The 71,873-nt window shown below is 47.8% G+C and overlaps 1 long non-coding RNA gene and 1 other non-coding gene across 2 annotated transcripts; one reads left to right on the top strand and one right to left on the bottom strand.

Annotated features, from left to right (window-relative positions):
* Positions 1 to 16,969: 16,969 nt before the first annotated feature.
* LOC125153122 (uncharacterized) lies at positions 16,970 to 18,446 on the bottom strand. The gene is made up of 2 exons (XR_007147412.1): positions 18,359 to 18,446; positions 16,970 to 17,446 (listed from the first exon to the last, which is right to left on the bottom strand). It is a non-coding gene; the product is annotated as an uncharacterized LOC125153122 (long non-coding RNA).
* A 41,612-nt stretch (positions 18,447 to 60,058) lies between these two features.
* On the top strand, positions 60,059 to 60,143 carry TRNAP-UGG (transfer RNA proline (anticodon UGG)). Its single transcript has one exon. It is a non-coding gene; the product is annotated as a tRNA-Pro (tRNA).
* The last annotated feature ends 11,730 nt before the right edge of the window (positions 60,144 to 71,873 follow it).

Below are 71,873 nucleotides of genomic sequence, written 5' to 3'. Positions count from 1 at the left end.
GGGCGGGAAGGTGATTTCCAAGGCCACTGCTCTGGGGAGATTATACATGCAGAACGTAAGGAGTGAGGCTCTGCGACAGTAATGGCTAGTGTCCCTTCTCTAGGGATCCAAAGAGCTGCTTTGAGACACCTGCACTCCACGGCTTTGCACAATACAGCATGAGGAGGTCTGTGCTATTAACAAACAATACTAAGACACACACACACACACACACACACACACACACACACACTGCTTTCTATACCTAGCAAAGTAGACGCTGTTGAAGGTTTGGGATGACACAAGAGAAGGAATGGGTAGAGACTTAGATCACAGCTGTGCAAATGACTTCCTAACAGCCATCGCCACTTTTGGAAATCCTTCCCAAATGCTCCCAGCCATGAGGGATCTTTCGGCAACTGAGCCACTCCACATAGCCAGCGTCCAACCGTTTCCTGTTGTCGTCCCCTCACGTGCTCTCCCAGGGAATTTCTGAGCTCCTGCCCACTCCTGTTCCCACCCTCAGACCCAAGACGCCTACGGTGAGCGGTCCCAAATCTATCGAGGTGGTCAGCAGAACCCGAAGACCTTCTTTTTAGTCAGTTTCACTCTTCTTGGAAAGCCAACTCCCATTGCAGATGATGAGCTCTATAATTTGGGAGCTCAGATGGGTTAGTCACATGGCAGGACAACTTCTCGTCTCTCCACGACACCCCCACGTGGTACCAGAACACGACTACCTCTCGCATAGACTTCCTCCTTGGCTGTTTGGTTAAGCTCAAAATGCTGTTGGGGCAAGTCTAGGGGAAGACTCCCAGGGACTCGGGGAAGAATGAAGACTCCGAGTGTGGGGAGGGGGGGGTGGCGGGCAGGCACTAAGCTGTGATGGGAGCCAAGAGTAAGCACTAAGAAGAGATTTTGATGGCCCTTTTCTCTGTCCCTGTCTCTTGGCATGTTACCCACTTGTGGTGGCTATCTTCTGCTTTCTGCTCAGCATCGTTGTTGTTGTTGTTGTTGTTGTTTTTAGTTTATTTATCTACTTTGAGAGAAAGAGAGAATCGAGAGAGAGGGAGAAAAAGAATCCCAAGGAGGCTCTGCGCTCACTGGGGCTCAATCTCACGAACCGTGAGATCATGACCTGAACCAAAATCGAGAGTCAGATACTTAACCCACTGAGCCACCCAGGTGCCCCCAGGGTCTTTTTTCCAAGAGCGTTTACACAGGTCTACCAAGGCCGCCAAGAATCACACAGCCCCACCTCCCCCGCTGTAGGGTAGAGAGGTGACCCAGGCCAGCCAGTTTGGCATAGCACAGTGGTTCCCTATCAGGGGCATCTCGAGTCTTCTGCTAGAGCTTGGGGGAGAAGCGTGCCCTTGTCTCTGAACCCTTGCTGAAAGGAGGACGTAAATGTCTTGGGTCTTGTTGTCCCCGTGGAAGACAGGGGCAGGCGTCAGTGTATGTGTGCAGGTGTTGGGGTTTTAAAGTGGCTTCGTTGAGGTGCTCACGCACGCTCAGACTTACTGCCCCGGGGTTTCTGCCTTCATTGCTACAAGCCACGCGGCCAAATGGTGCCCTGCTGTCTCTTCTCTCCCAGGCTGGACTCCTCAACTCCTTTTTCCTGTCGCCCCACGCTTCTGTGCCCTTCCTCTGACCTGTCCCCGGTGGTCATCTGCCATCTGGGTTTCATGTTTGATTTTCGTAATCCTGAGTTTCCCAAACTTCACTCCTGTATGTGTCACCTTCACTTTTTTTTTTTTTTTTCCTGCTACAGCCACCTACCATCGGGGCTACTCATTATTTAATGAGTTCCTTTAGGTAGATTCACGACTTTTCCGATTATAAAAGAAAATGGTATTTTGTAAGAGTAAACCGAAAGCCAGGGGGTTCTGGCATAAATAGAATGTAAATAGAGATACAAAAATAGTGTCATCGAGGGCTCGCTAAGTCAGTGCCGAAGGTCGTACCCTGAAACTTGCCCTTTTCATGTTAAAAGGGAAGCTGGCAAGATGTCGCAAAGTATTAAAGGCATACTGGCGCAAAATTTAGACTGTCTCTCGTCGTTATGGAAAAGCTGAGAAGGGATTAAAATGAACTAATTTTCTCATTAATTCATTAATGAATGCTGTGCACACGTACCACTTAAAAGTGTTTGAGTGCCCCTAGAACTTGGGGAAATGCTAAATTAATCAACAATCGATACTTACGCCCTTTTATTTCTTCCTGTCCTACACTCACCATGTCTTCTCCAACTAGACTATAAACCCCTCAAATGCAGAGGCGAGACTCGTACTTTTTTTTGTTTGTTTAATTTTTCACATTTATTTTTGAGAGACAGAGAGAGACAGAGTGGGAGTGGGGGAAGGGCCGAGGGAGAGGGCGACAGAATCCGAAGCAGGCTCCCAGGCTCTGAGCTGTCAGCACAGAGCCCGACGCGGGGCTCAACGTCATGAACCGTGAGATCATGACCTGAGCTGAAGTCAGGTGCTTCACCGACTGAGCCACCCAGGTGCCCCCAGACTCGTCCTTCTTAATACTCCTAAGAACTCACAACTGTGGGGCCCGTAATCGTCATTCAATCAACGCTCATCGCCCTAATCAAAGGTTTGGAACCCTTGGCAAGCAGGGCTGATGTTTTTCTGAAACTTTCTAGAGTACTCTCTTGTTAAGATTCTCTAGATGACAGGGAATCAGATTGTCAGAAATTATTGACTTTTCTCTGAAACTCACAGAGGAGAGACTTTTGGAGGTCATACATCCTTGCTGCCAAGTTCCCCACGCACCCAGGCTGTTTTCTCTATATTGCCCTTGAGGACTTCAGTGGGACCGATCAGCCCTGCAATCAGCTCACCAGACGTGATTTGATGATGCAATGTTTTTTTCCTCCCGTGATGGAATTGATCCATAATACAGCGCTCACACACATGACAAATACCGGGATCTGGAATTAGATCTTAAGGTCAGTTTTCTTTTCCATGAGTATTTTGTGGCGCGATCGGGTTTCAGAGGAGAAGTGCACAAAGGCTCGTGAGTAATTTTGTCTCATTAACAGCCCTGGGGAGTCCTAAACCTCTCTTCACTGACCTGCCTCGTTTGTTTAGTGGAGGGATTGTGGGTGGCCGGGCAGGGGTGTGGGACAGAAAAATTGGTAATGAGAATTACACTTGAGAACATAAATCCTTTTTGAGAAGTTAGCGGACAGAGTGCTGATTTGCCACAAAAGTAGGTTCCTAGCCTTCTTGGACTAGGAATCTAGTTTATGTTTTTGTTTTTGTTTTAAATTAGTCCGATATTTAACATTTAAGGACAGCATCATATATTGCTGTAGTGAAGGCCTGAGCAGAATCTCAATGAACCCTCCAACAGGAGTGATTTGTTAGCAGGCACTTGAGATCACCAGCGACAATTCATTTCTGTAGAGTAATGTAAACTAATTATCTACAACGCGGAAGCGAGGACTGTGTCTGCATGGTAAATTGCCGAATATTGCATTATAAGAAGAAATATTAATTCACATAACATAACATTAAAATTGATGACGGACTTTTTTCTTTTTTAATTGTTTAATTTTTTAATGGCTATTGTCTTACAGCAGCAGACATCACGTACCTCAAGAGGCACACAAATGTATTTGCCTGAAAGCACATTCTTGGCAAGAAAAAGAAACGGTTATTCAGAAAATGACTATTCGTTCTTTCGCTCGTTTCACGGAAATTTATTTTCTCTCCTGGGAAATAAATTTTAATATTGGGGGGGGAGGATTTTTTCTTAGTGTGTGAGTGTAGTTTCAGTCAGAGAAAGTCGTAAACTTTTAATAAAATAAAGGAAGCAGGGCCATCGAGACAAACACAAAATCCTAAGAATTAACATTCTGACTGGAGGGTTGCACTTTATACTTTCTCTCAACCACAAATTGTTATTTGCCACCATTTTCGGTCCCTGAGTGCTTAAGATAATACTGACGACTTGATGGAGAGATTCCTATCACTTAGTTCTCTCCATAGGTACAGCAGAAAAATGCCTAATTGAATTATTTATTTCTTTGCTGTTCCAAATGAAATTAACAGTGCGGGCCCTGAATGAGTGGATCTTGCCAAGAATGTCAATCAAGCAAGTGGCTCTCAGGTCATTACACTTAGATTGGATTGGGGTGGTGAGGAGGGGGAGGAGGAGACGGGCTTTTCCAGGGCACCATATTGTCAGCCCAGGGCTGGTTCTCCACTCATTCCTGGATTTCTCTACAGCTTACAGTTTCGTGGCGCCCTGGAACTTTTTGGGGTCTGGGCATGAAGACCCACAGGTGCAAATGAGGTGGCATGGATTCTGTGACCTTGTTTCCCTCCCTCCCAGCCAGAGCTGACTGAACCAGAGGTTCTGACCCAAAGACGATACGTCTCTAGACAGTTCTATGGCACACCAACTCTTGGCATTACCAAGAGTTCCGCCTAATTCGAGGTGGGGGGGGGGGTGTCAGTCAGATTCTCCTCCTGGGCAGATGGGCTGAGGTGCTAAATTAGTTACGGTTGTGCAGACAGGTTGTGTGACGTTGTGGCTGGCGGCCATGTTGAGTCAGTGGAAGTCGAGGAGGAGGGGGAGAGACGGAAATAGATAGGGCAAGTAAAAGCAGAGATAGGAAATTACGCTCACGACAGAGAGAGATGAAGAGTATTGACTGGCCCTTGATAGTCAACAAATCCCCTGAAATCTGGCTGCACTGTCCTTGGATGGCAGGACACCTTGGTGCCCTTACAATAACCGCGTATTTTCCACTAGTTTGACTGGCTTTCTGTGCCGTGCTACCTAAATCGCCACGCGTGGCTCATCTTTGGAAGATGTTTCTCGACGGTTTCTTGACCGTCATGCCCTCTGACCTCTGGATGTTTGCACACGCGGCTGTCTGCCTGCAGCACCTTTCCCCTGCTTTCTTTGCCGAATCAACAACCATCCTTCCCTTATGTCTCAGTCAGGGACCCCCTCTTCCGGAAGCCCGTCCGACCCGCCATGAGTTAGGTGCCTTCTCTGTTCCACGGTCCCCCTGCCGTGGCCTTCACCACACCGTTCAGCAATCAGCAACCTGCACGTCTGACCGTGAGCCCCGTGAAGGCAAGGCCGTAACACCCATCTCTTGATTTTAAGAGCCGGGACACTGAAAAGGCTCCACTCCTTCTCGTTGAAAGATTCAACGTCGACAAAGCACCTCAGAATCTTGTATCGACATTCTTTGGCTTGGCCTTCAAAACGCTTTATAATCTGACCCCATCTGCAAACCCATCACATCTGCAAACCCACCTCTCCCCACGGAGCCCCACATTCTGGCCTGTTCGGTACACGAAGACGTCAAGAGCCTGCTTCGGTGTGCCAAATACGTGTTTGCCAAACTAGCTGTTTGCTGGCGTTGAATCTTAAGGCTTGACTCGGGGAAGTAGAGTTTGTTATTCATTATTATTATCAAAAGTTGATTATTTAGAAGCGAGTTTTGTTATTAGAAGCAAGCTCCTTCTCAAGGTGGTCTCTGGGGCGCCTAACTTAACCTCCTGGCTTAAACGGAAAGGGGGGAGCGCCGCTCCGGGAATCCTTTGCACCTCACGTCCACCAGTTTCACAGCAGGTCAGAATCATCGGACCCGGATCTTGCCTCTTGCTTCTCCACTTAAAGCACAATCTCCTCAAGAGCACACATACCCAAATTAACGGAAGGGTTTTTAGCACGGCGTTGTTGGGCTTGTTTATTTATTTTTGAGAGAGAGAGAGACAGAGCGAGAGCAGGGGAGGAGCAGAGACAGAGAGAGCCAGGGAGGGAGAGAATCCAAAGCAGGCTCTACGCTGTCAGCTCAGAGCCCGACTCGAGGGTCGATCCCATGAACCATGAGATCATGACCTGAGTCGAAATCAAGAGTCGGATGCCAAACCGACTGAGCCACCCGGGCCCCTGCAATGACCTTCTTGATTTTGCCTCACCTGAGGACTACTTATAGGAGCATTTACCTAGTATTGTTCTTAAAATCGATTCGTTTATTTTATATTTATTTTCTTTTTAAAGCATATATTCAATCCCTATCCTCTAAATGGAAAAAACGTGTTCACTGCCTCTAAATCAAATATAAACATTTAAAAAAAAAAGCAGAGCGAACAGAAAATTTAGTATCATTAACTCGAGGTGGTCGCCGTTGCTAGCGAAGTCCCTGAGCCTGAGTCCTTCCCGCTCTTTGGTAAAAATGATGACGGAGAAGCGTTTAAAAGGTGTTAAGGACGTCTTACTGGCAAACCGAGACCTCCAGGTTGCTACAACCAGAAGGATCTTGAGAGGACTGTTCAGGTAGTAACTTTCTCACCGTGCAAATCTGTGTCATTTAATACCCCACCCAAAAGGCAATTAGCATCCCAACCTTTGGAGATAACACCGCTCCACAGCAACCAGTAGCAACTTGCTACTGACTCAGTTTACAGCCTCGAATTCTGTTCTTTGAGATGCAGCTGGAAGACACGAGAAGGCACGAGATGCTACTCGAAGATCCTAGAAGACGACACGAGCTTGAGGAAGCATCATACCCGCCCACACAGTTGCATGAAATAATTAGCCTGCTCTCCACGCCAACAGCAGCATCCCTGACAGCCATAACAAAGACACCTGCTTTTCGCTTCAAGAGACATTGGTCTTTCTCTGCTAATACTCTAATACGCAACCTGGACAAACAGGAACAAGTGGGTAGGCCAAGTGTCAATGTCAACATGCATGTGTGCATAGGTGTGTGTTCCTGTGAAGTTAAACGTTACCAAAGCAAACAGTCCGAGGCATGCACACGGTTGACACTCGTTATTGGCCGGTGTGAAGGATACAGAGACATTCGCGTGCTTCTCTTCAACAGTCTGATGGCCAGGAGCTGTTCTTCCCACAGTCCCGCCATCAGCCATACGTACATTCCCAGGCGGGGTCCCAACTGGGTTGAACACACTGGTTTCAAGCATGTCCAAGGGCTTTCTTTTGTTACATTCACCCAACCCTGTTGCTCCTGCTGTGTTTTATTAGGCAAATATAAAATTAACAACACAGCAATAATTATTTCCTAAACTGGTTCCAACACAAATTTCCAATTTGAGGTCAGATGTATTGCCTAATAAAATTTTTACAGCTGCAGTCAAATTGTGGTAGTTAATTCCTGGAAAATACAATTCTTGATTCGCCAGAATTAGTTTTTAAGTCTTGCTTTATCCTATAAAGACGAATGTGTGTTACTGCAATTTATACAAAATGTTCCAACAGTGATATCCAATATAATAGCTTGCATAATTTCAGCTAATTCTGTTAGAGGTATTTGACCTACTGATGATTTCACTGAACCATACATCACGGCTTTAAGATCACTGGGTCTGATCTTTCTAAATTGCCCTTTCTCAAACTGTGTTAAGTATTGCTTAATGTTATGCAGCTAAACACGGAGTCGTGTCAAAAAGGAAAAGAATAATTAGAATATCCATGAAGGAGGATTCTATTTATACTCCTTCTGCTACAAGTGATTTGTTGCTTTGAGACCTGTGCCTTCATCACCCACTTTGAGCCACTGTTCTGAACTGGAAAATTCACCCACGTGTACTTGCAGAATTCAAACCATTTCATTTGCTCAGGTTCCCCAGGACCTGGAAATTACGGAGTTAATTAAAAATGTTCAGTAGGAAGTTCGGGAAGACTATCGATAGCAAACTCAGCACCTACTACGTGCCAGACCCTGTTCTAAGTGTTTTACTCAACTTTTTAATCCTAACAATCCCGAGAAACATGAGGCTTTATGATTCTACCCATTCTACAGATGAGAAAACAGAGGCACAGCGATAGTAATACGTCAGATGCAACCAAATTGCAAGACAAACAGAGGACGTGGGATTCAAGCCCAGGAAGTCTGGCTCTAGGGCCCCTGTTTTTGACCACTTGGCGATACTGCGTAAGATAAAGAATCATACCTTAAACAAGCAAACGATCAATATTCACCACAGATGGTAAGTCCCTCTTCGTCTCTTTTTAGCTACGTAATGACAGCAGCAGAAGAGGATTGTCACGCGTCTTCTTTTATGCCGCGTCTCATCTACACGTTGTTCTCTAAGCGTCTAAGACCGGCCACGGCATCAACAAAAATCGGGAAAATTCTACAGACTTCTGGCAGTGGCCATCTTCTGCAAAACAAATGCAGACCGGCTTCTGGCAAGAACCAAGCAAGTTCAGTCATGCTTTCTTTGGCCTCTAGAAATAATTTGTTCCTTGGCACCTGGCTGCAGAGTGGCGGAAAAAGAAAAACTTTTGTACCCTGACAGGCCTGAGTTAATTCCTGTTGGGCCACTCCCCGGCTATGTGGCCTGAAGCAAAGCACTTAATGGGTCTGTGCCTTTATTTTCTTCGTTTGCAAACGGCATGGATCTGTCTCTTCCCGCCCCACCCAGATTTCTGGGTCTGTTAGGGTTCGTGAGTTGCAAGCAACGGTGACGAGCGCCCCGGCGCTGGCTAACCTAAGCAGAAAAAATTTACTGGAGAGACAAAGAATGTAGAAGGCAAAGACTCAGCTGGGGAAGGAACGAGAAGGAGCTTCTCAGAATTACAGCCACAACTAAAGAGATAAAGCATGCCAAGTTCATGGTACGTTGAAAGCACTCAATGAAGTTGCATTCTTTCCCCTTCTGTCCCGGGCTTCTTTTCACCAAATTCTCCATCCGTTTCGACACATACGGTGCGTCTACGCTGCGCAAAGCACAGCGATCAGTGTAAAGAATGTGAAAAGGAGTAACTCAGCCCCTGCCAAAAAGTCAGCCATGCCCTCCCTCACCCAGAGTATTATTTTATGTTGTTGAGAAATACCCAGATGAATCATTCATCTCCGAAATAAATGGCTAATGTCAAAACATTTACTAATGCAGACAAAGCTGACTGAAATAAATGGTTGAATAACCCATTGTTTGGAAATCTACAAGAGTAATATATATTACAATCAGATAAATCAAAATTACAAAGGATTTTCTGCTGCTTTTCAAAATGCTTGCCAGAAGTTGGTCAAATGACAGCAAGAAGGATAATCAGTTTAACAAGTGGTTGCCAGTTACCTCCAGGGAATGAACGGGGAGGTGGTGGGGGGGGGGGGCTCTGAGGCACAGGAAGGAGTGGGGGACAGAGAGGAAGACCACTTTTCATCTATGATCTCCTGGAGAGTCTGACTTTTTCAGCGAAGTGTGTTTATTTTAGAGCAATGAAATAACGAGTTTATAAAAAAGATACTTATCAGCCCACTTTGGGTTGATTAAAAACACACACACACAGACAGTGTGAGCTAGCCTAGGCAGAAAGGGGGGATTTAGTGGCTCAGGACTGTAGGTGAGGGAGGGAGGGAGGGAGAGTGGCACCAGAAGAAGGTCTCTATCTAGCTCCACCATAGCTTCTCGTCTCTGCATCTCTTCCTGTGGCTGTGGCCATGAAGTTCGTGCTTCCGTTAATGGTGGTTCCTGGCCTCCCGTCTTCACGGCTTTGTGTCTGGACATTAAAAGGTTTCGTCTCTAGTTCCTGGTGGAAAATCCTGAGGGGAGCGCCCAGCTGGACTGGCTACAGGCTCCCGGCCACCCTTGGCCTAGAGTTGAAAGAGTGTAATTGGCTCAGCTCGGGCGAGGCGCTGACTCATTGACCAACCAGCGAGGCAGAGAGCAGGTCGTTTTCAACTGCTTCACAAAGAGGGAGGATGGAGTGAGGCCGGGTGACGTCAGTCTTGTCACCAGAGGTGTGTGGTCCTCTCGATGTGTCCGCCCCTGAAGTCTCTTAACCTCCCGGCTTAGAAACCAGATCCCCAATTTTAGACGAGGCTTATGAAAAAGAACTTAAGGTGTCTGAGTCTTTCGTACTAAGTCACAAAGTAAACAGTGCGTTTTCCAATTCTTGCTTCCCTTCCAAGCTGAATCCCATCAGATGAAGAACAGGACTGTAAGCCCCTTGATTTCTTCTCATCTTTGGATCCTCGGGGCTACGCGTTCACCCCACAAATGTTTATTGAGCACCTACTATGGGCTGGGTACTACGGGCACACGGCCATAGGCAAAATGCACCTACTGGAACATGTGCTGTAGCGGAGGAGACAGGCAATGAACCCACGCGCACGCACACACACACACACACACACTCTTACACACTCTGACACAGATCTTTGACAGTTTCGGGTTATGATGGGGGCTAAGAAGAAGCTGAAAGCCAGGTAAGAAGGGAGAGTATCAGGTGTCGGGGGCGGGGGGGGGGGCGGTTGGCTTACAGAGTGTGGTCAAGGACAACCTCTTTGAGGAAATGATCATCGAATGGGAGAGGCAAGTGGATGAAGGAGAGTTTTCTGGGCAGATTGGGCAGCATGTGAGAAGGCCGAAGGTGAAAATGCAGTTGACCTGTTCTACGAGCAGCAGGGAGGGCATCCTGGTGGGGGGGGGGGGGTGGGGGCAGAAGGGGAAAGGGGGCGGTGGAGGGAAATGAAGAGGAAAAGGCCCTAGGCCCTGGTCCCAGGCAGCCTTGCCCAGCAGGAGATGCTGAATGTTGTGATAAGCAGCTGTGGAGTGTTTTAAGTAGGGCAGTGACAGGATCTGATTCATGCGTTTACAGTGCCTGGCCAGTGGTAGGCTCTCGATAAATATTAGTTAACAATTACAAAAATACTCAGACGCCTCCAGAAATGTAATAGTCTCCTTGGCAGGAGGGAGACGGTGCTCCTGGCGACGAATGAAAACAGACTGACATTTATCCAGGGCTGTATGGTTTACAGAGCCCTTTCGCCCCGATGATCTCACGTGACCTCTCATCTGGACACAGATCTATGACCACAGACACCAAGGCAAGGCCCGCGCGCGGCGCAGACCGGCCTGCCGCGTTTCACACAGGTGTCTCCAACAGCTGTCGGCCACCAGCAGGTCCTTAGAGCCCCACGCCCCCTCCCCCCAGCATGCTCTGCCACACCCAAGCAGGGAGATTCTCACACTCATCTTCCAGGAACCCTCCTGAAGGCTTAGCTTTGCAAACCAGGGGCCCAAGAGACCAGAGCAAGAGGAGATTATGTATGCTCTGGGAGATTTCTTGTTTTCCTTTTCTTTCTTTCTTTCTTTCTTCTCCCCTCCCTTCTACTCAAACGTGAGGGTTTCTTTGGTGGCTAAAAAAGAAAAATGATTTAGCTTGCCCCTCAGGCCTGGGATTAAGGCCATTAGAAACCACGGCGGTGGGGAGTCCCTAGAGAAGCCCCTGATTTAAAGAGCTGGTGTCACGGCCCTCAGTTACATCATGGGGCCACTCTTTGGAGCCGGGCTGGATAGTCGCCACCCCCAGACTCACGGCGCCTCATGCCAGGGCCTCGGAAATCACAATGTCCACTGGGCGTCTCGGCGTCCGTGAAAGGATCTTTCCTGTGCCATTCCTCCTCAATCCGTACGGGAAAGGTGGACCCTTACCCTTTCTTCTGGGGAGCCCTGGAACACAGGGAGGGAGGGCGAGGGGAGGGAGGGAGAGATCTGGAGGGGATCGGTCCCCCAGGCGCCTCCCATAATCCCAGGTCGGTCAGGGTGCTGGCTCCAATCAGTGCCCTCACTCACAGTCTTTGTGACCTTGGGCAGCGGGCAGAATGGCTGCCCAGCCAGGTATTGGCAAATCGGAACCTCGAAGGGCTCCCGGTTCAAAGGCAGTGATAAAAGATGAAGGCGGGTCAAACGCAAGCCCCTTAAGGTGTGACCCAGTGATGGGAGCCTCAGAGCCCCAGAGGTGGCTCTTTCCGGGGGCCCCCCGGCGTGGGCGGCTGGCCTTTCCCATCGAAATGCCATTTCTGCCCTGGCACACACAGTGCTTAAAACGTCCTTAAGTCTCGGGGTATTTTTGAACGTGTCTTCGTGCCGCTTTCCAGCTACCCCTTCCGAGAGTCTCGGAAGACAGGGCCTTCAGGATTTGTGGAATGAACACAATTGTTAACTGGCGGCCACAAGCAGCAGCAGCAAGAGGCACGCGCGCGTTCTGCGCTCAAAACTACAGTCGTACGGAAAGAAAGCAAATCTACATGTTCTGTTGTCAATCACGTTTATTAAATTAAAAAAAAAAAAGTCCTCTCCCAGGCAGTAGGAAAAGTTGGGGCGGGGTAGGGATGGGGGGAGAAGTGAATGCATTGTATGTTGGAGAGCTAAGCTAACAATGTCATTAACAGACGCAATTATGCATTCTGATGCAAAGTGCTTCAAGCTGCCAGTCTGGGGGGGGGGGCTTACAGTGGGGCTCCCAGACCACAGGCTGCAAAATCTCTAACAACTTTATTCATCTCCCCTGGCCTGCAGTTCAATCCCGCTTCCTTTGAGTATCTCCTGCAAATAAAAGGCCCCATTCTTTGGCTTCCCCGGGCTTTATTCGGAGTGAAAACATCACTTTGTGCCCACGTTGTGTTAAAATAACAGATTTGTGTTCGTTCCTGTAGGTTTCGGGTGAGGGGACGAGGCCGGGCGATCCTCAGTGCGGATGGTGAGGCGCCTTTTTGGGGAGGAGGCTGGAGAGAAAGGGTCTCCAACAGGGAACCTTTGTTCTGAAATGCAAATGAGCCTCTGCGACCCGGCGCAGACAATGCCAGCCTGGTCCCAGCCACGAACCCCATCCGTCCGCGGCTATTTTGTTAACCTGATGTTTCGTACGGTCTTTCTCTCACACCGAACACTTGATGTTGACAGCTGTGAATTTTAAACAACCATTCTGTGTATGCTTTTCGAATTTTGTGTATTCAGATCGCTCCTCCATATTGGGGTGGGGGGTGGGAGGTGCCCTTCGGAAGCCAAGTGTCTGAGGTTCCTTCCTTCGTCTAGAGATCTCATGCTTTTCCTAAAGTCGGGGCCACCCGGAGTGGGAAACATGGCAGAAAATGGAGCTCGCTCATCGGCGGCATTGGAGATGACCAGGGAGTACAGAAGCACTTGTGATGACAAGCCACAGTGGCCCGGAGGCAGGACTCTGGAGGGACGAGCCACTCAGGCGTACTCTAGTGGCCCCGAGGAGCTGGGTCCTCTTCACGTCTGCCCTTGCTTGTCTGTAAAATGGGCCACAGCCACCTTCACAAAGGGCCGAAAATAAAGACCTCCTGTATCCAGGCCATCAATCCGATTTTATTTCCTCTGTCCAATTACATTGTCCTGGCAGCCAATTTTTCTTCCTAGAGTGCAAAGTCATGGGCGTTAAGTTTTTAAGCGGAAGGAAAACAGAAAGAGCTCTCAGACTGGCGGCTTGGATTTAGAAGACACTAGATTGGCTGCGTGAGTTTTTAATTTGGGTGTTTGTTTGTTTGTTTGTTTCTTCCTCTGCCTCTTTGGTAGGACACGGTTCACACCGAAACACACACATGCGCTGGCAGCAACTCTGACCAAGAAAAAAGAAGGTTGCAAATGGGGTAATTGTAAGGCCCATTGTATTTGCTATCACTGAACTTCCAGATCTCAGACTCAGAGCCTCCCGGCAGCAAGAGTGAAAGGGGAATGGTGGCCAACGACATCGCCTCACTTCCCTGGAACACACAGTTTTCCAGAGGGGAGAAACATTTTCCAGATGCTTCATCTGAAAATAAGCTTTATGCTCAGGGCCCTTCGAAAGGGGGCAACGAGAACTGAGAAGTTCCATGTTCACGCGAGAGCAAGCACAGTTGCAAAATTCCCAGAGCCAGAGTAAAAAAGTCGGGCCGGCGGGTGCCTGCCTAGTGCCCGCTCGGGTTGTTCGGTGGTGAGTTCGCAGAACCCCGTCGTGAGGAGGATTCAAGGCCGCACGGAGGCTGGACAAAGAAGGCAGATGATTGACCGGGCATGCTATGTCGCTCCTTACCGTGGGCTAAATAAACACAGCACAAATGAGCCGCTTTCTGGTGACGGCGTGGTCCAAAGACAGAGCTCTGGGGCTAGACAGGGTATGGCTATCATTCTCCTTACATGTCCCTGAATGACCTTGTTCTCCATTGGGTCTTCCAGAAGAACTGGCAGGCTGGGTGGTGTTTCTATTGATGCTTGAAGTCAGAGGAAGTGGGTGGCAGGTTGAACTAAGAGGCCTACGCTGCAGAAGCCTGCCCAGTAATCACATCTCGATTCAGAGCCATGCCGCCCTCCACTTGGGCCTGGGCCACATGCTTTTTTTTTTTTTTTTTTTTTTTAATGGTAAAATATTTATTTCTGCAAGACTTTTGAGGGGCTTCCACTTTCTTTTACTTTTCTGTATTGGTTGAACTTACTATATAGCACATATTACTTTGATGATCAAAATCTGGTAGCTAGATCATTTTTTTTTAAGTTTATTTATTTTTGGGAGAGAGAGAGAGACAGAGCGAGTGAGTAGGGGAGGGGCAGAGAGAGAGAGAGAGAGAGAGAGAGACAGCGAATCCCTAGCAGGCTCCACACGGTCAGCACAGAGCCCGATGTGGGGCTCGAACCCACGAAAGGTGAGATCATGGCCTGAGCTGAAACCATGAGTTAGATGCTTAACCGGCTGAACCACCCAGGCGCCCTAGATCATTTTAAATTAGTCATTTTTCTTTCTTCCTTTCCTGGTTTTCTTTCTTTCTTTTTTTTTTTTTTTTTGGCTTCGAGTCAGATCAACGTTCTGTAAGGGCTAGTCTCCCAGTGCCCTAAGACAGAGCTGATGAAGAACCTTATCTAACTCAATTCCAAATATCTGGAACTGTTTCACTCAGGCCACCCTTGGAGAGGAACGGAAGATAAGAAAACAGTTTGGAGAATCTGTGATGTCTGCCGAAGACCCATGGTTCTGAGACAGTCACCTTGCACACGTCCGTGGCCCAGGAACCCCACAGCCACAGGCCAATGGCCAACGTGGGGTCCTGGAGGCCATGATCCAGAAAAACAACAACAACAACAAAACATTCACTAAATATCAAGGCAGGAAACACAAGGAGGAAACACCTAAAGAACAATTTTGAAAAACCGTTCAAAACTGGAAGGGGTTGCTGTGCAAGACGTCAATTCTGGAGAGCGTGGCCGGATCCTTAGACACTGCCTTCCACCGACTAGGGATGTGTGCACACGGATGCCCACTCCTCTCTTACTTCTGAGATTCGCCTTCTCCGAAAGCCTCTGGCCACGTTTGCAGAAGACTCTGCAGCAGGGGTGAATTTCCAAAGCAGTTTTTTTTTTTTTTTTCTGGTTAGCCTTCAATTAACCAGAAAATCAAATTAATTGTGCATGAAGTTCTATTTCCAGGACACAGGCTGACCCATGGAATATGCAAATCTGGGTAAAAATAAGTCATGTTCAAGTGGGGGCTCTCTCGTGTTTGTTTTAGAGCGGGGAAGAATGGAAAAACAAGACAGTGAGGGCCCAGGGCCAAAGAAAATGCTATATTTAGACGTGAAGGGCTTTGTTTGGCCCCGATACCAGTGTAGACACAGCCAGTCAGGAACAAGGGGGCCATTCAATCAATCCACCTGACACGCTACTGTCGCCGGCCTGTGCGTTCCACGGGCACCGAGCTCAGAACCATCCTGAAAGGGGCTGTCGGCTGGGAGGCGGTAACAGCTGGTCCGTGGCAATTAACCGGCAGTTTCTGTTGCTGAAGGAGATTATTTTGGATGGCGTAAAGAGATTCAAATAAAAATGTCAACGTGCCCATTATGGATGAAAGTTAGAAAAACTTAAGTGGCCCCGAATTAATCACTATGTGACAGCGAGGCACGCAAATGAGTACCGAAAATCCTCCGCAAATCTATTTTCCTGCCTTTTTGGTAATCGTAAAGAAGCTTGCTGGGGGGTGTGGGGAGGGCATTTCTCGGCTACAACCTTAATTCATCTCGGAGTGAAGATTTAACGACAAAGTTACAAGCCCTTAAAGTCGCATTTATTGAGGGGCTAATGAGCGTCCCTAAGAACTCTGTGGAAAAAAGGAAAAAAATAGAGGCAGCCACCAAACATAAGAGGCCTTTGAAAATACCGAAGAGAGGGGAGTTCATTAGGCTTTTTTTTTTTTTCTTCCCCTTTCTCAACAATGAAGATTTCTGCTGCCAAACCTTCAGGAGTAGGGTTGGTTTCCTTTCAAGTAATTGATGCGGATTTTGCTTCTGCACGGAGTCCAGACAAGCTCTCCAACGAGAAGCAGGAAATCACACCGTCAAAGGGAAACTGTGCATTCCTTCCTCCCTGGCTGGGTCGGCCCTCTCAAACACTGGATTTATGCTGCCTTGCCAAACCGCCTCCGATTTCCATGCCCTCCCACGGCTAAGATAACGGATGCTGCCTTCGGCCTCTGCGAGCGGCACTTACTTAAAACTCCAGCTACGCGGTATAACAAAACCGGCTGCTGTCACCCCAAATCGAGCAAATGAGCTCCTGTCCTACAGCATAAAAGGTAAGAGAGTTATTGAATGTTCCCCGCGGGGAAGGCCCCATTCGCCCTTGCCCTCTCCTGCCCCCCCCCCCCCCCCCCCCGCACCTCCTGGAATCTTCTAGGCCCTCTCGCCTCCACTCCTCCTTCTGTCTCCGGGAGCACAGGAAGGAGTAGCTGGAGCCAGTCTGTTCTAAACAGATCAAGTTTTCTTAAGTCAGGGCTTTTCTTCTTTTTTCAAAGTAGAAGTGGGAAGGAATGCTGTGAAGAAAATAGAAACTGGCAAAGCGCTTTAACTCCAAATATCTCCTGGTCAGTGCTGATGCACAGAACTATTGCTGTTCCCGGCAAGTAAATACAACTGAACAGTTCTGGGAAGTGGGGAAGAAACGGGGCGGGGGTGGGGGTGGGGAAGGGAGGGGCCGGCCGCAAACCCCCAAATGCGAAACAGGTATCGTGACTTCTGCTCGCTCAAGTCGAGGAGAATCATGTTTTTTTGGAGCTATTATCCCCGAGGAGTCTCGAAAATGATCTGCAACATGCAGTGAAACTGACACGCAGAAAACATGCGTATTTAGGAAGTATTCCCGGCGTGGTTTGTACGTAGCCAAAACATTCTGTTTCTCTCGGGGTAGAAAAGAAAGTCTGCACTCCAACTGCCTCCATTTGGAGAACACATTTATTAAAATGCCATTTTCCGTGGCTGTGTTAATGCGCGATCCGGGAGACGTTTCCTATTTGTACGCTACACCCCTGCTTGCGAAGGTCTACACCCTGTGGCACAACACCGGCGCTTGAGGAGGCCAGATGGCTAATTCTGAAAGAACTGTCTGCTTGATATCACCCAGGAAGGACTCAGACTAATTCACCCCTCATTGGGGCATGTCTGTATGTCGGAGAACATCTCTTTAAACACAGTCACATCCTGAAGGCTGCGCATCGTCCTTGTTTCTTCCGAAGTTGACAAAATTCAATTGGCCTCGTTTAGATGGATTTTTTTTTCAGTAGCATATAAGCAGTCCTCAGTTCCAAAAGGGAAGCTCGACTGGGGACTGCCGGCTAAGGTCACAAGGGAGAAAACACTCTTGCCGTCTGTCTTCGGGGCAACCGCGGCTAAGACGGACGGTGTCCAGGGTCCCTAGTAAGGAGAATATTCATAGTGATTATATACAATCCGTTAGGATGGTAGCAGCTTTCACTTGTGTGCCAAACTGTAGAGTAACACTTGGCATCCACTTTTTCAGTTAAACACGATTTCAAGAGGGCTAATAGGCACTGATCTACACTGACGACACTCCAAGAGCTCAGAGAGGTTAATTAACGTGCCGAGTTCACACGACTGGTCTATGGAAGAGGCAGAACTCAAACCGGAACGGACCTGCACGCAAAGCTTTGTTCTTAAACACGGTGCTGGTCTGCCCTTTGCTCTGCTACCTGTATTCACACTTGGCTGACTTTGCGGTCACCCTTTCCTCTGTCCACTCTGGCCTGCCCAACACATAACCCTGCGCTCCAGAAGGGAGGCAGTGTACCCCTGGTCATTAAGAGTTGACGGGCTGGGCTCAGAATGCCTGGATTTGAAACCTGGCTCTGTCATTTACCTACGGGGCGACCCTGGGCGTGCTTCCAGCCTGTGAATGGGAATATGGGAGATTTCCACCTAATACGGTTGCTGTAAAAATAAAATGGGCGAAAATATTTCAGTGCAGGATCGTTTGGGGTACCTAGTGCCACCACGCAGTTAATGTGAGGGAGGGAAGGCAGGCAGGGAAAGAGGGAGTGGGAGGAAAAGAAGAAAAAAGAAACGAGAAGAGAGGAGGAAAGGACAGAGGAGAGGAGAGAGAAGGAGGAGAAAAGAAAAGGGAGGAAAAGGGAGACAGGTTGGAAGACAGAAAAGAAAGAACAGGGGAAAGAGAGCAAGGAAGGAAAGAGGAAAGAAAAAGGAAGCGAGGTGAGGCCGAAAGGTAAGAAAGAAGGAAAGAGAAAAAGGGAGAGAGAGAGAGAAAGGGAAAAGAAAAGAACGTCAAAGGAAGGGGACGTTTCTACTCACTGGGTCACCACGGAAGGAGGGCCATTACCCACAGGCGATGGTGGAGCGAGGCACGAGCATCTCAAGGCCTCAGGCAAGCCTAGTGGGCAGCCCCAGGGCCTCTCCCACTGTTCACCGACTCAACCCCCTTCGCGTTAACCCTCTTCCTGCACAGCCTCGTCCCCCGCAAGCTCCGGAGGCGGTGCCAACGGCTTCCCAGCCTCGCCGTCCTGCGGGGGTGAAACCGTCCTGGCCCAGCCTTCTCCGCGCGGGTCGGGTCACGTGACCACCCCCGAGCCAATCACCAAGACCCAAGGCCCACCGCCTGCCGATCGGCTTTCTGGCCTCACGCGCTTCACCCTTGCTCAGGAACCGAGTCCCACGGACTGCAAGGTGGAAGAGGGAACGATTCCGTGGAGGGACTTGGGGTGCAGCTGCCCAGCAGAATGCACGTGGGAGCGGCAGGTTGCTGGCTACCGCGGGCGAAACTTGCCTGCTGAGAGCATCCCCTCCCCCCACCCCCGCCCCCACCCCCGTCCTAGACGATCCCTTGTTTCGGTGTCGTTGGTGTGGTCCCGGGACTTGAGCGCTTGGGTTTGACTCTTGGCTTCATCGCTGACTAGCTGTGCGACCCTGGACGGGCTGATCCACCTGTCTCTGCTTCAGTTTCCCTTGTGAATGGGGTCAGCAATCGATCTTCCTCACCGATGGGCAAGTACTACCGTGTCCGGCCTAATGTGAACGCGTACTCGGCACCCAACACATTTTCGCCGTTGGATATTCGAAGGTGATTTGGTGAGCACCCGGGAGGCACCAGACCCGCTTGGGTGGGTGGGACACACTGGCGAACAAGACGGAACGACGGCAGAACCTTCGACCCCCTAGACCTAATATTCTCGGGCGGAAAGAGGCCGTGCCCGAAAGAATGAGATCGTCCCACGGAAGTTAGGGAGAAAAGAAAGCAGGTCAGGGCGGAGGGGACTTCAAGAGCAGCGGTAGTGGGGGGCACGTAAGCCCAGATTTGGAGCGTGCGGTGAGTTAAGCCAATAGGATATGGTGGAGTGGGGGGGATTCCAAGAAGGGGGGGCAGGCTGCGCAGAGCCCCAAGGTAGGAGCGTGCCTGGACTTTCCGCAGCAAGGGGACCAAGGTGGCTGGAGGGAACAAGAGAGGACAAGAATTTGGAGATGTGAGGGGCGAGGCAAGAGAGGAGATCAGGAGGGGCCCCGGGGGCACCCGGGGAAGACTCGGGATTTGCCTCTGAGGGAAGTGGGAGAGCGGATGTGACTTTGTGCAGGGCTCGTGGTGGCCCGCTGTGTTGAATGCCCAGCAGCTCTGGCTATTATTATTTTTTTTTCCAACGTTTATTTATTTTTGCGACAGAGAGAGACAGAGCATGAACGGGGGAGGGGCAGAGCGAGAGGGAGGCACAGAATCGGAAACAGGCTCCAGGCTCCGAGCCATCAGCCCAGAGCCCGACGCGGGGCTCGAACTCACGGACCGCGAGATCGTGACCTGAGCTGAAGTCGGACGCTTAACCGACTGAGCCACCCAGGCGCCCCTGGAGTTGTTTCTAATTTCTTACTATCATAAATAAAGCTGCTCCCTGTATCTTTTGGTGAACATCATTCATGCATTTCTCTTGGGTACATAAGGCCTAGGATGGAAACGTCTGGGCCATAGGGGGTCCATATGCTTGGGGTGAGTACATTGTGCTGAGCAGTTTTTTCTAAGCGGTTCCACCAATTGGACCTCTATCCACAGTGCGTGAGAGTCCCCACTTCTCCACATTCTGGACAACGCTGGCATTTTCTGATTAGCCATTCTGATATAAGGGGTAGCTCACCTTTTGAGTTTGCAAACGATTATCTTGTCTTTCAACTATCAAATACTTTTTGGACTCCTCCTCTGTGCCGGGTTACTTCGGCAGACATCCGCACACACATCACTTCGCACAGCGACCTCACCAGGCTCAAAGGCTTTATTGGACTTCCCAGGATCACGCACGTACGGTCTCGGTTTGGCCAGGACATGGGACTTTCAAATGCCAAACCCGGGAGAGCCCCCGAAAACGAGGCTGGTTGATAATCCTACAGCTAAAAGACGCCAGAGCAAACATTCGGAGATTTCCTCACATCAAGTTTTCTTCTCTACACATTACGCTCTCGCTACTCAAAGTGAGGTCCCTGGACCAGTGACATCAGCCTCGCTCGGGAGCCAGTAAGAAAGGCAGTAGCTGAGGCACCGGCACAGACTATCTGAATCCGAACTGGCCTTCCAGCAAGATCCCCACGGGCTGTGTTTGTGCCCTCACAATTTGCCAAGCACTGCTCTGTGCCAATAGCTCTCAAGCTTGGTTGCACTTAGGAGTCACCTGGGGAGCTTTGCTGTTAACTGTGGCCCGGATCCCATCTCTGGAGGTTCTGATTTAGTTGGTCCGGGATGCGGGCTGGACAGCGGGATTTTTCTTTTTTCTTTTTTTTTTTTTGTTTTAATTTTTTTTTTTCAACGTTTATTTATTTTTTCTTTGGGACAGAGAGAGACAGAGCATGAACGGGGGAGGGGCAGAGAGAGAGGGAGACACAGAATCGGAAACAGGCTCCAGGCTCTGAGCCATCAGCCCAGAGCCCGACGCGGGGCTCGAACTCCCGGACCGCGAGATTGTGACCTGGCTGAAGTCGGACGCTTAACCGACTGCGCCACCCAGGCGCCCCGACAGCGGGATTTTTCAAAGCCTCCTGGGCTATCGCCAAGTTCGAGAACCGACACCGTCGTCTATGCTACGCAACCTTGGATGGTATCCCTTTGTTGTAGTCTTTTCCGGATCTTATAAGCAAGTTTGCGATCACCTTTAGCTGCACAGTGGAAAGAATTTAAAGACTTAGGTCATCGTCTCGTTAGACAACACCCTCCCAGGGTGAGGCACCCAGCACGGGTCTTTGCTTTTTCCGCCCATCCTTCTGCCCTTGAATGAAAACCCTACAGCTCCCTTACAGTTCGACGTGTAACTCACCCTGAGTGGATCTGATGGCCCGAGGAAGAAGAAGGGTTCAGGCCTGTATAACAGGTCAGAACTCAGTCACACAGACATCCTCCAACACCCACATGCTTGACAACACAGGCAAAACAGCCAGGCCACTGACCATTTCTTCTTTTCATCCCAGTGACCTGAGCTCACGTAGCTGCGACCCACTTAAAGGCTAGTCCAGGCTAACAGCCCGTGGGCCACAGCGGCTCAGGGAAACGCTAGGCCCGAGACCCCGCCAGCCTTTGCTCGACAGACCCTGATGATTCCTTCATGGGGTAGTTTCCCGGACATGCCCTGGTTTTCATGTAAGATGGTAAGGCCTCTGTGGTCTTCCACGTGCGGACCAAAGACTTCTGGATGCTCGGATGAAGAAATCCGGTCCTGGTGAGGGCAAACTATCTACATGTTGATTTAAGCTTGTCCATGAAGTTGGGGATAAGGAACACTTCCATCGAGAGAAGGGAGAAACAAAAAGTTCGGTGCTGCAGTGGCCTTTCGATGGTACCTATTTAGGTAGAAGAGCCTCTTCCAGCACCTCCCCCCTTTCCCGTTCTTTTCCCTTGGATGATTTTGGGGAATCCTCAAGTTCCTAGTACAAAAATAATTGATAGTGTGTTACCCTGTTGGGGTGTGTGTGTGTGTGTGTGTGTGTGTGTGTGCTTGGAGGGAGAGGGTCAGCTACAACAGCTGTCTAAAAAGTAGAATCACATAGCTCATCTCAAAACACTTCCCTCGGGGTGCCTGGGTGGCGCAGTCGGTTAAGCGTCCGACTTCAGCCAGGTCACGATCTCGCGGTCCGGGAGTTTGAGCCCTGCGTCGGGCTCTAGGCTGATGGCTCAGAGCCTGGAGCCTGTTTCCGATTCTGTGTCTCCCTCTCTCTCTGCCCCTCCCCCGTTCATGCTCTGTCTCTCTCTGTCCCAAAAATAAATAAACTTTGAAAAAAAAAATTAAAAAAAAAAAAAAACCACTTCCCTCTACCTACAAATGTTTCAGTCTGTTACGTTGTAACATTATACAAAGGGATTTCCAATTTGACTTGTTATTTGCTCATATCTGCAAAGGTTGGTGCGTTCTGTTTCGAAATATTGTTTTGGAACAAAAGCTGTACTGTGGTAAGTTTTGTAAAATGCAATATTTTGAGAAGGCTTATAGATGCTGAGAAAAAATATTCACAGAAGCATCTTCTGGACTCAGGAGACATTCTGGTGAGGCATCATTGTAATAATTAATAGATAGTTTTGTACACATATATACCCAGTGTGTATACTATGATCTTGGATAGTCCTAAGTGCTTTATACGTATTAGCATATTGATTTCCAAAGCCCGTTGGAACAAGTGTGTTGTTATTTGCCTTTCGCAAATTAAAAACGGGGTCCTGTAGGTGATAAGTGATGGAACCGGGATGCGACTCCAGGATGTCGTCTCGTGCCCCAGCGTGTGACTCCGTAGTTTTGGTCCTGGAAGTCCTGTGCCCTGGGCACCGCCTCAGTCCCAGGCATACCCGGACCATTCGTTTTCTCACCTGTAACACTCACCTCCTCCTGTATACAACTTCTTAGACTTGGGATGTATTCATCTTCTTGCAATTCCAACACCACTGTCCGATCCAGTAAGCATTTTCAACTATCCGCTGTGATCAAACAGCTCTTGGCCAGGTGCGGCAGAGACCCCGAAATAAATAAAGACATAAACCCTACTTTTTAAGTCACTCGTAAGTACCCCGAAGGGAAGGAAATGTACGTTATTTCATCAAGAAGTCATGCAGTATCTTCAGCATGGTACCTGTACAAACGCCAGATTTCGGTGTCAATGTGTGTGCAACACAGATATTGATTTGCAGGTGGCAGCACAATTAGTTACTATGACAGTGCAACATCTTTGTGAGAACAGTGTGGGGCTGGGGTGCTTGGACCTGCTCATCCATGCAAAGACTCCTTGTCAAATATTTTAATGAGAAGAAAAGCATGGCAGTCGTGATGAAAATCCAAGGTGACCTTGGGCTGGGCAACACATCGCCGATCACCTAGTGGTTTTTCAAGGTCTTTTTTGGCGACGACGGCAATGGCTTGTTTACAGAGTTAGTCTCTAGAGGAGGGAGAGGAGGAGAAACGGAGAGACCAGCTTACAGAGAAGCTTCTTTGTCTCAATATTAGACATTCGTTCTAGCGAACACTAGATACCGGCATCTAAAGCCTGTTTGTCCTTGGTTAGGTTAAAGACCTTCCGCTCCTTCAGTGGGGGGCCCACACCCCAAGCTTCTCAGTTGCGTCTCCGGGCCGCCGTGGCTCTGCGTGAGCCCCTCCCTTGGAGTCTGCTCACGGGTCCCCATCACCCAGAAACCTAAGGGTCAACTCTCAGAACAGCAGGGGGCCACCAGGGACTCCCTTCTGACTGGACAGGGGTCTGTCCTGTGAGTCACCATTTTGAATATCAATTCTACGCACTCTGGTCAACTCCGAATAAATTCCCCTTTCTACTTCAGCGGATAGCGGCCCCTTCTGTGTTTGCAGTCCAAAGCCCTGGCCCATACGTGCACTTGTATACATTTAATTTTACGCAGGCTGTGTTTAAGGAAAGATCCTTCCCTGTTTCCGTTGTATTTTGCTGCTTCTCCAGGTGGGGGTTTCACCTTGTTGAAACATACAGAAGTCCCCTGCCTGCCAATATCAGAAATTCTATTACTTCTCTTCTCTCTTTGGATTAAGGTATAGACTCTAAAACATGTTTTCGAGCTATGTTTAAGCCACATTAATCCAGAGTACTTTATCAGAGATTACTTTTAAAAATTGGAGGGGCGCCTGGGTGGCGCAGTCGGTTAAGCGTCTGACTTCAGGCAGGTCACGGTCTCGCGGCCCGTGAGTTCGAGCCCCGCATCGGGCCCTGGGCTGATGGCTCAGAGCCTGGAGCCTGTTTCCGATTCTGTGTCTCCCTCTCTCTCTGCCCCTCCCCCGTTCATGCTCTGTCTCTCTCTGTCCCAAAAATAAATAAAAAACGTTGAAAAAAAAATTTTAAAAAAAATTGGCTAGTGCTTACCTGGGAAAGCAGAGCGTGGAGGGAATGGGAGCCTCCGAGGGGCCACAGGACCTTGGTACTTGCTATTTCCTCTGCCTGGAAAACAGAAATTGTTCATATGCTCTGATCATGGTCAATGTGATCTTGTTTTCATTTTCCTTTCTCCTCCTCCCACATCAGTAACACTGGCTCCCTAAATTGGTAGAAGGTAATGGAATAAGGATGAGGAGGAATTGTCAGAGAGAGAGAGAGAATAGGCTGAAAAGTCTCCCCTAGTGATTTGGATATCAAACCCTTTCCTTCCTTTCTGACTGAGAAACTCCTGAGTCAACAGAACATTATTGCAAAATTTTTGATCAATGCCTAGGAGTTAGTTTCCTGGGATGGACCAAATTGTAGCATAATTATAGAAATTAACTTCATTTAATCAAGGCAGAGTGGGTGGGAGCTTGGTGGGGGGAGCAAATCACCTACCTTGAAACAAACCGGACGGAGACCTTTAGAGTTTCCTAAACCTTGAAAATATTATGGTGCTCCCCTGACCTACCATGGAGAGTTCAAAAACTTATAAAATCATAGAATACAAAACTTGTATGCTGATCGACAAATGGCTCATTGGAAAAATTTCTTAATGCACATTTCCATCTAAGCTCATCAAAACTTAAATTTCTGTGGTGTCTCCGTTTTCCTGGTGCCGTAAGCCACATGCTTTGCTGGTTCTTTGAGCCATCTTGCACTCACCAGTAGTCAGAACCCTGTGTCCTAGACATTTATGAACAGTGTGGTTCCGAGTTAGCCTCAGCTTCCTCGGATACAGGATTCGTGGTATCTATTGTCTGCCACCGTGAGATATGACCATGAAAACACTTGATAAATCGTAACGGGCCGTACAAGGTACGTCGTTGTTAATTCTGAGTGGATAGTGAGAAATAGATTGTGAAGGCATACTCCGTGCTCCCGAGAATCTGAAAAAGTTAGTGACTCCAAAAACATGCTTCTCCATGTTATGCATATGGACATACCCTGGATCAATGAGGTAGGGGAAACCACAAGAGATTTTTATGATGTTCTGGAAAGGGCTCACTCGCAGCCTTAACATTTGATGGTGAGATTAGGAAAAAGGCATTTTCAGATTAAAGGAATAGGCATCTCATGAATCCACAGTCAGAAGTTACTAGATGATGTCACCAAAAGACAGGCACAGAGTTCCAGGAAACAGAGATCCCACCTAACAAAAGAGTAAAGGGATTCCTGGGATGATGTTGAAGAAAGATACCAAGAAGTCAATCTAGTGGACTCGGTCCAGACCGAGTAGGAGAATGGGGTGGTGCTAGAGTCCAAAAGAAGAATCTAAGAATCCCTAGATTCTAGAAGAATCCCAGACTGGTCAAAGGGCAGACATATTTTTAAATGCTGAGAGAAGAGTCACAGTTTTGATAGAGAGGCTGCAGGTGAATTACTGGAAAGGTGGCTAGAAAACAAGGCTCTTAGCAACTCCAGGGAAAACAAAAAGCTCTGTAAGAAGGAGATGTAATTATAATCAATGGCTCAGCTGAGGGTAATACTGACATGATCATAACAAGGTAAAAGGCTGAATATTGAACTAAATCAAATTGTGTCCTAACTCTATTGGGAGGAAGGTGACAGGAAGTGAGCCTGATGTTACCAGGCATATGTGTTGGAGGGGGGCAGCGGTGAGAAACGCATGAAGACCCAGAACACCTCATATTCTACTGTAGGAAGTTAACAGACAATACAGAGACTTAAAACTAAACACAAAAGCCTTCCAAACATCTTGTTTAGAAACAAGGAAGCACGTTCCCAAACATATGTCGGAAAGGACTGAAGGTCACCTCTAGAGAGCAGGATTAGGGTGCGTGGATAGGACCTGGGGAGGCAAGGGGGAGCCTCACAGAATTCTTCTTAGAACCAGGAACATGCATGACTTCAAGGGAAGGTTTTTAATTCGAAAAGAGAAGGGAGAATCTGGGCTAAGATGACAACAGACAGGACAGAGGTCGGCACTCTTTAGCCACAAACAAGGAGGCGTGAAAGCAGGAAGTGCAGCGGCCGGATTAAGAGCCGCCAGCTCTCTATCTTGACTCTGTCTTCGTCTGGGAATTAATAGGTTACAATGAACATCTCTACCTGGGAAAGGCCTGGCTGGCGCCCAGGGTCCGCACTCCACAAACACTGACAACAGCAATAATGAAGCTGCCAGTCCCAGGGGCACGCTGGGGACGCATCTGCCACAGGCTGGTCTCGCAAGCTGTCAGCTTTCTTAAATGCACATTGCCAGGCCAGGGGAAGATGTCACCTGCTCTCCCTGGCGCACCCTCACCGCTTATTGTCCTTGCTCATTCCCACGAATTCGGCCCCGGTATGTCTCAATACGGGTTTCTTCTGTGGTAAAGAAGGTGCTGTTCTGCGTTTCGCCAAAATTCTTGGAGAAAGAATTTTCTCCAAGAAAAGTCTTGGAGCTCTTTTGGAGCTCTTGGAGAGCTCACGAAATTCGCCTGGAAGTGGATTCCTAATGTGGGATCTATGGAGGGAGGTCTCGGTGGGTTCTTTGAACCCCCCTGAAAATCTATGGAAACTTGCATATGTATGCGGATGTGCATTTATTTTGCGGAGGTTCGGCACTTAGCCGTGCAGAGGGCTGGGGTTTGTGACCCAAAGCACCAGACTGAAAGCATCGGGTACCAGGCCAGGATAGAGTGATGTCGCCATGTTATGCCATCCACTTAATAGAGACTAAAGAAAGGGCAAGCATTGTTGGGGTCCATGGGCTTCTAGGTAATTCCCAGCGCTGTTCTTTCAGCTCTCTGCATCTTGCGGGAGTAAACCCATGCAGCAGCCACCTGGAGAGGCGGGGACGTCTGCCTAAGACAGGAGAGAGGCAAGGCAGTCTGGAGAGCTCAGCGATGCTTTACCCTGGGATTCACAACACCCTCCACCCTCCACCCCAAACCCACCCCCACGGCTGTGTTGCCCGGTGACCCTTGAACAGCCGGGAGACGAGGCAGATTCTCAGAGCTCGTTTTAGGGGCTCTCGTTGGAGGCTGAGATTCATCAAACACGGGAAACTGTAAAGGGCACGATACAGGTATTTGCAGCAAAGACCTCACTCCCAGGAACGCGCTGTCGTGCGTTCCCCCAGACTTGGGTCGCCTTTGTGCCATATTAACAGGTGGGCTGGGGGCAAGTGGTTTAACATCTGCAAACCTCAGCTTCCTCGTCTGTTAAATGGGAGTCATTTGACTCAGTTCTCCAGGCTTTCCTGAGGACTACATAACGATATATATTCAAGCATTCGATGCCGGGGAAATGGCTAGCGTTCCGTAGATGATAGTTGGGATTATTACTTTTTAAAAAATAGGGAAATAAACATCATGGGATCTCATCTTTTAAGGAGCAAATGATTGGACATTATGTGTGTTGTTCATGCCAACAATAATATTCCTACAGAACTCATGATCGCTTTTCATTTCTGGAGTTCAGTTGTTCTCGGCTGGGAGGGAGGTTCGTCCCCCAGGGGACATTGCCATGTCCGGAGACATTTTTGGTAGCCACAACTGGGGGGATGCTACTGGCACCTAGTGGGTGGAGGCCAGAGATGCTGCTGAGTGTCTGTCACGCCCTGGAAGGCTCCCACAACAAAGGATTAGTTTGCCCACGACGTCCGTGATGCCGAGGTTGAGAAAGCCTGTTCCAGCATTACATATGAAACCCAAGTGGGAAAAGAATACACTCTAAGGGCCCTACTGAGGGCACTCCCCCGTTCTTGGAAGAGACAGTGGCTTGATTTTAAGAACAGTGTTTCCAGCTGCTTGGCTTGCCATCTCTATTCTGACAGTCAGCGAGAGCGAATGACAGCATGACCGCGGCCGCAGGGTGAGGCAGACCAGTGCTGGGGTGGGGGGTGGGGGGGTGTCCTGCACCCGAGGGGCAAAGAGAGCCAGCTATTGTCTGGCGCTTTGGTAGAAACAACAAAGCTCTGTTAGTCTCCACTGTGTTATTAACTTAAACTTTCAGTAGGAGATTGATTGGCAGAGGTAAAGTGAGGCTTAAGATTTTTTTCAAAGCGCCAGAGTGGAAGGTGGCAAGTGTAACCTTTTGACGCGCCCCCCACCCCCCCCCCCCAAACCTCTCCCATGGCATTCTAAAATAAGGCTGGCTCCGATTGGGGTTGGGGAGCCCAGGATTAAACGATGATTTCCACATCACGGTTTCTGAACTGTTGGCCATCCTTGCAAATTGCCATCTTGGAAGCCATTGCACACAGACAAAAATTTCAGCTGGAGGGAGGTGACTATTTATCCAGCAGCACCCTGTTGTTTCTGATGGGGTTTTCCAAGACGGAAAGGCTCAGAAGTATAGAAAGAGCAACATCACCCACACTTCCCTTTCTCTTCTCTCGCAAATCCATACCCAGATGTGCTAACAGGAAGACCGTGGTAGGGCAGGAAGGATACCCAAAGTGACGGGAGGACTCCCGTGGTTGAACGGTGGGTTTTTGTCCCAGCGCCCGGAAGCCAGCCATCCTCCCCACCTCTCATCCGTCTTTTGTGTGAAAGTCTTTGCTAAGAGTCAAGTCTCAACTGATAAGGCCTTGGAGACATAATCATTTTCCATTGACGCCACTTTGCAACCAATTCACAAACATTTTCATATTAATATTGAGCAATTTCCCTACATTCTAATCCGTCAAAGTAGGCTATTAATCCTTCCTGTACCATTCTCTATTCAAATGCTAACAATTTTCTTCTCACAAGCTAAAACATTTGTCCGACAGCCCCTCGCACAAAGACCCTGCATTGTTAGCGATGATGGATCAGAGTGCTAATATGAAAGATGCGATGTAAATTACATCATTGATATTGTACCTATGTAGAGGAAGAAAATCTTTTTCAGCGATCATTTGTATGCTAAAGATAATGAAAGTGATCCCATAGCACAGCAACCTTAATTTTCCTTTCTAAGAGAGAAAAAAAAAGGTTCTTTATGGTAGAGAATATGGAAATCCATCACGATTTACAATGGATGGCGCACAGGCCATCGTTTACTTTCTGAAAAAAAAAATACACCATTTCTTTTAAAGAACTTATTGAAATGACTTGAGAAACCGTGTTAAAATATCTCTTAAGAATGGCATACCCCGTGGTTACCAGGAGAACGATGTGGATCAGAGCTGAGTTCGGGTTGAAGAACAGAGAAATGCCCCCATTCGTGGTTGCGAGTGGTCAGACAATTTGTATTAATTATCAAAAGCCATTGAATGGTATAGAGACTTGGAGGCGAATACGTTTAGGGCCCTCACAAAAGGGGGGACACGCATCCCGCGTCAGGTTCTGGGCTGACGGCTCAGAGCCTGGAGCCTGCTTCCGATTCTGTGTCTCCCTCTCTCTCTGCCCCTCCCCCGTTCATGCTCTGTCTCTCTCTGTCCCAAAAATAAATAAACGTTGAAAAAAAAATTTAAAAAAAGGGGGGGGACATGCAGAATAGCGCGTGTTACAAAATAGGATGTAATTTGTAATTTGTTAACATGACAAATAATGTTTGTGATAATACCTGGGCTCTCTAGCATGGTAAACTCCTGGGACCAAGAACTGACCATCTAACTGGAATATCGTCTTGTTCTCCCAGTCACTTCAAGAAGTCATTGAACGTCATTTCTTCTCAAGTCATTTCAGTAAGTCCTTTAAAAGAAATACCTAGCAAGTCAGGGGTCTTAAGTAGCACTAAAGTAATGGCTGCGATGATTCATTCACTTCTATTTACTTTCCGCCTCTGAGTTTGCTGGCCTCCAGGTTTTTCCTTCTGTGCAAAGGGCTGCATGAAGGCAGATATCCAGGATACATCCTTCCTATCTTTCTCTCCCCCGTCAGCCCCGCACTTAAAGACTCGTCCATTCTCCCTGAAAAGACTTTCCCTCCCCATCAGTCTCTCCATTAGCCACTTCCGGTGCCTTCAGCCGAGACTCCGCCATTTTTCATGTGGACTTCCGCCAATCTGGTCTCCCCGCGCGCTTGACCCCTTCTTCCCAACGGAACCCAAGAGATCTTGAAAAACAAATGTGATCATGTCGCTTCACTATTTTAAAAGAAAAGTAAATTAAGTATAAAACAACCTCTTTGTCCTTAGGGATCACGTTCCGGTGCCTTCCTTTGGGCTGGCAAAATGTCGCTAATCGGGCTCCTGCTATGTGACCCCATCTCCTGCCACTTCCGCTAGAGAGCTCCTTCTTCTGGCCAACGTCTTCCCTTCCAAGTGTCCTTGCAGACGTTCTTGCTTGCCTGGCAAGCTTTTGCTCTTGCTCGTTTCCTGCTTATGTTCCAAACATATCCTTCAGGCATCAGCTGGAACACCATTTCTTAAGGAAGCCTCCTTTGTCGACTCGCCTTGTACCACCCTCTCCCGCCTCCGTGCACATCAGTACTCCAGGTACGCCCTGCACTTTCCCTTCGCCACATTTACCAAGAGTTATAATTCACACATGTGTGGTTATTGGTCCGACATTTGTCTTCCGCTAAGCTGCACACCCCAGAAGAGGAAGGATGAGGTTGATTCCACTCCCGCTTCTCCCCACACAGTACTTGGCAAATGAGCAACTCAGTAAGCACTAGAAGACACGGGGCACCCGGGTGGCTCAGTTGGTTAAGCACCCAACTTTGGCTCAGGTCATGATCTCACGGTTCGTGAGTTTGAACCCCGCGTTGGGCTCTCTGCTGTCCGCACAGAGCCCACTTGGGGTCCTCTGTCTCCCTCTCTCTCTGCCCTCCCCTGCTCGCGGACGCACAAGCTCTCTCTCTCTCTCTCTCTGTCTCTCTCTATTTCAAAATAAATCAGCATTAAAAAAAATCTTTAAAAAAAAGCAGTTGAGGACATATGTGTGAATGAACTAAATCTGCACAGAGCATTTTACTAGGAGCTTGAGGAATAAATACAAGCATAAGACACAGTATCTGGAAATGACGGTGTGAAACTTGAACATCGTTAAAAAAAAAATTAATAATAATAATAATAAGAGAAGATCCGAATCTCTGTGCTCGAAAACTCCCGGGAAATGTTCTCCCCCATCTTTGCATGCATTTGGTTTCTTTGGGGATTTCAATAGTTTTGCATCTGAAAAGACAATTGGTGCTTGAGCCCCATTAAACCTCATTATTGCTTTCTGAGGATTAAGACTTGCCCCCGAGGAATTAGTGATTGGGGGGGGGGGCCCTGTTCTTTTTTTTTGTTTGTTTTTTAAGTTTATTCATTTACTTTGAGAGAGACAGAGACAGCCTCGGGTGGGGTTGGGGCAGAGAGAGAGAGGGGGAGACAGAGAATCCCGAGCAGGCTCCGTACTGTCAGCAGGAACCCAGATGTGGGGTTCCGTCTCACCAATCATGAGCGGAAACCAAGAGTCCACGCTTCGCCACCCCCTGAGCCACCCAGCTGCCCTGAGGGAACCCCTGTTCTCAAGCAGCTCTTGTGATGGGCGGAACTGAAGACTGAGTTTCTGGGTCTCCAGCCCAGGGGGTAACGCCCATGGAGTTAAAGCTGCTCCTGGCCGTGAAACAGTCAGGCCTGATACTCAGGCAAGAGAGAAAAGGGGGGTTGGAAGAGTAGAAGGGAGAACAGAAAGAGAAGACTAGAGAAGGAGTGACGGCGGCGAGGTTTGACTCATCTGTGGGCATGCTCAGATAAGGGGCTTATGCCCCAGATCATTGTTTTCCCCGCTGGCTTCCCGGAGCACTCTGTGACAGGTATGGGGGGGGGGGGGCAGGGGTGGGGAGGAAAGGGCCCTGATACAGAAAGAAAAGAGCCCTGGGATGTAGAGGGTGTAGAAAGGGAGACTACAATGGGGACTACCACCTTCCAGGGCCTCAGCAATCCGTGTGAGCCCAAGTCCTCCATTGGGAGGACTGCCTAGTCCTCCACGAGCACAGCACTGGGCACCCAGCACCCTGCAAACATCTGTACACCTGGTCTGCATTTCCTCAAACACCGCATCCTGATACATGCCTGATGACCTGAGGATCTACTTGGCACCACTCAAGTCTCCATTTGCCTGCACAGAGCCCTCGGATCCGGGGATGGGAAGGCCCGCTCTTCTCTTCGCTTGGGGAAAAGACCTGTTTACAATGCGCTTGTCATCCCGGCTCCCTGCTGAAGATTTGCAGCAGACACAAAGCGATCATTTTACAAGATCGAGGAAGTCTGGGAAATCAGGTTTTCAGAGTATCACCTTCTGCTTTGGCTCATTGGCTTAATCCATTTTCCTTAAACCAAGTGACTCGCAAAGAGATGGTTACGGGGTCACAAGACAACATGTGGCTTTTATTTCCTCTTTCCTAGCCAGTATCTGAAAAGCCCCGTGTTGGAATCTAAAATAATTCAGGCAGTCATAATCCTCACCTGCTGAAATAGTATTATATATATATATATGTGTATATATATATATGCACACACATACATATAATGAGTAACCTAGGAAGTTTCCTGCACCTGCTGGTTCACTACACGGGCCGAACTTGGTGAAGAGTTGGAGAGGTTGGGGGCAAGATGTCCAACCTGGCATCGTTTATAATAACCAAACACTGAAAAGAGCCTGAATGCCCACAGCTAGGGGGATGGTTATGCACGTGACGGCATAGCCCTGTGGGGGAATATAATGATATCATTAGCCAAAGCTTGGGGAAATGCCAATAATGGTCTGAAAATTGCTGAATACCAAATCGTCTACATAGGGTTGTCTCCATTATGTAGAAACGCACAGGGGAAAAAAAAAAAAAAAAAGACCCTCGAGATTTGCACTGGGAGGTAGGATCATGAACATTTCCCCCCCTGACTTATTTTAGATTTTTATAATTTCTGGCTTTTCTACAAAGGAGTCACATTGCTTTTATAAATAGATGAGCGTTTTCTATCTATTTCTATCTCTATCTATCTATTTATCGATCGATCGATCTATGGTTTTCTTTAAGGCGAGAAAATTGGTTTCCAGAAGATACCACACATTGATCTGATACCAAATGATTGAACATCAGCCCCAGGCTTAGGCTGCCCCCTCTCACCACATCTCGCTATAGGCTTGGGTCCAAAAGACAGGAGTTCAGATCATTCTACCTACGCTACTAAACAGGCCAAAGAATCCTCCGGAGAAAGCCAGCTTTTCTCCATCACCGGTGGCCATGATGACTGGTGGAATCCAGGCCAGTTCAAAAAAAAAATTTTTTTTAATGTTTACTCATTTTTAAGAGAGAGAGAGAGAGACAGAGTGCAAGTGGGGGAGAGGCAGAGAAAGAGGGAGACACAGAATCCGAAGCAGTCTGCAGGCTCTGAGCGCGTGGCAGCATAGAGCCTGATGCGGGGCTCGAACCCATGAACTATGAGATCATGACCGGAGCCGAAGTCGGACGCTCAACCGACTGAGCCACCCAGGTGCCCCAGAAATTCCTTTTTTTAAAATTTATTTTAATCTTTGTTCATTATTTTTGAGAGAGAGAGAGAGAGCAGGGGAGGGGCAGAGAGAGAGGAAGACACAGAATCCGAAGCAGGCTTCAGGATCCGAGCCGTCAGTGCAGAGCCCGATGCGGGGCTCAAACCCACAAACCCTGAGATCGTGACCTGAGCTGAAGTCCGACGCTTAACCCGCTGAGCCACCCACGTGCCCCTATGCCTATTTATACTGAAAGTCCATTTAGCAGACTTTCAAAAGAGCCGGAGAGCCATTTTGGAAGTGGAAACGAGGGGCAAGAAAACGGATTTTTTGCTGGAGCGTTTAGCAGAGGCCTCCCGCGACCCGTCTACGCACAGCGTGGGAGCATTTCCTCCAACCAGCTCCTTGCTTCTTAACTGCACTTAGGTTCAGGGCTGTTGTCCACACTCAACCAGATGGCAGCCCAGAGCCTTTCTGCTCCTGGTGCTGAAAGCCAGTGGGTAGATAATTATTCAAGGTCAGATTTTTAGAGTTGGATGCCAGGAAAAAAAAAAAAAAAAAAAAGCAAACATTAAGGGTTAGCCAATACTTTGCAAACACTTGTTTAAGGATTTCCTAATTACTCTAAGTGGCTCCTCTCGATCTTGCACTTAAAAGGCTGCTGCTTCGCGTGATGTCATCTCCTGCCCATTAGCTCAGCAGTCAATTTGCAGTATTAGGAGAGGCAGCAAGAAAATATTTGCAAACATCAACATTCTCAAGTCTTAAAAGATAATCCCCCTTTCAACTCCCTATGAGCATATCAGCGGTACAGTTAGGTTTTCAGATTCCTCTAAATGGTAACACCACCAGCTGGATTGTACAGAAAACCTTTCTTCTGAAGAACTCAAAGAAATTTCTAAGCGGTATCACATCAATTGCCGAGCAAGTCCTCAGAGGACTGGCCAGGCAGGTAGTTAGAGGGTAATTAGAAATGCAAATTGATAAGCTCTTTTAAAATAGCTCCAGAGCCAGCTCCCACCTGAGTAAATCTGGTGTAAGGTTTTAGTTTCAGGATTGCTTGCTTCCAAGAGATCCTGATCCGTTGACCATGGTCTTGTTTCATCGGTTCTTCATAACAGCAATATTATCACGAGCACCTCCATACTGCAGACGGGGAAACTGAGGCAGCCAGCGGCGAAGCAACTTACGCCGCCAGGCCACGCAGCTTAAGTGACAGCCCCAGAGTTGGAACGTGACCAGATGTGTCTGACTTTTAAAGTTTGACCTGTAACCTACCACGCGGCTACACGATCTCCTTTCTCTCCTGCGGAACGAGAGATGAGGGGATTTTTCACGAGCGCGGCGCAAAGAAGCGTTCCTCTACAGGTGGAAATCTGGCTAGAGGAGAATGCTTGCCAGACGGGTTTTCAATCTCTGTTCCTCCACTTATCCTTAGCTGGGTGACCCTGGCCAAATTACTTAGTTTCTCGGAGCTTCCGTTTCTTTGTTTGCATAATGGAAATGACAGTGGTTCTTACCTTGGAGCGTTGTTGTAGACATTAAAGGAGCTAATGCAAGTTAGATACTTACCACGGTGCCCGGGCACAGTAAGTGCTCAATAAAAGTTTGTGTATTATTATTAGGATGTATAAGCTATATGTTATTGTAATACATATTTTTATTATTATATACTATTTATATACAAGTATAATAAAGCAACAAGGTTATTATTACCATTAGTAGTATATAGTCTATATATTAGTATAATACATATGCTTATTACTATTTCTTATTTATATATGCATATAATAAACAGCATATTATTATTACTATTAGTAGTAGTACTTATATCCTATATATTAGTATAATACATACATTTATTATCATATCTCATTGACATCTGAGTATAATAAACACCAGGGGTACCCGGGTGGCTCTGTCTGTTGAGTGTCTGACTCTTTTTTTTTTTTTTTAATGTTATTTATTTTTGAGACAGAGACACAGAGCATGAACAGGGGAGGAGCAGAGAGAGAGGGAGACACAGAATCGGAAACAGGCTCCAGGCTCCGAGCTGTCAGCACAGAGCCCGACGCGGGGCTCGAACTCACGGACCGTGAGATCGTGACCTGAGCCAAAGTCGGCCGCTTAACCGACGGAGCCACCCAGGCGCCCCGAGTGTCTGACTCTTGATTTCAGCTCAGGTCATGATTCCATGACCTGATTCATGATTCCATGATTCCACACGGGGATCAAGTCTCGCTTCAGGCTCTGTGCTGAGTTACCCCTCTGCCCCTCTCCCCTGCTCATGCTCTCTCTCTCTCTCAAATAAAAAAATAAAAATAAAAATAAACAAGGTTATTACTATTACCATTATTATTAGTATATATATATCTTATGTATTAGTATAATACATAGATTTATTATTATATGTTATTTACGTGAGTATAATAAATGAACAGGATTATTATTACATATATTTATTATTATATCTTATTTACATATGAGTATAATAAACAGGATTGTTACTATTACTATTGTTGTTAGTGTATATATCCTATACATTAGTATAACACGTATGTTTATGATATATTATTTACATACAAGTACAGTAAACAGGATTATTATGACTATTCTTCTGATTACTGTTGTAATATTGTTCCTACACGCCCATCGTGCTCTCAGAGGGCGCCATCCGATTAATCTCAAACCGACAATTTGTGCTTGGGGGGCAAACTCTGTCCTGGGGATCCACTCACCCGAGCCTCCGGCGCCTCAGAGATGGGAGAGAAAGGCTCCCACACCGCTCTTCCTTGAGCCTGGTTCCCCCTCTGCAGTTACCAGGCGAGTATTTACTAAGCAAATCCTCGATCGACTTCCAAAGCAAGGAAGCTGCGGTTAATTTCGCATGCCAAGAGAGACCCATGGCGCAGCATTAGTGTCCTAATTTATGAAGAGTGAAATACACTCCAGACGTGGCCAGCTGGTTCAGGTGAGGGGATAATAGAATACTAGCAAGCAACATCATGCCAAGTAACTCAAATTGTATAAGATAAAATTCAGCAATATTTAAAAGCAATTCGGCTCATTGGAAGCTTCTAGACATTCCAAAACTCAGTAATAACTAAAGCGCACAGTGCAATGAATAAAATGAAAATGTGACCCGGGATCTCCCCATTTATTTAGAACCGAGAAACTGAAAATTGCTCTCTCTAACCGATAGGCCGAAAGTTATTACTTCATTCACTTAAGCATTTTACATAAGGCAATTCTCTGATGATAAATCACACTGAAATTGATTTCAGTCTAAAAATGAAAAAAAAAAATTCCGCATTAACATGTGGAAGCTTAAAGATCTGCGGATCTGAATTATTGGGGGGCTCACGCTAAGACAAATTGAAAAATAAGCTTGTAGTCACTCTTAGGAAATAAATCTGCTCCTCAGAACCACCCATTATGCGAGGAAAAATAAACTGCCTCTCATTTCATTAGGAAAGCTCATTTGCATTAACATTTATACTTACATATGTAATAATGCATGGTCCCAGCCTGAATACAAGGTGGTAATTCAATCAAAAAGCCCCGCTGATATGCTATCATAAACAGCAAAAATGGAAACAGAGCCTTGGGAATAAATCACCCTCTTACTATTCAGCTGGGACCACACTGGGCTATTTTACACTACATGCATTGGTGCAATATTTCACAAATATAAAAACTGGTATTTTCCTTTTCTTTACTGACATGTGGCTGTTGAACTGGTAGCTTGCGGAGCTCTAGCAGGTGGAGGGACGAATCCCAGTGGTGGAATCAGACGGCAGGCAATGACAAGAAGGCAATTAAAATTTTTTTTAATGAAAATAATTTCGATCAAAGTTTTGAAGAAAAAAAAAAAACACCACTTGAAATCTTAATCCAAAGCATAAGGTTTCTACACACATCTCCATTCGGAGGGAAGGAGCCCTGGTGAAAATAAGCATCGTTTTGGAAGCGGCGATATTTTCAGTGGCCAGTTAGGCATCTTCTCTTGGCTGATCGCACCATTTAGAAAACGGATAAGTGGCATTTTACCAGGCGCTACGAGGTTGTTTCTCGGACAGTGTCGAGGAATCTTGGTGGCGTTGCGCATCCCTCCTCCCCTGTCCCCTCCTGCACCCGGCTCGTTGTCATTCATTTCTGCGTGCATTTTCTCAGGCTTCCCTGATCACCTCCCTGTCACCGATGCTGTCTGTCCTATTACCTCATCCTGGTTTTCATTTATTTTTTTAATTATTTTTATTTATTTATTTATTTTTTCAACGTTTATTTATTTTTGGGACAGAGAGAGACAGCATGAACGGGGGAGGGGCAGAGAGAGAGGGAGACACAGAATCGGAAACAGGCTCCAGGCTCCGAGCGGTCAGCCCAGAGCCCGACTCGGGGCTCGAACCCACGGACCGCGAGATCATGACCTGAGCTGAATTCGGACGCTCAACCGACTGCACCACCCAGGCGCCCCTATTTTTATTTTTTGATTTTATTTTTTTAAATTTTATTTCTTTATTTTTGACAGTGCAGAGAGAGGAGGGGACAGGGGATCTCCGACAGCAGAGAGCCCGATGCGGGGCTCGAACCCATGCACTGGGAGATCATGACCTGAGCCGAAGTCGGACGCTTAACCGACTGGGCCACCCAGCAGCTCCTCCTGGTGTTGGTGGTTTTTCTTTTGGTTTTTGTTTTCAATTTATTGTAGAAATTTTTAAGCATATTCAAAAATAAAGGGAATAACAGAACGAGACTCCGCTTCGGCATCCCTGATACTTGGCCCCTGCTTTCTCCTCTTCTGCCCACCGCCTACCTCCTATTCATGCCAAGCAGAACATCGCGTCCTTCCATCTGAAAGTATTTCGGGGTATTTCTCCAAAATACAAGGACTTCTAAAAATATAATCACATCTCAAAAACTATCACACCTAAAACAATTAACAATATCTGAAAAATTAACAATAATTAGTATCAGTATCATGACATCACCAGGCCAGTGGTCACATTTACCTGATTTGTTGGAATCAGGATACAAAAGAGACTTGTAATTTCCTATGTCATATCAGTCTCTCTTGACCTTTGGGGTTTTTCTTCTATCTCTTTCTCTTTTTTAACTTGCAGACTTTTTTTTTTTTTTTTTGGAGGGGGAGGCTATGGTTGTATTAAAGAAGCTAGGTCATTTGTTGTGTAGAGCCTTCCACAATTTAGGTTTGCTGATTGCATCCTGCGGGTAAGTTCCGCTGTCCCTCGTGGATCCTGTAAAGTGGTAGTTAGGTCTAGAAGCTTGATCAGATTCAAGTTCAGTATGTTTTTGCAAGGTCGTTTCGTTGATAGGGTTGCGTCCTTTCATTAAGAAGTATACGATGTCTGCTGTCTCTCTTTCCATGACGTTACTACTCACTGATGACCATTGCCCAGATCCATTGATTCATTAAGCCTTACAACATAGTGATGGTCCACTTCCAAACATTCCTTCTTCACTTATTAGCTAGAAAACTCTATAAGGAAAAGCTTTTCTTCATCAACTATATGGCTACCCTGAGATACAGGTCATATAGAAAAGGCCAGATAGATGTTTGATTTATCAGTTTTTGCAAATATTTACGTGGTTCCCTAGAATCTCCCAAAGGGACCGATGACTCAATGACTGATCTGTAACTATCTATCTATCATCCATCGATCTATCCACGACCAAAGTGTCCTTGTTTGTAAAGAAATTTATCTAGGTGAACGTATGAGTTTAGTTTAAAAAAAAAAAAAAGATGTATCCATTAAATTATAGGGGAAGTGGGACAAAGCTATGTCCCAGATTGGGAAAGTCTTTTTTTTTTTTTTTTTTTTTTTAACATTTTTATTTATTTTTGGGACAGAGAGAGACAGAGCATGAACGGGGGAGGGGCAGAGAGAGAGGGAGACACAGAATCGGAAACAGGCTCCAGGCTCCGAGCCATCAGCCCAGAGCCTGACGCGGGGCTCAAACTCACGGACCGCAAGATCGTGACCTGGCTGAAGTCGGAGGCTTAACCGACTGCGCCACCCAGGCGCCCCGGGAAAGTCTTAAGTAAGTGACAGAAGGTTGGAAAATGTTGTCTTAGAAAGCAGATCTCACCAGAGTTGGGGAGGGGGTAGGAAGAACTGGGTTTGATGCACATCATTCCGTATTATAAGCACATCTAACACGGAATGGATCCATCAAAGGAGGGAGGTCAGCTTGAAACTTGGGAAGCACTGATAGGAGGAGGCAGAATGGGCTGGGGCTAGAGAAGATGATGGGCCTGTCCCACCAACTACAGACTTCTGATATCCTTGCAGGTGCAGCTTGCAAAGGGGACGTGGGCACTGGGCTGTCTTCACATTTTCTCTATCCTTTCATCTGGCAATGGACACGTATGTTGTTTTTCTCTCTTGGCTATTGTGAATGATGCTTCAATGAGCATGGGGTGCGGCTATATCTTCGAGAGAGTGGTTTCACTTCCTCAGATAAATACCCTGGAGTAGAATGGTTGGCTCATATGGTAGCTTTATTTTTAATTTTGTGGGGCAGAACGTCCATACTGTTTTCCATGTGGGTCGCACCAATTACATTCCTACCAAGAGTCCCCCAGGTTTCCCTATTCTCCATATCCTCCCCAACACTTGTTATCTCTTGTCCTTTTGACAATGGCCATTCTAACGGATGTGGAGTGGTATCTCGTTGTGGTTTTGATTTGCATGTCGCTGATGGTTAATGGAGTTGGGCACTTTTTCATGTACCTGTTGGCCACGTGTATGTCTTTTTTGGGGAGAAAAGGTCTCTACAGTTCCTTGGTCCGTTTTTCTAATCAGATCTTTTTTTTTTTTTTTGCTGTTCAGTTGTATGAGTTCCTTATAGGTTTTAGTTATTAACCTCTTATCAGATAGATGGCTTGCAGAGGCCTTCTGCCATTCTGTGCGTTGCCTTTTCGTTTTGTTGATGGTTTTCTTTGCTGTGCAGCAGCTTTTTAGTTTAATGTAGTCCCACTTGTCTCTTTTTCGCCTTTGGTGCTTGTGCTTCTGAGGCCATATCCAAAAAAAAATCATTGCCGAGACCAACGTCAAGGAGCTTTTCCCCTCTGTTTTCTTCCCTCACCCTCTTTGAGGTTGGGCATGGCCATGTGATTTGCACTGGCCAATAAAACGTGAGCCAAAGTGACCCCCGTGAGCAATTTGTCGTGTGCTCTCCCTCTGCCACTGCAGTCTGCAACATTCCAAGGGGGCCCGTGCCCTTGGCTCAGGTCCCAGAGCGAGGATGATACAGACTGGAGTGGGGCCTTAGTATGGAATGACCATCGTGGGGTTAAGCCACTAAGATATGGGAGTGTGCGTTATGCGCTATAACCTAGTCTATCCTGACTGATACAAGTAGACACAGGTGAGTGGATGGCTGGTGGAAACTATTCTGTGGAAAAGTAGAAAACAGCCTAGAGTATCTCAACCGTGGCATTATTGACATTTGTCCGCCATACTTGTCTCATGCAAGTTTAGCCCCACCCCTGGCCTCTACCCATCAGGGGTCAGTGCCACTCCCTCCCTGAGGTGTGACAACCCAAAATGTTTCTAGACATTATTAAATGTTCCTGGGTTAGGGGGGCGCATTCACCCATTTGAGAAGCACTGCTCCAGACGGAACACGGAAATTTGGGTCCGGGTGGGGCCTGGGAGAGCAGGGAACGACGGAGAATGCGGCAGGAAGGACAAGGGAACAACTCATGACAAGCAATTTAGGCTGGGGACAGACGTCATCAAATCCGTGCTTTGGAAAGATCGTCCTGGCTGTTCTGGATCACCCTAAAGTTTCCAGGCCTCTTGCCAGTGACCCTGATCCTCGTGAAGTGACATGTTGGGATGATGCCTGATGCACATGTCCCAGTCAGTGTGAATTAGGGTGTTGGTTAGCATAAGCCTGGCCCGAAGAGTTGTCACCGCTGGGTTCAAGGTGAGTTTCTGGAAGCTTAGCTACACCGTGGTGACAGCACCCATTTAACAGATGAGGAAATACAAGCTCAGATAACAGAAGTCACTTTGCAAGGCAGCACGGCTAGGAAATCCACCGAGATGACAACAGGCACAAGACTGAGGACTTGCCAAATGCAGGACCCTTGCTTGACTCCACGGAGGAGGAAGTATGGATTTTACATCAAAGAGAGAACTTTCTGACACCGCGTCGCCATAAAAGTGAAATTTCCTCCTTAGAGTCTTGCACGGGGCGTGTACATGTCAGGGACGCTTCGAGAAGCTTTCCCTGGGGCGCCTGGGTGGCTCAGTCGGTTAAGCGTCCCACTTTAGATTTCGGCTCAGGTCATGATCTCGTGGGTTCGGGAGATCGAGTCCCGCATCGAGCTCTGGGCTGACGGCGCAGGGCCCGCTTGGATCCTCTCCCCGTGTCTCCGACCACCCTCCGCTCGTGTGCTCTCTCTTTCCCTCTCTCAAAATAAGTAAAATAAACATTTTTGAAAGAAGCTTTGTCGACATTCCCTCACTTAAGCCTCATAAAACCCTGGCAGGCAGGCACCACTGTGATCTCTGTTTTGAGGATGGAGAAAACGAGGCAGAGGGAGTTTACATAGTTCACCCAGCCGGCAGAGCTGGGATTCAGATATGATTTGTCCATCCTCCGAACCCCTCTGCTATGCTGCCTCTTTGTAGAAACCTTAGGATGCAGCGGGCTTCCGGCCCCCAGAAATTTAAGCCAAGGCTGCTCATTGTACTGAGTGAGATAGGACACATAAAAACACAACGTATAGCACCTGCTACATACCAAACTCCCCGTCCATAGAAACCAACCTTTCGGGGGGGGGGGGGGTCCAGCAAGGATGCTGAGAGCACTGGGAGTCTCTCGAGGCCCCTCCCAACTGGTGCTGTCATCAGCATCCCCCAAAGAGGCGCGACAGCCCCGCGCCGCGCGGTGCGGACAAAGCAAACGGCTCGGGCAGGCGTCACCGCACAGGAACGGGAGCGGCTTACGTGGCGTGGCACCTGCCCATATGCCAGGCCCCGTCCTAAGCACACGGTGGACATTAACTCCCCCAAACCCCACTCGGGTACTGTTGTCACGTAAGGCTTCCAGGTGGGGAAACAGAAGCTTAGAGAAGGTGAAGCGACTGGCCCACCTGATTCTACTGGAAGAGGTGCGATGGATGAGCCTCAGGGTTTTATACGACGATGCTGACGTTACAGGCTCAAATCCCGGTCCTGAAGCGGCGCCTGGTTTAAAATTTCGACGAAACAGGGGCGCCTGGGTGGCTTAGTCAGTTAAGCGTCCGACTTCGGCTCAGGTCATGATCTCACGGTCTGTGAATTCGAGCCCCGCGTCGGGCTCTGTGCTGACAGCTCAGAGCCTGGAGCCTGTTTCCGATTCTGTGTCTCCCTCTCTCTCTGCCCCTCCCCTGTTCATGCTCTGTCTCTCTCTGTCTCAAAAATAAATAAACGTTAAAAAAAAATTAAAAAAAAATTTCAACGAAACAGGCCCAGGCATTATAGGTGCAAAAAAAAAAAAAAAAAAAAAAAAAAGTCGCTCCTGGTGGAGAAGGTCAGAGATACTCCAGAAAGGGGTGTTCACCTGTCGGGGATGTGGGGAGGGGGCCACCCTGGGCCAGGGTCGTGAGGGCAGCAAGCAGCAAAGCAGCTTATTTTTTTTTAATTTTTTTAAATGTTTATTTATTTTTGAGACAGAGACAGAGCATGAATGGGGGAGGGTCACAGAGAGAGGGAGACACAGAATCCGAAGCAGGCTCCAGGCTCTGAACTGTCAGCACAGAGCCCGATGCGGGGCTCGGACTCATGGACCGCGAGATCATGACCTGAGCCGAAGTCGGATGCTTAACCGACCAAACCACCCAGGCGCCCCCAAAGCAGCTTATTTTAAGGAGTTCGGAATCCAGACAGGGGGAGAGAAGGTACGGCAAAGTCTCTCGGGACGAAGAGAGGAGCGGCCAGTGCCACCACAGGAGGTGACAGGGCTTCTCTCCTAGGGCGCTGCCTCTCACCCTTCCAGCCATTTGCGGCGCCCCCGATCTGGGTTCCTCCTTTTAATTCTGTAAGCAGCAAGAGACAAAGCCAACGTTAGACGCGTAGTCCCAAAAGGGCCTCCACCATCCATAGAGGCCCTGGAGAACCAGGAACGCGCCATTTACTATCTCTCAGGGCGCCTGGGTGGCTCAGTCGGTTAAGTGTCCGACTTCGGCTCAGGTCACGATCTCGGGGTTCACAAGTTCGAGCCCCGCGCCGGGCTCTGTGCTGACGGCTCAGAGCCTGGAGCCTGCTTCCGATTCTGTGTCTCCCTCTCTCTGACCCTCTCCCGTTCATGCTCTGTCTCTCTCTGTCTCAAAAATAAATAAACGTTAAAAAAAATTAAAAAAAAATTAACTATCTCTTCTGCAAACACATGCCCACGCACGCGGGGTGCATCCACACGCGTGCACACATGCACATCGGGGAAAGGAATCGGTAAGCCCCCCCTTGGCTTCCAGGACTCGGGAATCCCGATGGTCAGGTGGGAGGAGCAGAGGCCTGAGTCTGGACACTTCCCGTTTGAGCACCTGCCCGTGTGCCATGCGCTGGGATTCGTTTTAAAGCCGGAGGTTTTAAACCGGGGGGGGGGGGGGCATGTGAGGTGCTGCGGGAGCCCAGGGCGAGGGGAAGGGACTGAGTGCATCTCCGAGTTGCATGGTCGCCGGAGGCAGGACTCTTGTCCTCTTTGCCCTTCGGATCCCCAGGGTCTAGCAAAGTCTTGCCACACAGAGTCGGCCAGCCAACCATGTCTCTTGAACAGACGAATGGAGAAGTCTGTGACCTTGGCCAAGGTCAGCTTCTTCCCTGCTGGCATGAGGGGTCCTACAACCCACACAGGGACGCCCTGCGGAAGGATCTAGTGACCGAATGTATGGGGGAGGCTTCCAGGAGGCAGGTGGCCCATTTCCTAAGCAAGGAATCTCCCTCTGTGACAGGCTACGCATTCACCGGACCTCCCGTCGCAATAAGAAAAACACACTTCATGGTACAGTTCTCCATTTTTATTTTTAACGTTTATTTATTTCTGAGAGACAGACAGAGACAGAACGCCAGTGGGGGAGGGGCAGAGAGAGAGAGAGGGAGACACAGAATCCGCGCTGTCCGCGCAGAGCCCGACGCGGGGCTTGACCTCACGGACCGCGAGATCGTGACCTGAGCCGAAGTCGGATGCTTCACCGATTCTGAGCCACCCCGGGGGGCCCCATAGGGTTCTCCATTTGTATTTGCGCTTTCTGGCTTGCAAGAACATAAGCAAGGCAAAGCTTCCTCCTCCTCTGACACCCTCCGAGAAGTCCCACAGAGCATTGCCGTCTGTCCCCCTCAGCACAGCTCGGCCCGTGGGCAGCCCGGTTCCCTTCCGTCGTTGGCCTCTTCAGCAGATGAAAAATAAAAACCTTTCACTGGTTGACAACGAAAAGGCAGGGCGGCCTCCACTGCGAGGTAGTTCAGGAAGCCTCTTTCTCATTTTAATTGGTTTCCTAATTGGACTGTTTATGGGATGTGCAATAGCCCGGATGAAAGGCGAGGGCGAGCAATTACGTGCCTGGCATTCCTATCTGGCAGGAGCTAATAGTTTAATCACAAGAAGGAGAAACCCCCGAAGTTCACCGGCATGCCATGCTTTCGTTCTCCAGAAATCCCTCGGTCCCACACAATCCCCCAAGTCAGAGATTGTGTCAAGCCGCGCTTACCGACTGGCAAGTTGGTGCTCCTTGAGGCTTTGGGTTCCCTTTTGATTTAGTGGAACGTGCAAGAACGGGGGCTCTCCGGGGCCTGTCAGGTTTATAACTGCGAGCTCCCTCCTTGGCTGCAGATGAGGGGGTGAGCAGGGCCCTTGATGGGCCTGATTGATTCTCTGGAACGAAGTTTGTCTTCCGGCAGAATGGATGACTTCATTCTGGTAGATGAGGTCACCCGAGTCAAGGCAATAAAGCGTCTGATATTCACATGAAAGCCAGTTTTCAAAGCAGCCTCTGAAGGAAAGCCTCACCATGCCCCCATTTGCCTACACTCCATCAGCAAGCTGTGTCTGCCCTGAGACGCTTCTTTCCTCGGTACAATTTTTTTTTTTTAATTGTTTTTTCAACGTTTATTTATTTTTGGGACAGAGAGAGACAGAGCATGAACGGGGGAGGGGCAGAGAGAGAGGGAGACACAGAATCGGAAACAGGCTCCGGGCCCTGAGCCATCAGCCCAGAGCCCGACGCGGGGCTCGAACTCACGGACCGCGAGATCGTGACCTGGCTGAAGTCGGACGCTTAACCGACTGCGCCACCCAGGCGCCCTCCTCGGTACAATTTATTCCAGCATGAAACTCTCCTCCTTACTGCCAAGAAAACTCCTGAAGCCAAATTGGATGGTTCTAATTTATAAAAATTTGAGGCGGGGCGGGGGGGGGGGGGGGCGGTGTTGTGCAGAAAAATTATCCGTGACGACTCGGACATTTGGCTGAAAGAGGCTGAGTGACGTCTTGCCAAAGGAAAGCATATTCTAATTGTTGCCACATCATTTCAACTGGGTCCTTGGCTGGTTTAAACAAGCTCACTGGTCTTTTTCAGTCCCTGGTAACAATTTTCTGGTAGAGAAACGGCAGACCGGGAACGTAGCTTTGGGCCTAATCCTGTAGATTACAAGTAACGTTTTCAGTAACGCTACCGCACCGACAGGGCGTTATCTGATGCGGCAACACTGGGGGAAAGTTTGGATTTGGGAGAGGACAGAAAAGAGGTTTCTTTTTTTTTCTTTTTTTTTTTTTCAAGAGAGGAATAAGAAAAGATGATCTCTGCCTGGGACCGCAAATTTGAAATCCTAGCCCAGAAGGCAAAGTCTGTTTATGATTTGGGTTTCGAACTGATCTCATCTAGCCTCGTTTTATGTGCTTTCTACACACCGGGTCCGGCGCTTGGTGCTTGGTGGTGGATCTGAGGAATTAGCCAACGTCCGCACGGATTGGTCTGTTAAATGTTAAACCGTCCCCGCCCAATGCTAAATAAGGAAATCCTGTATTTCCTAGACGCTGAGATGCCCTCAGTTCCAAGAGCAACATCGCCTTATGTCTCTCCGAGAAAGGAAGACGCTGGTGTTTTAAACCGTATCCCAAAACGTTCTCGTCATTTGGAATTTTTGTTGAAGAAGTGGTTGGGTTATTTAAAAAAAATGTTTTTTTAATGTTTATTTATTTTGAGAGAGAGAGAGAGGGACAGAATCCAAAGCAGGCTCCAGGCTCTGAGCTGTCGGCACAGAGCCCGACATGGGGCCTGAACCACGAACTCCGAGATCGTGAGCCGAAGTTGGACGCTTAACGACAGAGCCACCCACGCGCCCCAGGGGTTTACTTAGACACAGATTTTCACCATATATCACCCTTGGCATTCATGAAAATGAATGTGGGATATATCGGTTAAGGCAAGGACAACCAGGTCGTGACCCCTGCTTGGCTGGAAGCAATCGTAAGAAGCCATCAATTAAAAGGCGCACGATGACTTCAGAGATGTTCAGACGGGACATGGTGTATGTATGTGACAATGGAGGACGCACAGGAGTTGGCACATAGTAAATGCTCAATAAAATACAATCATGATAATATTAAGTATTATTCTTGAGAGGACGTGTAAGGTAATTGCCAATGTTCTTCTTCTCCACTTTTTATCACAAAGGAGGTTTCAGCAAGTCTAAGGGCTGAGTTTACTTGGGACAACGACATTGCTCGCCACCTCCCCTGCACTGTCCCCAGGTCTGACCAGCCTGGCTGTCTTCCGGTAATTCCAACCGGGGACCCTCATTGGCCCCGCTCAGGTCACACGTCCACTCTGAAGCAGGGGAATGGGAGGTTCTGAATGGCCAGATTGGGTCATGTGCTCACTTCTGCAGCCGGGGGCAGAGTTGGTCCTCTCTCAGCATCCTGAGAGTGGGAAGGGGTGGTTTCCCCGGAGGAAGATGGCGATGATGCATTACCAGGAAAGAGAGGAGATGGCTGGCGGCAGTTAAAGCCAACTCACTGGATTCAGCTCGGGACTCAGTCATCCACCTTGATGAGTCACCAGGAGCCCAGTCCTCCCCAGGAATCCAGGCAGCCCCCGACACCCTCAGTCCCCCGTGAGGATCTGGGAGACTCACAAGCGCCCTGGCCGCAGGAAAATAAGGCACTATATTTCTGTCCACAGTATCCGCAGCTCCCACGAAAGACAGACACGAAGCATCGATCGCATCTCTCCCCAAACACACATTTAAGGATGGTACAACCCAGGGTCGAGCATTCGCAAAAGGGCATCAACCATGTTCACTGTGCTTGTGTTTCCTCTTTTGCAATGCTGGCTATTGAAAAAATGTGGTCAAACTCATCTGAAATACCAACAAACTGAGGGATGATGGGGGGCGGGGGCGAGGGGAAAATAGGTGATGGGCATTGAGGAAGGCTGTTGGGATGAGCACTGGGTGTTGTATGGAAGCCAATTTCGACAACAAAGTATATTAAAAAAAGAGAGAGAGATTTCCAAAAGCAAAAAAAAAAAATAAAATAAATTCCTAAAAGGACAGAAGCCATCAGTTAAAGAGATTGAATGAGAAAGATGTGTCAGCTGCTCATTCATTGGCCCGGAATTCCAACTTCATCCCTTGAACAACCCTCAAGAATTATGCTCGCTTGAAGTTTTTCTAGCTTCAAAGCATCATGTAACTCGCAGAGATTAATTTCCAATATTATCAAGTCTACTGCCATCATTTCCAAAATGTGGGTGTGATTAGTAAGTGTGATCTGAAAAAAATGACAGTACTGTCAAATAAGTTTGGGAAATAGTGTGATCGTTCGATGCAGGAATTCTCAGAGCCTTTGGTGACAGTATTACTCAATAGTTCCTGGATTCCTAATACATTCAGGTGCCTTTCATGAATTAGTTTAGTTAATTTTCTCAGCAACAATATCTTCAGGTGGTCGGGAATAATTCGATCATTCCCATTTTGTAGTCAAAGGAAACGAGGGCACATGTGTTTAGGCACAAAGATGTGGCCAGAATTCAAAGCCAGGCTGACCCCAGAGCTCACATTTTTTTTAAGCTCTTCAACCACACTCAACACCATTTGAGTGTTGATATGCTTTATGAACTTCCAAGGGGCAAATGAGGGAGAGTTGAGTTTTTTCAAATTCATTTGGCACAAATGATCGTTTTAAATTTTTTTCAACGTTTATTTATTTTTGGACAGAGAGAGACAGAGCATGAACGGGGGAGGGGCAGAGAGAGAGGGAGACACAGAATCGGAAACAGGCTCAGGCTCTGAGCCATCAGCCCAGAGCCCGATGCGGGGCTCGAACTCACGGACCGCAAGATCGTGACCTGGCTGAAGTCGGACGCTTAACCGACTGCACCACCCAGGCGCCCCCAAATGATCGTTTTATAGGATCCTTGTATAGGATCTCTTGAAGTGAAGCTTGTGCACATCCCATTCTAGAAACTTCTAGCCAAAACAATTGCTCGTTTTTCTAACTTCTCAGCCCACATTTATGGACCCTACCCACCTCGCACATTCCAGGTGCTATGTTTGTGACTGGGGATAGAGCAAGAATCCCGCCCTAGGGGAACCCACCATCTAGAAGATAAGAGGATGGACACTTGGTGCCGTGGTGGACATAAGAATCACAGGCTGTGGGTAAACAGAGAGCCAAGGGAATCAACTCTACCTGGGGGGCACCCTGGAATATTTTCCAAAAGGAGATGGGCTTTAAAGGGTGGACAGAGCCTGCCAAGCACACACAAAAAAAGGGACAGGGTCACTGCGAGTGAGAAGGTGGCCCAGCTAGCTCTACTTCTCCCCTGGAGGAATGTTCCAGAAAGAATGACGTGGCATTTGAACGCTGGCGAAGACTTCAGACTTGCTTGTGAACTTCTCTCTCGAAGTCCCTATAACCAAGAAAATGGCACCACAGAAGATGCTGAGTACCTGGGCATGTGGGAGGGTGCCTGGCAGGCTCCACTTGCCCTTGGCTGGCTTCACAAAAACTGCCACCTGAGTTTGGCAGGGTCTTGGGCTCCACCCGGAAGCAGATCTCACCAGGGGTGGAGCCAGCTTGCTCCCCACAATGACCTTACGTGGTGTTTTAACATAGGTCTGCGCCTTCAAAGGTGGAGGCTTATTTCCTGCCCCTTGAATGGGGGTCAGATTCAGTGACTTGATCCTAATGAATAAAAAGAATGCGACAAAATAGATTCTGTGTGGTTTCTGGGGTCAGAAAAAGGACACAGCTTCTGCTTCGTTCTCTCTGTCTCTGCCTCTGTCTCTCCCTGTCCCTCTCTATCTCCCTCTCTATGTGTCTCCCTGTCTGTGTGTGTGTGTGTGTGTGTGTGTGTGTGTCTCTGTTTCTTGCTGTCTCTCTCCCTTGCTCTGGACGAGCACGTTTGGAAGGCAGCCGCCATGTTAGAAGGAAGCCCAGACCACCTGGAGAAGCCACATGGAGGGTTTCGCAGCTGGACCCAGCTCGGTCCTCAGCCAATACAGTCACGTGTGGAATTACATTATCAGCGCACTTAGGCTGCCCATATTTGGCTACATAGCCCGGTGGTTGTGATGGTCAGAGATGGGGAGTAGGGTATGCCAGAGAATTCGCTTATCTTTCACAAAAAATGTCTACTTGTGCGTTTCTCTTCTTCACTAGGCCCTGTGGGAAGAGAAGCACAGGAAAAAATGCAGAGAAGGGCACACATTTTTGGGGGGGGGGCTTTGGGACCGAAGAGGGCTCAGATCCAGAAAGTTCTAAGATATCACCTTACACAGGGGTTTAAAACCTTTCGAGCAGGTACCATGCAAAATCCACCAATGCTCCAAACACAGCAGTGATTCAAAGTATCTCAAAAGAAGTCGGAGACCTCCAGGGGTCTACCAGGCACTCACGGGCTTAGTTGGCCTGCTCCGCTGAATCTCGTCAACTGGCAAGAAGTTTCTCTGGACTCAAGAGCAGCCACTCCCCTAGAGGATCAGTGACAAAGCAGCTCCAGTGTGAGCTGGGAAATCCTGACCGGGCCTCTCATAGTTTCCCAACCTGCTCCACACCTGGGCAGGTGCTGGGTGAGGTGTGGGCGGAGGAAAGGAGGAGGCCATGGCGTTGGCCTTCATGGGTTTCAACCCGAGCTCTCTTTCCACCGCGGGTTCGGTAAATGCTACCGGAGGCCACCGTCTAGCAGAGGCACTCAATTTTCAGTTACGGGTTGGAGGAATCTTTCCCGGTCTTGCTCCTTGGAGGAAGGTGATTGGGTGTACCCTTTCTTAAACGCTTTTAAGCTCCGGGATGGAAATTAAAAGGGTTTGCTTTCTAACGGTTAAAGAGAGGGCTGAATTACCAGAAAAGACGACGGTCTAAAGCATTCTGGGAAATGGGGGGGGTTTTGTCTTCGTTATCCGAGGGCCTCCTGCTTGCCAGGCTAGCCGGCTGCTGGCATGTGGCTTGTTGGTGGAGACAGCCGGTGAGTAAGTAAAGGCTGAAATGGTTAATTACTGTGGCCGTAAGCGTTACAGGGAAATGCACTCTGAGGGCGGGTGATGGGGATCAGACCCCCCTGGGGGGCCAGGATTCCGTGTTCCCTTCCATGGCTATTTCGACCTTGTCCGAGCTGGTGCACAAAGTCCCTCCCTGAGCTTTGTGGCAGCCTTGTGAGACAGCTCGGAGGAAGGAAGGTGGCAGCCAGCTCCCCCCTTTCTTTATAGCCAGCATCCATATCCTTCCCCACCGGGTGCCTTCAGCAGGTGCACGAATCCATTCTCCCACCCCCACTGCCGTCCACACAAATAAAATCCTAAGAATGGCCAATATATTCTGAGCCAAGTCACAATAGCCCGCGAGAAGAAATGCATAAACTCATAACTTCAAACCTAGGCTATTTAGCATCCCATTAAAAATATTCAAAATATAAATCAAAATTCATAGGAATAAGTAATATTCAATTTAGAATTTATGGCATTTTAAAATAGGATGATTTCCTCAAATGTGCAATAAATTTGGTTTTGTGGAATTGCACTTGCCACCTTATCATGACAGTTGCTTTATCTACACAGCCCGCCAAAGCAGAGTCACTTTATAGAATCTAAATTCACAAATCAACTGTCGTCTTCACTTCACTGATTCATTGCTGATGGGCCTTTCACAAGGTAAAAAAAAAAAAAAATCCCTTCTGAGTTGACAAGAGTAATAAATGGGGAGGTGAGCACTGCCCATCCATCCGCTGGCCCGCTGACCCGCCTATAGTGATACATGGCAGAATAAACTCATAAACCAGCCGCATCTTTTGACCTTTCAGAGTAAATGGAAACAGAAGAGCATTTGTGAGGATCACGCTGAGAATCGGCGTCTGACCGGAGGATTCACAAACTCAAGGAGCACCTTGAAAACGAGAACCCGGGCCAGCCCGCTGAGAGTCAAAAGTTTTGAAATTTTGGACAGGTTTCCCCTTCATCAGTGTCTATCGTCCCCACGGTTCTGTTGTTTAATCAGGTGAGAGAGTGCTGGGGGCGGGACACATAACATAACTTGTAGAATCTGCAGAGAAAACACAGCCCGAAACACTAGGAAGAGGGAAGGAAGGAAACTGACCAGATCAAAAGACACGTTTATGTTGCCGATGTCCCCAGAGCTCGCTCTGTGTAGTTTCTCCAAACACCAAGTTCTCGCCCCAACTAAGGTAAGGAAAAACCTTATTTTGTTAAGCAAGAAATTACTATGAGTAACAAATACACCGTTGTTAAGGTCTTCAGGAAGAAACGCAGATTTGTCTTTGATTTGGCAAAAGTCAGAGCTTTAAAAAAGTCTTCAGTTAATTCAAATGTGGCCCGAGCTTTCTCACCTGGTTTAAAACACACACACACACACACACACACACACACACACACACAATTTGCAGAATGGAAAAGCATTTTTCGGTTCCCAATCGACAATATTCAAAGCCAAGCTCTTAATTATGCTTGACAGAAAAGTAAGAAACAAGTCCGGTGGCATCTCAGTCGTGACATTAGCACATGGATTTCTGCTTGTAAGAGGTACTCAACAGTAGGGACATATATAAGCAAGTGCTAATTCTGACCTCGGATCTCGCATCTGTACCCAGATGCTCTATTGGCAAAGTAAATGTGTTTTAAGGAACTATTTTAAATAGTAAAAAATAACGCCACATCATTGTAGAAGGGTTGGAAGAGGAGAAAGGTCATGGGCAATGAAATCACCCTACTATAACTACGGTGTTATTAGTTTGTTTATTCATGTTTCCTTTCACATATGTTCATGGGATAGCATATACATTATTTTATTTTATTTTATTATTTTTTAACATATTTTATTTATTTTTAAGAGACAGAGACAGAGCATGACAGGAGCGGAGCAGAGAGAGAGGAAGACACAGAATCTGAAGCAGGCCCCAGGTTCTGAGCGGTCAGCACAGAGCCCGACGTGGGGCTCGAACCCATGAACTGCGAGATCATGACCTGAGCTGAAGTCGGACGCTTAACCGACTGAGCCACCCAGGTGCCCCGCATATACGTGATTTTATACTTTTTGCTTTAATACCTTTTTTTTTTTTTTTTTACTGTTTGCTTCATGCTTTTTTTTTTTTTTTTTTGAGAGACAGAGAATGCGTGCACACGTGAGTGGGGAGGGGCAGGGGGAGAGGGAGAATCTTAAGCGGGCTCCATGCCCAGTGCAAAGCCCAATGTGGGGCTTGAAATTAGCACCGTGAGATCATGACCTGAGCCAAAACCAAGAGCCAGATGCTTAACCGACTGAACCACCCAGAGGTCCCTCACGCTTTTTGTTATTGTAATTTTAATGGCTGCATAATTATCTATCAAATAGATGCACTATAATTCGTAATTCAGTTTATCATCACTTAGTTTATAATGGTTGGATTTTCAGGCAGCTTCTAAAATTTCAAATTAAAAATGAGGCTCCGATTAACAACTTCATATTTGTGAAAAATGTACTCATTGACATTTAAATTTCGAAGGGCTAGTTAAATAGCAAATTAAATATAGCAGTGGAGAGAATTGGGGAACCACAAGATAGATCTGAGAAACTTACTCAGAATGCAGAATGGAGGCATAAAAAGATGAATCAGATGAAAGAGAGATTAGGGGACACACAGCATGGAATCAGAAGATCCAAACACATCTCAAAGGAGTTCCGGAGATGAGTGTAGGGACGATGGGAGGGAACATTATGTGTAAATTGTAGATGAAAGCTGACAGTTTCCTAGAATTGAATTGTCACAAGACCTCAAAAGAAGCATATTAAATATTGAGGAGAATAAATTAAAGAAATCCATACTCCTACATACAGGAACGCAAGTGCAGAATACCAAAGACAAGGAGAAAATCCTTAAAAGCAAATCAAGGGAAAAGGACTGGAATTGGAATGACAATGGGCTGATTAAAAACAATCAAGGCTAGGGGGCGCCTGGGTGGCTAAGTTGGTTAAGCGACTTCGGCTGGGGTCGGTCGTGATCTCAAGGTTTGTGACGTTGATTGAGCCCCATGCCAGGCTTTGTGCGGACAGCTCAGAGCCTGGAGCCTGCTTCGGATTCTGTATCTCCCTTCCCACTCTCTCTCTCTCGAAAAATAAAATTAAAAATGACCAAAAAATTTTGAAAAAACACAATCAAGGCTAGTAACCAATAGGGTAATATCTTCATGTTGTTGAAGAACAATACTTTCCCAAGGACAGATATTAATTATTTAAAAGCGAAAGTCAGAGAAAAGTTTTCAGATAAAGACTGATGGCGTTTCCTACTCAAAGGTCCTTGCTACTAAAAGATGATGTAGAGAAGGAAGGAACTGAATCTGGACGCATAAGGAGTAAACTGGTAAACTTTCTACAGACCACATTCTACGACCATAATACGATTACGTCATAAAGAAAGAACCAATCTTAGCCTGTATTTGGAAATTAGGCAACGACAATGAAAACGACCAAAATCTTCCACGTAGAGATGGGTCACAAAAGAAACTGTAATGAAAATAGTAACGCAGTTAGGAGTGAATGCCGATAGAGTGGTTATCAAAATTCATGCTACAAAGACAAAACAATACAAAGTGAAATAATCGTAGCCCCGAAGTCACACATTATGAAAGACTTAATGAGAGAAATATCCTAAGGATAATAGGAAAAAGAAGTAACAAAGAACCAAAAGGAATAACGTGGAAAATAAAATAGTGTGATGAGCAAAATTAAAAGCTACTTCTCTGAACAGATGAATGGACAAAACTCTGGCAAGATTAATCAAGGAAATAAAGGGACATGACCGTAAATACAGTAGGACTTTTCAAAATCATGAGAATACCGTGAACAGCCTTATGTGAATACATTTTCAAACTCAGAGGGCATGGGAAACTTCTAGAAAGATATAGAAATAAAAATTGACTGGTGAAGAAATAGAAAAGCTAAGTAGTACGTTAAGCCCATGTCATCAATGGTCCCCAAACCCCTTTCCACAAACATCAGGCTCAGACGGCTTTTTGGGTGAGTTTTGTCCAATCATCCAAGAATCGATGACCTCGGTTTCATACAATCTCTACCACAGAACAACAAAAAGGTAGACAATTTTCCATTTTTTTTTAAATTTTTTTTTTCAACGTTTATTTATTTTTGGGACAGAGAGAGACAGAGCATGAACGGGGGATGGGCAGAGAGAGAGGGAGACACAGAATCAGAAACAGGCTCCAGGCTCTGAGCCATCAGCCCAGAGCCCGACGCGGGGCTCGAACTCACGGACCGCGAGATCGTGACCTGGCTGAAGTCGGACGCTTAACCGACTGTGCCACCCAGGCGCCCCGAAAATTTTCCATTTTATGAAACTAAAAGTTAATCTTGACATCAAGACAAGACAAGGACACTACTGAAAATAAAATTATTGGCTTACTTAGGAATACAGATGTGAAAACCCTTTAAAAAAATCTAGCAAGGAAAACATTCATAAGCAGGTAGGATTGATCCCCTCAAGGGCAGTTTAAGATTAGAAAAACGCATTAGTGCAATTCTCTGTATTAAAAGATTCAAGAAAGAGCGTGATCATAACAGTAAATGCAGAAAGAAAATTCTGATTCAGCTCAACTCTTATTCATGATAAAAGTCGTGGCAAACCAGAAATTGCAGGGAATGCCTTTACCTTGATAACCAGCATGTATCAAAAACTCAGCAAATACTCTCTATGGTGGTCAAAGTTGAGAAGCATTACATTTGAAGTCAGTAATGAGGCAAAAATGATCTCTATTACCATTTTTATTCAACATAATTCTGGAGGTCCTATTAAGTGTAATAAAATAAGAAAAATAAAGAAGCAAAAGAGTGTCAAAAGTAGAAATTAAAAAAAAAAAATTCCATTATCCCTAGTGTAGAACAAACAGGACCTTGCTATTTTCTTGGGAACCCAGAAAACTTTCCACCATTTTTCTGCTTGTGAGACTTCGTACTTCACGCGTCTTCCTGGAAATGCCATCCTTAGAAGGATGAAGGCTGGGGTCTTCCACTCAGTGCTTCAGCCTATAATTTTAATCTACATTCATTCACATAGCAAATATTTATTGATCACTTACTATGTGCCAGGCAGAGTTCTAAGTGCTAGAGATGCAGCTGTGAATAAAACAGTCACAAGTGCCTGGCCTTCAGGTGTGCTAATATTAGGTGGTGGTCGATGCTTAGGAGAAAAATAAAGCAGGAGACGGGACAGGGAATGTTTATGAGTATATGGGCGTTGCTTAGGGCAGAGGGGGATGTCTGGAAGAGAAGGATCAGGGCGCCTCGCTGAGAAGGTGTAAAGACTTGAGTAAGAGACCTGTAGGAGATGAGGGAGTCAGCAACGGTGTTGTGAAAAGAAGGAACAGGAAGTACAAAGTGTCTGAGTGTCCTGGCTCATTCAGGAGACATGAAGAAGGCCATTAGGACTAGAATGAAGTGAGCACGGGACAGAGTAACAGACGAAGCTGGAGAAGTAATAAGGAGGATCCCAGTTGATGTTGGGCCCCGTACACCCTTGTAAGGAACTGGCTTTTACTTGGAGAGGTATGCGGAGCTACGGAAGGGTTTTGAGCTGAGCAGTGACACGACCTGACACACGTTGTTAAAGTTCTCTGGTCGCTGTACCAGGTGCACACCATAGGGCGCTTGGGTGGAAGCTGGAAGCCCAGTTAAGAGGCTACTTAAGTCCATTGGCTGATAGATGGTGGTGCTCAGGCAGGTGAGGCGGCCAAGGAGAGCAACCCCAAGCTTCCACAGCATCATCTTCCTCCAAAGCCCAGGGATGGCAGGAATTCAAGCCTCTCAAATGCCGCCTGTTGCCCCTGAGAACACTCTGGTGAGAAATCACATTATTTCAGGGCAGGCTTCAGCACAAGCATGTGGAGATGCGGTATATTCACACGAGGTAGCCACATCAAGGGGGGCGAAGGAGGCATGGAATGGATTCTGTTTTGCTCAACCTTGGCTAAAGACACAATCTTCTAGAAGATGCCTCCCCAGGGCAAAGACCAGAAGGCCAGGCCACGAATCCCCTGCAGAATCCATTGGAAAGAAGAGCTTTCTGATGTGGTTGACGCCTCCTCTAGACGTTCCCAGTTCCCACCAACACTCTGGAACAACAGCGGCTTAGTGGCCCTGACTCCCCCTACTTGATAACAAATACACGAATGCAGATAGATATAGACAGAAAAGATATACAATGATAAATTCCTGTTATTTTCATTACTATTTATTGATCTTCTACTATGTGCCAGGCATTGCATTAAGACTTCAACATAATTTATCTTATTTAATCGCCTAAAACAACCCAGCAAGGGAGGTATAAATAGCCCAGCTTTACAGATGGAAAATCAGGACTCAGAGAAAAGACACAAGTTAATATTAGACCCGGAGTGGCCTCGAAGCCTTATGCTCTGTCCACCATCCCACACTGCCTTGAATTGGTTGACAGATATGGTTTCCTTTTCCCTGTTTTTTTTTAATTGAAATATAGTTGACATACGATATTCCATGGGTTTTAGGTGTACTGCATCGTGATTAGATATCTATCTACGTTATGAAATACTCACCGTAAGTGGAGTTACCATCTGTCACCATAAAATGTTATTACGATATTATGGGCCCTACACTCCACGCTGTAGAGCCCACAGTTATTTTATAACTGCAAGTTTGGATCTCTTGGTCCCTTTTGCCTATTTTGCCCACTGCCGGACCTCCCTCGTCTCTGGCAACCACTAGTGGGTCCCCTGTATTTAGGAGTCTGTTTCTATTTTGTTCGCTCATTTGCTTGGTTTCGTTTTAGGCTCCACGTGTAAGTGAAATCATATAGTATTTGTGTTTCTCTGTCTGACTTACTTTTCTTAGCATAATCCCTTTAGGTTCGTCCATGTTGACCCAAATGGCAAGAGCTCACTCTTTTTTATGGCTCAGTAATATTCTGCTGTATACACACACCCCTCCTTCTTCGTCCATTCATCTGTCGACGGACACTTAGGATGTTTCCATATCTCGCCTTTTGTAAATAATCTGCAATGAACATAGGGGCACATACATCTTTTTGAACCAGTGTTTTGTTTTGTTTTTAAGTGTATTTATTTATTTGGAGAGAGAGAGATGGAGAGAGAGAGAGGACAAACAGGGGAGGGGTAGAGATAGAAGGAGAGAGAGAATCCCAAGCAGGGTCCACACTGTCAGCACAGAGCCTGATGCAGGGCTTGAGCTCATGAATCATGAGATCATGACCTGCGCTGAAATCAAGAGTCAGACCCTTGACCGACTGAGCCACCCAGGCATCCCTAGTGTTGTTGTTTCCTTCAGCTAAAGACCCAGAAGTGGGATTGCTGGATTATATAGTAATTCTATTTTTCACTTTTTTGAGGGACTTCCTATTCTTTTCCAGAGTGGCTGCACCTGTTTGCATTCCCACCAGGGTTCCCTTTTATGTACATCCTCCCCGATACTTGTTACTTCTTGTCCTTGTGATACTTGCCTTTCTGGACACATTTGAGGTGATATCTCATTATGGTTTTGATTTGCATTTCCCCGACGATGAGTGACGTTGAGCATCTTTTCATGTGTCCGTTGGCCATCTGGATGTCTTCTTTGGAAAAATGTCTATTCAGATCCTCTGCTCATGTTTTCATCGGATCGTTTGGGCTTTTTTTTGGTGTTGAGTTGTATGAGCTTTTTATTTATTTATTTATTTATTTTTAATTTTTTTTTTTCAATGTTTTTTATTTATTTTTGGGACAGAGAGAGACAGAGCATGAACGGGGGAGGGGCAGAGAGAGAGGGAGACAGAATCGGAAACAGGCTCCAGGGTCTGAGCCATCAGCCCAGATCCCGACGCGGGGCTCGAACTCGCGGACCGCGAGATCGTGACCTGGCTGAAGTCGGACGCTTAACCGACTGCGCCACCCAGGCGCCCCTGTATGAGCTTTTTTAAAATATATTTTGGATAGTAACCCCTTATTGGATATATTGTTTGTAAATACCTTCTCCCATTCACCAAGTTGACTTTTTGCTTTGTTGTGCAAAACCTTTTTTAGTTTGAGGTGGTCTCACTTCCGACACCGTTATTTCCGACGGTGGATTCTGGTGGACTTTGATGGAAAGTTTTGTGGACATGAACTTTATCTGAGCTGTCACTTGGACCCTTCTTTATTCCTAAGCCAGTGGTGTAAAACAGAGGTTAGCAACCTTTTTCTTAAAGGGTCAGACAGAACTTTAGGCTTTAAAGCTATCTGGTCTCTGTTACAACTGCTCATTCCTGTGATTGTAGCATGGACACAGCCATAGACAACATGCAGATGAATATGTGGGCTGGGATTGTGTTCCAGTAAATCTTTCTTTATAAAAACAGGTGAGGGGCGCCTGGGTGGCGCAGTCGGTTGAGCGTCGGACTTCAGCCAGGTCACGATCTCGCGGTCCGGGAGTTCGAGCCCCGCGTCAGGCTCTGGGCTGATGGCTCAGAGCCTGGAGCCTGTTTCCGATTCTGTGTCTCCCTCTCTCTCTGCCCCTCCCCCGTTCATGCTCTGTCTCTCTCTGTCTCAAAAATAAATAAACGTTGAAAAAAAAATTAAAAAAAAAAAAACAGGTGAACTCGGCCCCCGGGCCATAGTCTGTAGGTGCCGACTGTGGACTGAGAGAATGGTTCCTGGATCTCGGGCCGGGGTCACAACCTACTGGATTCTCAAGCTTCAGGAAATCAGTTCATCTCATTACATGAAATTGAGAGGGGCGCCCGGGTGGCTCAGTCGGTTGAGCGTCTGACTTGGGCTCAGGTCATGATCTCAAGGTTCGTGGGTTCGAACCCCACGTCGGGCTCTGTGCTGATGGCTTGGAGCCTGGAGCCTGCTTCGGATTCTGGGTCTCCCTCTCTGTCTGCCCCTCCCCCGTTCATGCTCTGTCTCTCTCTGATTCTCAAAAACAAATCAACATTAAAGATTAAAAAAAAAAAAAGAAATTGAGATAAGGATGTGGTGAGAATCAAATAACTGAATATGTGACTTAGAATTTCTCAAAACGGAAAGTATTATCGTGTGCCGCCCTTCAAGGTTTTTAAATTAGAACCCACATTGATTTTAGCACAACAAACTCAAGTCTAGGCAAGCCTGCAGACTTTGAGATCTCAAAGGAAAGAGCTCAGTGTTTTGGATGAGAGCCTATTGATTTTCTGAACACAGTATATTCACTGAGTACCAATTATGCGTCAGACGTGGGGCGACAGAAGGCGCTGATGCCGTGCCGTGCTCTGTGATAATGTTTGAGTTTGAGGGAGTACCTATTTGGGTTATCGGTGAAAAAAAAAAAAAAACCTTTCAGACAAAACAATTATTTTAATTTAGTGCTTTTGTGTTTCAAAACCAATCCACTAAGATGTGACTCTGAGGTCCTTAAGGTACAATTCACATCTGAACTTGACTCCAGTTGGATTTGGTCAGTATAGTGTAACCACCAGGGTATTAATTGAAGCACGAGGAAATACCTCTGGTCAGTTTCATTACCTAATGGCACTTTGGTTTTCTAATGCATCTTACTAAAGAGCTGTTGCATATGCATAGACTAGTCCAGATTTTACAAGGAAGAGTTTATGCTGATTAAAAAAACAAAAACAAAACTGGCCATATTCTCCTTAGGCTTCAAGAACTTATTTTTCCTATCAGTTTTCCCACATATGACTGTACTTTAAAATAATGGCTGGATTTCATTGAACACTATTAGTGTTTTTTGTTGTTGTTCGTCTGTAAAATTTAAAATCCTCTGCTGGTTTAATGTATATGTCTGAGTTGAGTTCCCGAATATTACTGACTATAAAAGACGCATTCCCTCAAAATGGTAAATACTTTCTTTAAAATGTGGTGGTTGTGGGGTGCCCGGGTGGCTCAGTGGGTTGAGCGTCCGACTTCAGCTCAGGTCATGATCTCACCATTCATGGGTTCGAGCCCTGTGTCGGGCTCTGTGCTGATGGCTCAGAGCCTGGAGCCTGCTTCCGATTCTGTGTCTCCCTCTGTCTCTCTGCCCCTCCCCTGCTCGCGCTCTGTCTCTATCTCTCAAAAATGAATATTGGCAAAAATTTTTTAAAAATAAAAAATGGTGACTTTATGCTAGGCATAACATTTTGTTTTCCTTACCCTGACTTCCTTTAAGAATTAAGTGTACCCTTTGCTAATTCAATTACTCAGTATCGACTCTAAACTTTCTGTTTAAAACCTGATTTGATGGAAAGCCATTTGAAATGTTAGTTCGTATTGTTCTCTCAGAGTGTGGGAGCACTGATATTCCTTGCCTGATACATGATCCGGTTCCACAGGGTTTTATTTTTGTTTTAAAACATATTGAAAGCACAGTCTAAAATAAGACTACTTTAAACTGTAATCATATCAATTTATTAAGTACCGACTGAGTTCCATTCAAATTTATGAGGGGGGAGAAAAAAGGAAATAAGAAATAACCGAGTCCTAACCCAATAGAAAGAAATTGTGAAAAGCCCTTTTTTTTTTTTCTTCAAAGTTGGCCCCTGTTCAAGCTACATATGGTCACATAATCTTTTAAAAAGCACAACTCAAGTCTCAATTTAATTATGTAATAGCATAAATGGAATTACACTGCTGATGAAGTTCAGTGCTTAAGCATCAGCACAGCAGGCTGGCTGAGTGACCCTGACTCGGTGCACTTGGCCATTGAGGCAGCCCGGGGCACCTCCACGTCTTGCCTCCCCTGAGCTAAATCACGGTCACTGGGCTGGATGGATCCTTCACATTCATGGCCTTCCAGTTACCTTGTAAACACGATCGTAATGCAAAGTCAACGACCGCTTAACAGGACGACCTTCTGTACGCGTTCTCCTTTTTGTATTTTTGGGGTCCCAGGGATGAGCTGATGGAAGAGCCTTGGCTTTCATAGAAGACTTCTAGCTTGAACTCTGGGTAGACTGAGCAACCGTTCTACTGAGCAAGTCTGCTTGGGCTCTGTACTGCTCTCGCTGTCCGCCGTGCTGGCCAGCCTCCATATTGCTAATAATCTGCAGGGAACACGAAAGGCTTTCAGTTCAGCCTTTTTCCTTTTACAGAGGAAGCAACGAAAATATGAGTGAATACCTTTGGCTATGGGTCATACCCTTGGTGGCTTGAGCTGGGGCCTGGCTCTTCTGATGTCAGCCACGGCCTTTAGATCAACACCATCCTTCGGTGGGCACATCCACCAAGCTAGACCCCCTCCTCTCGTGGCGCTGTCCGCTTAGGCGTCCATCAGGGCGCACATCACAGTGTCTTTGTGTTTCCCAGTAGCGTTGGAACTCTTCAAGGGATTGCATTTTATTCTCTGTATGCTCAGCACCTAGAACAGGGTCTATTGTGTATTTATAAAGGGCACTGTAACCAGAGAATTGCCTCTGCACAATGACAGATCTTGAGTCTTTATATTTACTAGCTCACAGAGATTTGTTTTGTCAATGTTTTTATTTATTTTTGAGAGAGAGAGAGAGGAGACATGGGGGAGGAGCAGAGAGAGAGGGAGACACAGAATCCAAAGCAGGCTCCGGGCTCTGAGCTGTCAGCCCAGAGCCCGACACAGGGCTCGAACTCATGAACTGCAAGATCATGGCCTGAGCTGAAGTCTGACGCTTGATCGACTGAGCCCCACCCCCTCCCCTCCAGGTGCCCCTGGAGATTTCTTTTTTCAGATTAAGAAAACAGACCCAACAAAGTTGGATAATCTACCGAGGTTCTCATTACCGCTAAGTGGCAAGACGGGATTTGGACCTAAATCTGTCTCCCAGACCCAAGCTCTTTGGATCCTACCCCGAAATAATGGAACGTACGGTTAAAAAAAAAAAAAATGATAGGTTCCCACAGAAACCGTATTTGAAGTGCCGTGAGACTTGGGGGAGGAATCACCACCGGCCTGAAAAATTCCTTGGCCCGTCTGCCCTCCAGGACTCTCAAATAACATCCAAGTCCAAAAGCGTGCTCCCCTGCTCATTTTCCAGTGGGAGTCGGTCCATGGCAGTGTGCTGCACCTAGTGCCGTTAGACCTGAGAGCCATAGGAGATTAGCCTTGAGAATTTCAGTGGAGGAGGAGGGCACCGCGGCCCGGTTAATCAGAAAGCATGCCAAGGTAAGCCCCAAATAGCTGTGCTAATGCAAGGCAGGCAATAACCCATGTAGCCTCTTCGTGGTGGCTAAATCCAACCATGGCTCATGCAGCGAGCCACCTGCCAGAAAGCCACTTGTTGGTCACAGCGCCATCCCCTGCCTGCCACCATGTGTCACTCTGTCTCATCAGAACCACTCAGCTGCTCCTTAGAACTTGTGAAGCTACTATTTGATCGCTCAAACCATTCTGCCAAGGGCGTGCTTACGGGTCATGAGCTACAACGCCAACTTGCATTGTCTATGATAAAGCTAGATCTGGGGTGATATTTCTGGCCTTTGAAACCGACATGTGATGGAGGGTGATGACGGAGATGCTTTCTCACAACTTGCTAACTTGCTCCTGTTAGAAAGAAGCCTTCTGGGGGTGGCCGGGTGACTCAGTTGGTTAAGTGTCCAACTCTTGATTTCGGCTTGGGTCGTGATCTCGCAGTTCGGATGTTCGAGCCCTGTGTCGGGCTCTGCTCTGACAGGGCAGAGCCTGCTTGGGATTCTCTGTGTCCCTCTTCTACTCGTGCTCTCTCTGTCTTTCAAAGCAAATCAATAAATTTTTTTTTAACGTTTATTTATTTTTGAGACAGAGAGAGACAGAGCATGAACGGGGGAGGGGCAGAGAGAGAGGGAGGCACAGAACCTGAAACAGGCTCCAGGGTCTGAGCCCAGAGCCCGTCGTGGGGCTCAAACTCACGGACCGCGAGATCATGACCTGAGCCGAAGTCGGACGCTTAACCGACTGAGCCACCCAGGCGCCCCTCAAAACAAATAAATAAACCTTAAAAAAAAAAAAAGCAACCTTCTGGTTCAAATAACATGGTAACTTACAGAGTCACCATTTTTTTTGTGTTTCCTATTCTATTACCTTGCCTTGAAAAAAAAAAATCTGAGGGGGCGCCTGGGTGGCTCAGTCGGTTGAGCGGCCGACTTCAGCTCAGGTCATGATCTCGCGGTCCGTGAGTTCGAGCCTCGCGTCGGGGTCTGTGCTGACCACTCAGAGCCTGGAGCCTGCTTCAGATTCTGTGTCTCCTTCTCTCTCTGACCCTCCCCCGTTCATGCTCTGTCTCTCTCTGTCTCAAAAATAAATAAACATTAAAAGAAAAAAAAAAGAAAAAAAATCTGTGCTTCTTACTTTTGCAAAAAAAAAAATCCTTTTAGAAATCGAAAGTTATCCTTTTTTTTTCATTTTATTTTTTCAACGTTTTTTATTTATTTTTGGGACAGAGTGAGACAGAGCATGAACGGGGGAGGGGCAGAGAGAGAGGGAGACACAGAATCGGAAACAGGCTCCAGGCTCCGAGCCATCAGCCCAGAGCCTGACGCGGGGCTCTAACTCACGGACCGCGAGATCATGACCTGGCTGAAGTCGGACGCTTAACCGACTGCGCCACCCAGGCGCCCCTTTTTTTCATTTTAAATAGGATAGTAAGAAGGAATAACTCATCATGCTTCCCTTTTTGCTTTGATTGCCAGGAAGCTCTAAACCAAAATCTGTTTTTCCTTGCACACGTTTTCCCCTAGTTCGATTGAATCACCATAATCGTTACCCATCACCCCATTATTACTCAGCATTGTTCTTTTTCTGTTCTTTTACCGTTTCTGTCCTTTTTTGGGGGAAAGATACCTAATTTCTTTTTGAAAAGCAGAGGAGTATAAATAATTGAATCATTCTTAACCCCAATACACACTGCAGATAAATGTAGCCTTTCAAAAATGATTCTTCCCTTCACCCTGCCATTCTGAAATTCCCGATGGCACATCCTTCATAGGAGCAGAGAACCACTGATGCTATACCTTGCATTTGGCCTCCAGCCTAGACCTCAGACACAGAAGCTGAGTTAGGGCCTCTCTTCGGGTACTCGGGAGGATCAATGTTATTGCCACTGGCAGCTGCCAGCCCCTCCCACAGCCTCCTTCCAACAGGTTACAGGATCAAGATACTCTGATGCTTGTTATCACTTATTATGGTTGACATACAACCATCCCAGAATAACATCTATTTTAACGTCGGAATTATTTTTTTCTAAAATTAATGGGCAAGATCCTAAAACTCTCCTTATTACAAAAGACAATGTGATTAATCACAAATAAAACCCCTCTGAGCATAAACGAATAAGGTTTGAGCCACTTCGAGTTATTTTTCCTGTCTGATAAAACCATTATCACATTTACAGCTTTTACAATGCTGAACCACATTCCTTTGATCATCTTATAAAATTAATTGATCTTGCTTATCTATTGTTCTATTTTAAATCATTTAATTGAGGACATTAAGAGAAGTAATGGTAACAACTGAGGCGTTTATTAGGCACTGATGTTCAAACCTGCAGTGTGATGTTCATCATCTGAATTTCTCTATCACCAAATTCTATTCTTGTGGGAATTTACATATAGAACACCTCCAGCCACAAATAATTTGCTGTTGCCTGACGTTCTGAAGGACAGACGTACGCTGTGGCAAATCACTGCGGCTATACTTAATTTTAATTATTCTTTTAAATCAGATAGATACCCTGCAGTGAAATTCTTATAATTAAATAGAACTTAAAAGTTTCTAAAAGCCTTAATTTCAACTTCAAATCTAAATGCAAATGAATGCAGGAAAGAGCCTCCCGCCCCCACCCTCCCTCGCCAAAATTATGAAGGAATTCTCTGAAAGCTTAGGTTGATCGGGAAACCTATATTGTGGCTCCAAAGAGGCCCTGCAGCCCCCGAGGCCATTCCCTTCTGCACGGCCTGGCCAGGGTCACCTGCCGGAGAGTCTGGAAGCCCCAGTTTCCCCAAATGACAGGTGGATGCATTCAGAGAAGTGGTCCCAGGGAACAGGATGGTGGAATCGACGGGCGGGACGGGGACAGGGAGGGAGCCCATTAAAGGTACGTTAACGAACCAGTCAAACTGGGGCTTGAGCCTGCTGGAGAGCACCGGGAGTCAGTGTCGAATGCGGTGGGTCTCAGAGTTATCCCATCTGACGGGCGAGGGAGCTGAGGTACTTATCCTTCACTCCAGTCAGTCATTAACAGGGCTCGCTTCCAAAGAGGGTCAACTCCCCGGCACGGAAGTCCTTGAGTGTGAGCCCCGTGGGTGCCTCAGCCCGAGAAGGACCCCAGGGAGAGGGCCCCAGCTGCTAAGGATCCGTGAGGGACCTAAAGAAATAAAGGACCAGGAGCACTATCTCCGGGGTAGGAAACATCTTTACCATAGGGAAGTTGCTGTTCAGCAAAGTCAAGGAACTTTCCCAAGGCAGCACAGCAAGAAACAATGCAGTCTGAATGCACCCCGTCTCCAGAGCTTGGGCCCTTAACCGGGAAACCTGCCAGATGCGGTACCAATGCCGACCTCCTCGCTCGTGTTCCCGGTGCGCCTCCCAGCTAGGGCGCTCCCGTGTCGTCCTGGCGACTCAGGACCCAGCTTCCTGGCTCCCCTGAAGCTCCTCCAGAATCGGGACCACTCCCACCTCAAGCCTTCACCGAATTCCTGCACCGCCTTCCATCTGATCTCTGCGATCGGACAGGAAACCCCACAGTGTCGTCTCCAGTCACTGACCCAGGGGGGTACAGTCCCAAGGGCAGGAAAAAGCATTTGGCAGACAAAACCACAACCTGCCAGACCAAGTTCTCATCCAAAAAGAAGCAAAGTGGCATTAAACATTTTTTTTAACGTTGATTTAGTTTTGAGAGACAGAGGGTCAGCAGGGGAGGGGCGAGAGAGGGAGACACAGAATTCGAAGCAGGCTCCAGGCTCCCAGCTGTCAGCCCAGAGCCCGACGCAGGGCTCAAACTCACGAGCCGCGAGGTCGTGACCTGAGCCGAAGTCGGACAGTTAACCGACTGAGCCACCCGGGTGCCCCTAAACGTATTTTAAGAATACGTTCAAGTCAAAGTTTCAGAAGGCATTGGTTTCTGGGCGGGGGGAGGGGGAAGAGCTTCTTTGCCTTTAAAAACTGCTCTGGAAGATGATGACAATGGCTGTGACCTCAAGGTGCCCCAAGAAAGATTTGCCCTCAACTTATACGCCATAGATCCCTATTAAAGTTTTCAAACTTGCTCGTGTTGATTTGAAATTTTAATGTCCTCTGTACCTAATATCATGTTGCTGTTTTCCTAATCCCCCCAAAAAGGTTTGCCTCTTTACAAACGATCGTGGTTCTTAAGGATACATTTTCCTGGACCGTCTCCCCCTCAAAGTTCATACAAAATTCTCTCTGTAGGACACCGTAGGTCTCCGTGATGTGCACTCAAAAGTCTTCAGGGGCAGATAGGTTACGAGAGCAAGTGAGGTGACCCAGGTAAGGTCGAGGACAAATTGGAGGTCACAGCACGGTGGTGCCTTCCATTGTTGAGGGACACCCGGAAACGCATCGTGTGAAAATCTCCCAGATGCTCAATATTGCCAACTGATTTCATTACATTTTCATGGTAATGCAGGCTCAATCCATACACGCGTGTGAGCTGCAGGGACCGAGCCCAGGGGCCACCAGAACACGGAATGTGGCTCGCAGGCCGTTTGTGGTCGTGTTCTTTCGGCCCGTGAACGCGTCACAGATCAACGGGACAGATCGACGGGGACAAGAGTTTCAAGTCTTGAAATCTACACGTGAAACCAACGCTGTGGCCGCAAAGGGTTCCTACACTTCTTTTGCGGCGTTCTGGTTTCCCTTCCCCAAACCGTAGGCACCTAAAGCAGACTTGTGCCCATCAACTGAGTGACTCTTTCATCCACTGGAGATGGATGGGCACCTGCCGTGTGCCAGGCACTCTCTAGACACGGGGGGAACAACGGTAAACAGCCAGACCAAACTTCTCTGCCTTCGTGGCACTTCCTTGATGGGGACGATGATACCCACCACACCTGGGTGACTAGGAGCCGGGGCAGGTGATGGACTAAACGCATCGAAAGGACCGATGTCCCCTGGTGCTGAGCTCGGTGTGGCCGGGCTCTGCCTGCTGCCCAGCCCGCCTTCCCCTTCCCCTTCCCCTTCGAAACCGGGAGCCTCACCGTCATTTCTGGAGCCTCACGTTTGCCTTCAAGTAGCTGTAACCCAAGCCAGATTGAACACAAGCCCCAGCACCTTTCCGGCTTCGTCTCTGCCCGCCCCGTGGAGCCGCGCGCGGCAACTGTGATTGTTTCACTGAAAACCATTTAGCAGACGAAATATCTCCCCGCAAAGAGCGCTCGTCCCTTGACCTGTCCTTTCAGGCTGAAGTCAGCGGGAGATGCGCACGGGGCGCGTGTGTTATTTGACAAGCGTTACATCTCCTACAACAGCAGAGACACAACCTTAAAGCTCATTGCCTGGTGCCATTTTGAACCCGGGGTGCCGGCGAGATGGCATTAGGGGGTAATAAGAAAGCTGATAGCTCAGAGCGGAGACGCGGGGTGGGGGAGGGGGGGGGTGCACAGACAGCAAAACAGCAGAGCAGTGCTTTGCTGTGATTTTGATCATAACCCGAACAGGGGACTCAGACACTCATCTTGCTCCAGACGCGCACGGATGGCACACGAGTTCCGGGCTGCGCTGTGGCTGTTAAGAGCCAGGGCATCTCGGTGACACGCAGCACACCAGAGGGAGTCCCTCTGCCCAGCCCCCTTTCCCATCGTTGCAGAACTAACACAAACTCACGGACACGCGCAGTAGAAGCGGTCAAGGGGTAGTGTTCTCGCCGGAAGGAATTCGATGAAGTGGGGGCGGAGGCAGGCCTGCTTTCCTCACGGAAAACGCTGGAAGGGGCCATAGTACTGGAGGAGGGTCAGGATATCAGAGTGCAAGTTTTAGCTCCGCCCAAGCCGCGCAAGTGGAAGGCACTCTGGCTTGGTTGGTGACGCGGGGTGGGGGTGGGGGGTGGGGGGGGTGTCTCCTCCAGCTGCCATAGGCTGCCCAGGCGTCACCCCTGCTGTCGAATACAGAGCCTTAGTAAACAGTTCCATTGGAGGCCCATTTTACAGACCAGGAGGCAGAGGCCCAAGGAAGTGAAGTGCTTCCCCTCAAGTCACACATCAAGCATCTCCTCGGTGCCAAGCAGTGCCCTATGTGCTGAATCCGGAGGGGACGAGGCCCCGGACCTAGTGAGGAAGCATACGGCATCACTGCTACATGGAGTAGAGACCCAGCAGGGTGAGGGGAAGCCCATGGGTGCGGGAGATGAGCTTCACGAGGCCGAGAGCAGATCCAGAGCCCTCCGAATATATACGTTCCTGGGGTTTAGGGCATCCCAGTTAGAAGTTTTTTCAGTTGTGAGTGACAGGGAATACAACTCAAACTGCTTAACAAGTTAATAATTTTTAAGGATGTTCTCATAGTTAAAACATGAAGAGTTCCACCTTCAGGCCTGGCTTGATCCAGTGGCTCAAACAATGTCACGAAGATTCAGCGTCTCATCACCTCTTATTAACATTTCCGTCCGCCTTGGCTTCACTTGCAGGTAGGTTTTCTCCATGTGACGGGTCCCCAGCCACCCCAGATTCATTCTTCATAGCTCTAACTTTGACAGAAAGAGAAAGCTTCCTTTCCCCAAGCAGCTTAAACAAAATCCCCAGGCCTGACTCTCATTGGCCCAAATGCGGTAACATGCGTATCTCTGAACCAATCACCTTGGCCAGAGACATGAGGTTATCTGATTGGCCAAATCAAAACACAGTCTGGGAGTGGAGTCCACACTACCCAAACCACATTGGCTGAGACTATGGGAGGGGCAGTTACCCAGGAGGACGATCCAGACGGTTGTCCTGGGGCTGACCCGGTTAAGAAACAAAGATATCCCTCAGAGCGGGCTGGCCTTTGACGAGAAAGCTAAGACCCTCCACCTCTATTTCCAGGCTTTGCAAGCACTGAGTTGCATAAAATCATAATCGCCGCAGACGCCTCGGCCACGTACCATTTCCGGCCCCTGGAGGCGGCTCTTCCCCTGTCTCTGGATCATAGTCTGGATCGCTTGCCTTTCTCCCCCTTGCAGACGCCCGACGGCAGGAGGCGGATTAAGGGGTCAAGAACAAGCCCCGGGCCCAGGCGGCCGAGGCCGTCACGTGCTGCCTGGGGCGCCGGGTTTCCTTGCGGAATCGCAAGCCCTTCAACTACAGCTCCTGTCGGGTATTCAGTGAGACGGCTCTTGTCCTCAGTTTCTCCTGTTGGAGAGAAAGGAGCAGGCGGGGCGGCCGCGGGAGAAACGCCGTGTGGGTTCACACTGGAGAGTGTCCAGTTTCCCACCAAGTTCGAAATAAACAGCGCTTGGGCACGAGGCTCCACCAGCTCCAGAGGTGGGTCTTCTGATGGATTCATCCTGCTCAGCACAAAGACGCGCACTGTTCTTGGGTTCTGCAGATGACGGGCTGTTCTCAGGCACGAGTCTGAACACGCATCCCGGGGGCTTGGAAAATCTGCTTCCCCCCGGGACCGGCGGCTCCCTCATGACCGGCCTCATGGGTCTGTGAGAAGTCTGGCCGGGCCTGGACGCCGGGGAATTTGAGCGTGAGGGTGACTAGCTGGCTTCTGGAGGGCTGGGGCCGGCAGAGGGATCGGGGATCTGGGGTCTTTCAGGGGTCCCAGGGCGCAGGCCTGGACGGCGGGGAGCCGGGGACAGAGGCCAGAGGGGACAAGCAGAAGAGAGGCGTCTTGGCCACTTAGCCCCCAAGGGAGGAGGGTGGGCAGTGTTCCCTAGGTAGTTCAAACCACACACACACACACACACACACACACACACAAATAAAAACTAAAAAAAGGTGACCTATCTAGATGGACTTCTTGGCCGCTCCATGGACAAACTTCCCCACGGTACCAGAACAGCAAAAATATTTGCCCCTGGGGGTGTCTACCTCTGGGAGCATCTCTGCTCTTCTGCGAGCTGCCGGCTCCTAATTTTACCAGCAGATTGCAGGGGGGAGGGGTCCTGAGTCCAGGGATGAACGCTGCTTGACTCTTTACCTCCCTCCTACTCCTGGAGCTTACACTGGGAGTCGGCGTTACCCACGCTCCCGCAATCCGCAGGGTCTCTTGGCCCTGGTTTTCAGCGAGAGGGATGGGTAGATATTGGCTCAGCCAGTTTGGGGGGAAGGGCACCCTCTGTGCTGGGAGCTGGGAGGTGTTCAGAGTCAGAGGTCCCCAAAGAGCTCTTGTCGAATGGCTACGAGAACCCCCAGCCTCCTACCCGCGCCATTGTGCAGACAGTGGGGGTGGTGGGGGTGGGGGTGGGGGGGCGGTTTCCGGGGAGGGGCCCCGAGTCGGGAGGGAGGAAGCAGTGGCAGAAAGGACTTGAACTGGGGCCTTGAGCCCCTTGACACAGGATGACGATACATGCTCCCGCAGCGTTCACTCCCCGCCCGGAACCGGTCCAAGTGTTTGCATCCATGAAATCACTTTGTCTTGCCGAGTCTACGACCCAAGCATAGCTGTTATCCCAGATAAGGGAAACTGAGG

Source organism: Prionailurus viverrinus, chromosome E2 (assembly GCF_022837055.1).
Source record: "Prionailurus viverrinus isolate Anna chromosome E2, UM_Priviv_1.0, whole genome shotgun sequence".
Lineage (NCBI taxonomy): Eukaryota > Metazoa > Chordata > Mammalia > Carnivora > Felidae > Prionailurus > Prionailurus viverrinus.
The sequence above is the reverse complement of the archived record's forward strand: the minus strand, read 5'-3'. Positions and strand labels throughout refer to the sequence as shown.